This window comes from Phoenix dactylifera, unplaced genomic scaffold, assembly GCF_009389715.1.
Source record: "Phoenix dactylifera cultivar Barhee BC4 unplaced genomic scaffold, palm_55x_up_171113_PBpolish2nd_filt_p 000294F, whole genome shotgun sequence".
NCBI classification, from domain to species: Eukaryota; Viridiplantae; Streptophyta; class Magnoliopsida; order Arecales; family Arecaceae; genus Phoenix; species Phoenix dactylifera.
In genome coordinates this window covers 323,339-394,375 of record NW_024067773.1, presented here as the reverse complement: position 1 = coordinate 394,375, position 71,037 = coordinate 323,339, and the positions used below count along the sequence as shown (strand labels likewise).

The following is a 71,037-nucleotide window of genomic DNA, read 5'->3' as shown; positions in this document are numbered from 1 at the left end:
AGTACCAATGGGAAAATTATACCTGAAATAATGATAGGAAATAAATAAATGGATAGTCGTATAAATATTATAGACAGATAATATATCATAAAGATAAAAGACAAGGTTCTTTTCATACAACATAAATATATAATGTCTGCAAAATATACAACTATTCATACCATACATATACAGTTTCTTGGCAACAATAGTATCATAGTCAATCAAGCCACATTAGCAAGATTATCGTGGAAATTCAAGTGAAGGGATAATATCATATTGCATAAAGCCTACAAAATAAAAGCACAATAGCCTCCTCTAGGTGAAGTTGACTCCCAGAGTAGGGCGAGTACCCAGATTTGCTGACATTAAACCTAACAAATGGTTTCGACATTTTCTTTTCATGTTCTTCAAATATACAGGTTACAGGTAGTGTGGGAATCAGTCTGCCACTTTTCCTTATGGGAGAACCCTAACTCCTGTAATAGACGCACACCTTCTGGGGATGGTGACTAGCATGCAACATCCACTTGTATGCATGCACAACCAGAAAAGAATGCCATGAAGGACATGATATGTGAATGCATATAATGAGGTTAAGAGAAAGATCATCACTAGTCAGCGGTCGAAAATACAAGAGTTGTTGGAGGTACAAGGATGATTTTCGGTGTTAATCAGCTTTTGATAGAGATAAAACTCTTGGGTGAGAGAGATTCAAATTCTTGACCTCTAGCGAACTGCACAGGCAGCACCACCACTAGTTCTGCATGGTACCTTTAATCATTTTAGCCATCGGTACAGATTAAACTGATTGTGTGACATAGGCATACAATGAACTCATTGTTAGCAATCAAAAAGTTATTTTCCCTTTGTGAACTTGGAATCCATTGAACAGATATATCTGAAACAGCTGCAATGCGTTATGTTTGCAGAAAAATATTACAATGGAACCTCTGTAAGTGGAAGTTGCTAACATTCATGAATTCTTGACTTTTCATGCCACATATTTGCTAAGTTAAATCTCTTGCAATTGGCCAAGACGTTTTAAATTTGTCACAGTATAATGTGTTAAGCTACACATATAATAAAAAAAACCTAGTTAAACTTTCTGAGATAACCCCTTGGAAGAACAAGTGACATTCTTATGCACTGTCTCAGAAATATTCGGATATTTGCATTTTGAGCATCAAGAAAAGAATATTGCAATGGAAAACTTGAGGTCCAATATGGTGTGAAGTTCTAGATGTTCATCATTGGGTTTGCATCAAAACACGCATTTGCACTGCCGTCCCTCAAAGTCAAATCTCATGATCTCAAGTGGAAGGCAGTGAACACCCAATTCCTGCTGCTCTTGCTCCAAGAGAAAAGAATCTTTTCATCACATATAAACTATCAAATCTAGCTGTGTCCTTCCACACCAAGGTAAAACGCTAAAATTTGCTCTCCTGCACACCAAATGCAACTCGAAAGAAAAAAAAAAAGAATCCTCAATCCCCTCCAAGCAAACCCACGAAGAACTATTCTGCCTTAAAGAACCTTATCCTCCTCGAAATATCATCATAAGACAAACCACTAACGATCAAAACTTCAAGAACCTCACTAAGCCCCATGTGATGCAAAGAACCCTCAAAAGCCAAACTTTTAGCCTCATCAAGTCCCTACCAATCTCTTACCCAATGCAACTGTTCCAAACCGTAAACAGGAATATCTAAAACCCGTTCATCTTTTCAATTCAAGCCCTCACCATGTTATTCCAAACAAGAAAGCCTGGATAAGAAAATAAATATTCTAAGCCCAGAATCCATCCCAACGTTAAGACATGAGATCAAGAACAAGAAAACCTAGATAAGAAAAGAAATATTCTAAGCCCAGAATCCATCCCAACGTTAAGACATGAGATCAAGAAACTCTAAACCGAGATTTCCCATTATTCAACACAAAACAAACCAGCACTTCAAGAAATTTCGGAAAGAATTCACCAAAACAGGACGACAAACAAACTATTCATGAAACACGAGATCTTTACAAAAATGCAGCAATTATGATTCAAGAAATACGATTAAACGAAAACTAAATTGATTACCCGTCTCGTCTCGGTTCTCCATCCATTGATCAGACAAGAATCCAATTCGAGAGAGAGAGAGAGAGAGAGAGAGAGAGAGAGAGAGGGCGGGGAGATGGCGATGGAGGGGATGGGTTTGGAGTTTAAATACCCACCGGAGATTTTTCTAATTTCTTTTTTCTTATTTTATCCTCAGTTTCTTTTTTAATCTCTTTTCTTTACCTTTCCGGGTAACGGTTTTCTTGCAGGCCCGTTGAAGAATTAGAAAACCCACAGAAACACCTCGCACGTGCGAAGCCCCATCCCGCCGTCGCTCGTGCGAGCCCCATCCCCTCGTGGTTTAGTTTGACAAAGACATTGACAAACCTCCACACCAATGCAAACAATACCTCCTTTTTGGTACAACGGAAGCAACGCATTGTCCTATTGATGACGGGCATGTGTTTCCCATGCATTTCCATAATTACCGAGGCTCTGGACGGAAAGCAGTTCATCTATTTGTGTTACTTCAACATGTTACGGCAACCGGGACTAGTGCGGTAAACTTTCGATGGTCTTCACTGTGGATCCGTCGACCATGGCAATTAGTGATGAGATTCATATAATATGACAAACAAAATATATTATACCGTACTGAATAAAATAGTATAGAGCATACCGTATCATACTATATTATTTGGTATTAATAAACGATATGTAGGACGTACTGATATTCAGCATATCGCACGGATTCCATACTAAATGTAGCAACATAGTTTGAAATTGTACTGATATGGAGTCCATATCTTGGTTGTGAAGGATATTTCTGAATGAATATATATAATCCAATGCGTCATCAGAAACTGTGATCCAACAAATATAAAAATAGGTTGTTAACATGCAAATGCGTTTGCAGTGCACATAAAGAGAAACAGATAAAAAATCCACCAAGAGAGCTAGGGAGAGAGAGCATGAGTTAGTAATTCAGATTTTAGACATGGATTCCAGATTATCTTAGAATTTTTGTTTTCAAAAAAATCCAAAACGCCTTTTTTTTTTCTCTCTCTTTCTCTCCCTCTGTTATCGATTTAATAGCATGGAAGATTGATGGGATTCGTCGAGTTGTGGTGTACTCGCGCCGTTCCACCGTGGGAGGCGGGAAATCGGTGGTTCGTGTCTGGACAACGTGAACAGCGTGCCTACAGGTAGGGATTGTCGGGAAAGCTATCCCAATCCATTGGCTACACGTTATATCCTATATCCTCTCCCTGTATCCCGCGCTACAAGTTACGAACTTGTGATAATATCCAATCCAAGGTCGATATCGGCCCGATCCCCTTCGATGAATTACGTGATCCACTAATCATAACCGTCGAAACGGCGGTGATCATATAATCCAGTGATCCCGCCGCTTCCAAGAGCCGCGTCTGAATCGGGGCGAGGAGGAAGAACGGCCGAGCCGGCTAAATAATTACAGGAAGAACACGTGGCAGGACGCCACCCGATCGAAGTGGGACGAGCCGCGAGCGGTAAAAAATGGCTGAGACTGTGGGACCCACCTCCAATTAGTGGGCCGACCAACCACCTCCTTCCCCTCCCTCGCCCTGTCGCTCGGAGGAATCTCTCTAAAGTCTAATCTGAAACCACCTTCTCTTTCTTTCTTTCTTCTTCTTGTTTTTTTTGGTGCGTAGAAATCACCTTTTCTGAACTATCATAATCATAATTAAAGTTAATAAATAGCGCGAGGCTTTTAGGGGTTCCAAGGGGAGCAGTCATTGGATGTGGGAGGGAAAAGTTATTGCGGATTGGAGTTTGCTTCGAGGAATGCGGCGAGGGATTCCAATGAGAAGAGGAACAAGAGGGAGAGGCGAAGTCTAACCCTAATCCTAGCCCCAGTTCTCTTGATTTGAAGTGCTGGTGAGTGATGGCGGAGGCGGAGGCGGAGGTGGAGGAGAAGAGGGTGATGAGGGGAGCGGTGGAGGGGGAGAATGTGGTGGAAGGGTTGGCCGTGCTGGATTTCGACATGCTCTGCGCCACCGTGGCGCTCCAGACGCAGGGGTTCTCGGTCGAGAAGAGGCGGATGGGGATGTTGGAGGAGGAGGAGGAGGAGGAGGGAGGGGATTTTGATGGGCTGCAGCGGATGTGGGAGGGACATGTCCTTGATTGCTTCGAGGACCGGCGGATCGCGATCGAGTCCGCATGGTGAGCTCCGCCTCTGCTGATTCTGGTTTTAATAACCTTTTTCTTACTGTGCTAAGATCTCATTTGGAGAAGATGAGTTGAGGGCTTTAGAAGTTGTGGATTCAAGACGAAGACTTTCAGAAAGTTGTTTCCTTTTTACCTTTCAAACCCCTAAATTTTTGGGACAACGTATAAATTCAAAATACATATCTTGTATGGACGTTTATTATGGAACAGAGTTGGTTTGTTTGATTGTAGAATTTTGGTTTTTGCAGTTGCCCGTGCTATAGATTTGGGAGGAACATGCGAAGAGCCAAACTTGGATATTGTTTTCTTCAGGTGAGCTTCCTGCTCTCAGATATATTTTTAATGATTTTATATGTCATTTTGACCCATAATTTTTTCACATTTCGTTTCATGATGGAGGTAGGAGAATATTTGCAAGTTAGGAGTGAATCAATATGCTGTTTGATCAATAACACAGTAGATGTGATACTAGTTCTAATTAACAGTTTAAGGGTCTGGCCTATAGCTAGCAATCCAGCATCATATAGAGTGCAGAGAATTACTTTCTGGAATCTCTCCAGTTCCAAGAGGGCTAGAGATAGTTAACACCACTTTACTCTGGAATTATGTAATGTTTCATGCTACACTGGCTTGGACCTAGTGCTAAAAGTTATTTGGAAATCTCTTCTTTGTGAGTGGTCTGTAAACATCCACATTGTCTGTCCTTTACACATCAAGAATTTTAATCATTCATATGAGTGTTGAGCCATTGCTGGTTGTTGCAGTATTGCCCTTGAAACTTGTGAGAGCATCTTTTCCCTTACTTTGTCAGTTTATGTTACCTTCAAAATGGTAGGCCATACACCTTTCTGTCTGCAGACCCACATCTAACCCCTTGTCTTCACCAAAGAAACGTATACCAACTCCCTTAGTAGAATCCATGAGTGTATAATTTAACTTTCCTAATAAATTGATATCAAGCTATTTTAGCCCAAGAAACACTGATGAAAAAGGTGATCAGTTGCTAAACAAGGTGCAGACGATTGGTTTAAGTTTCTTATATGCATTTGTTTTCTTTTGACAATTGAACAATAATTGATAAACTGCAGCCAACAATAAGTAGAGCCTCAGAATCACGTTTCCTCCCCAAATCAAAGGCAAATAGGCAGCATGTTTCACTTATACACGAAAACAAAGAAAGCTGCGGCATAGAGAGAGGGGAGAGAGTGTGTGAATCCTTTCTCTCCTTTTTGTTATGTACACAACTCAAAATCCAATATTTTTTATCATTAGAACATGAGACTTTTTTAAAATGGAAGGACATTCTCTCAAGAACAATCTTTTGATGTAATGACTCCTATACATACCTCCTTTTACTTATGGGAAATCTAGAATCTCAACATCATTGGAATTGTAAAATAATAAAATAATAGAACTCTTGGAAAGCTGGCTTTTCCCAGACCATCAAGAAAAGATATTTCAATTCTCCTCCATCCTCTTTCTCTGTAAAAGGTCAGATCTATGTATTCTTATGGCACGTGCAGAGCACATGTCAAGATATAGTAACTATTAAGCTCAATTTATTGCTGCATTTTGCTTATGATAAAGTAAAACATGACCTTGCTGTTTATCTGATCTTCTGATCTTTTGACATGAAAACATTTCTATTTTTCTCCAGGGAACTGTCTATTTTGTTCTTGCAATTCTTGTACTGTTCAACCTCATTGCTTTTGGTATGACCAAGCAGCATAGCTTTCTATTTATCGGTGTTGCTTCTGTCATCTCATTTGGAATATATCTCGGTTATTTTCGGACAAGGATGAGAAAGCAGTTTAACATAAGGGTAAGCACATCCCTGATGCTACTGCATTTGATATTTTTGTTTTTATCGACTTGTTAGTTAACAGTACCAATGAGTTTTATGGTTTTAGTCTCCAACTTTTCCTCATTATTTAATTTCACTTTCCTAGAACAGCATGTGCAGCATGTTTACTGTTGTGGATGTTTTGTGGTTATGACTCCCCTGCCCCCCAAAACCATTTTCCTGAAGATTTGCTCTATTGAGTATGTTGGTGAAGATCTCAAGATACTTAACCCTGGGCTGTAAATATCCTCCATTCGGCTGTCAATCATTATTAAATGAGTATGGAAGCAGGTAGAGTTCTCGTCTGAATTAGTAGCCAGAACCTGCTACCTAGAGCGATGCATCTACTTTAAAATCTTCTTGGAAGCTCGAATCCACACCCACTTCTTAAACACTTTCTGACCAAAAGTGTTTCTGAATTATCTGCTTGCCTACACCCGCTCCTGCACCTGTAGTCAATTATGGTAACTAAGAGTCTGATAGTATTATATAACATGTTTGAATTTATATATGGGTCTCGGCCTCTCAGGTGTCTGCATTAGACATAATACAATTCTTTCCTGTCTCAACTGTTAATGTGATTGGCATCTAATGCTACCCTACACATTATAGGAGCCATTTTATATGTATAAACTATTAATGCATGTATTCTTTTGCTGTTCTTGCATATTTAATGTTTGCCCGCAGGGCAGCGACAATTATTTAGATGACTGTGTTAACCATCTCATCTGCCCCTGCTGTACATTATGCCAGGTAATCATCAAATTTCCAAAACCCTAATGATCAATATTGTTGTGTTGAAGCATCTATAATTGAGCCCATACAAACTTCAGCAGAGTTGGGTTGGATTGTGCAGGAGTCCAGAACGCTGGAGATGAACAATGTCCAGGATGGTGTGTGGCATGGCCGGGGTGACACCATATGCTTGGGCAGCGGCGAAGGAAACAAGGCATTTATTGCTCTCCAGAAGCCTCCCTTGATGCCAACCAGGTCACCAGAGCTCTGCAGCATGGAAAGAAAATCCGATGGTGGTGAGCACTCATGGAGTACTGGTGGTAGCCATTCGGAACCTCTGGTACCATCAGCCCAACTGGAACAGCATTGATGAAATCTAAGCTAGCTAACTATGCAGCATGGTCAAATGAGCTTACTGTACCAGCCCAGAGAAGCACTCTATTATTTTAAAATTATGATCGGTAGATCGCCAACTGATGAGTTGCAAGCTTTTTCCAATGATAACCAGCCTGGACTTTGTTGTCTAGATCTCACGAAGATCGTAACAAGCATCGATGGTGCGAAACAACCCCATCATCTAAGCAGTGCTTCGAGTCAGGACCTGGTAGCAGTAGGCTGGCACTGGATTTGTACTTGGGAAGGGGCACAACCAGCCCTCTGTATATGTAATTCTAGGGAGCTGTAGCTTCTCGCCGTAACAGAACTGTAAAGACTTTATTCAGGCAATTTGTTTTAACATTTTGCCTTCTAATGGCGTTGAGGCTAGTTGTTATGAACGTCTTGCCACACCTACTGATTTCTTGGTGTGGGTGTTAATAGTTCTTCCCAAACTTTCCTGAGCTCTCTATCTGATTTTGCTCAAGCTGGCTTACTTGTACTGGAGGTTTTATTATTGTTTGGAAGCTGGGGCAAGACTAAGATATGTAATCTGTGGTCTTGGCAAGGGTATACTTCGTATAACTATGAAGGGGCTGGCTCTTTTTGACTTCTAGATCCCATCTTCCACCAGATCGAGCCTCAGACCATTTCTATTTTTGAGATGAGACACAGGAAGTGAGAGAACACTTCCTTTAAAAAAAAAAATCGGTACAGAAAGGTATAGAAATTGACAAAATAAAAGTATGAAAGGATGATGAAGAAGATGATATCAGGGGCGAAAGAGTAGACGAGCTTCTTATGCCGGCTATGGAAAGATATTTTTTCAAAGCTTAAAAGTATTGAGTAGTTTGTACAGCACTGCATGAATAGTTGAAATGAGTTCCATTTCAATTCATGCAAGCCGGATGGGTGCGGTCCTAAAGTTGAATACTGGCTTTACTTTGTTACCAAAACATACTGGCTTTACTTTTTATCAATTGAATTGCATGGGAGCTAGTTTCGGCCCATTCCAAGCTATGCCTGTTAACCATCAGCAATGATCAAAGCCTAGACTGTTAACCACAGGATTCTTAATATCAATTCTAATGAAATATTTGGAATATGATCCACTATACGTTCATCACTCAGGTTGTCATAAGCTGTCATAACATCTTCCAATAGTCATGTAAACCATATCTAGAAATATACTTGTATAAATAATAGAGGTAAGCATAAAATCATGTCACTGTATGATGATGGTTGTTAGAATCGATATGCATATATAATAAAATTGCCCACGCGTGCATGCAGACGCAGGGAATAACATGACAAGCCAGAACACCTACAATGGCTATGTGGTAACCGCTAAACTAAAGCATATTATAAAGCTAAATTTCTTTCCGAGCTATTGTAACATGTTATTTGTCAGCTATAGGCTAGATCAATTTTATCTACCCTTGTATCATGTTCAAGTGTAGCTGCCTTTGGTGACACTGATAGTTATCTCAATTGTCTGAGGCTACTGGTGATAAGCCTGCTTCCCACTCTCACCTATGTTTTGGAATAGGTATCAGAAGAATTAATTGCCTGAACTTTCATGAGCTCCCCATCTCATTGAATTCAAGCTAGCTTATTTACATTGAATGGTTATCTGCTAAAGGTTGTGGAGAGTTATATTTGGAAAACAAGGAATATTACTGACTCGGAAGTCTAGCAAGATAATATAAACAGACTGGTTCATCGCAGGGTTTACTCTGTTTATATGCATCGACAAAGGGATCAGATGTTTTCTGACCAAAAGTAAGGAGTCAGCTATTTTCGAAGTTTAGATCCGACAGGGTAATTCTAGAGCCTGTACACATCGTTTTGGATTTTTTTTTCCCTTATTTCTATGAGTTCCATACTTTATACTCCTTGCTCGTTTGCTGAGGTCCTGGCTTCGAACAAATAGTTACTAATTAATTTCAAACCCCGAACGAGACGTGGACGTGCCGGAGTGGTTATCGGGCATGACTAGAAATCATGTGGGCTCTGCCCGCGTAGGTTCGAATCCTACCGTTCACGATCTTTTTTTCCTTGAGCATTTTTATTTTTGAACGTGGGCAAGGCTATGCCTTACATGGAAGGCTTTATTTATTATGGAGGGAATTCCTATCATGTGCTACGTTTTAGGAGTCTAGTTTTTTTGACACGAGACTAGAAAAGCCTAGAGGTGAACACGAACATTTAGAAAAGTTTCACAAATCAAATACTTGGTATCCATAATGAATACCTTTGTGGTTTATCAAGATGTCCTGCATTTCTTAAATCTCAATTGGGGATTACAAGAAAAATAAATTAATGCTAGCATGAAATATATGTAATTTGATGAGGAAAATGCCTTGTGTCTCCATAAGGTCTGAAAAGGCCTTAAAAATCTGTTTTAGAAAAGATTGTCCAGCAAAACACTTCTCCTCATTGTGAGCCAAACTGAAAACCAACCTCAGGTTTTGGACATAACAGATCTTATTAATAACAGTAAGTGATAGATTGATTTCTTTCTTTCTTTCTTTTTGGTGATTACAATTCAGGTCCAGTATATAGACCGAACCTAATGCTCACAAACCTAATTATAAAGAAGCAAGGGTCCGGAGGAGAGTTGACGTCCTTTAGGATTGAATCCCTCCTCCATGCATAAATTGGCAAGAGGCAGTGCCATCTAAACTTTACTAAAGTTCAGTGGTTGCGGTGGAACTTAAAAACCATACTTTGGAATGTCTGCATGGTTCCACTAGTCAATATCAAAAAGGCACGGACCAGCTTTGGGTCCATCAAGTCAGGTCTTATTGGTGATCTTCGGTTGGCTCTCTAGTCTCCAAAGCTAATCATCTTATACTGTCATGCTCCGAATCCATCACTTGAGTTGGCCACATAACACGGCCGCATAAACCCCAGAGCAATACTCTAGAGATCATGCAAGGTCTAAGATGAACAATTATCTAATAACTCAATAGTAAATTGCCAAACAATCCAATTTCAAATTTTCAAATAGAACTAAGGCATGCCACCATATATATATATATATATATATATGTGTGTGTGTGTGTGTGTGTGTGTGTGTGTGTGTGTGTGTGTGTGTGTTTATTAGTTTGTACCATTGGATTTGCATCGTAAGATTTACATCGATAAATTTGATTTGGCATACAATGATATATTTTATATGATTTTCAGTACAAATATATTTGTATAGTTATTATACGTATCAGATATTGAGAACATGATTGAATTTCAAAGAAATTCATTGTATCAGTGGTAACTGATTTGACAAGAATAATATATAAATTAGATGAATAAAATATAGTTTGGACTAACCTCGTCATATGACGTTTGATTATGATCCCTATAGGGTAAGAAAGGCCTCGTAATTGTACGAGGACACACTACATAAGCTTCAATAAATCCAAACAAGTTGGACAATTCCTGGCCTTCCATGGGCTGATACATGGAATAACCTTCACGAGCTTCTGCGTGGGATAGCCTCTACGGGCTTATGCGTGAAATCGTTATAGCACCATTGGCTGATATATGGGGATAGTCTCCACATGCTTATGTGTGGGATAACCACCACAGGCTTACGCGTGGAATCTTTATAGCGCCTGGGCTGACACTGGAGATAGCCTTCACAAGCTTATGTGTGGGATAGCTCTACGGGCATACACATGAAATCTTTATAGTACCATGGGCTGACACATGGGGATGCTACCATGGGCTTACGTGTGGTATTATATTAGTCTTGGCTTGAGTTATAATCTTGATTAGTTCAAAGTCGGAAGTTAATCAATGAGAAACATGAAAATTAAGTTAATGAGAAATGGATAAAATGACATAAAAAATTATTGTTGAACAACTGGTTACATTTAATATATATATATATATATGTAATATATATATATTAAATATATATATATATATATATATATATGCATGCATGTATGTATGTATGTATATGCTTCTTTGAAAAGATGGTAATGAGCACTTATGTGTGATAGGGGGAAATGTGGATCGTCCAGCCCATAACTAAAGAACCGCCTAGTTCCGACCCAATAAACGTCAACGACAATCAGCTGAATCTTCACTTCGGCTCAAGGTCAGCTCGTCTTTAGGACTCCACCAAAAGCTTCACCAACTTTAGATACTCGCCGACTCCCCCAACCAAGCTCGGGGTGCCTTCGGACATTCGCCGACCTACCCCGACCAAGCTCGGGGCGCCTACTCCAGTAGTACGCCCCGACCTTCGAGCTCGGGGCGCTCCACCGAGCACGCCTCGAAACCTGGAAAGCAGAGCTACTCCCAGCACCCGCCAAGTCGATCTCGTCCAACGAATGACGCGACTATTTAACAAGCTCGACCTCGCCAACGACCGCACCCACGTGCGGGTCTACGCCTACCTACGTGGTCGTACTTCACCACACTACCGTGTCACGTCTCCATAATCGGCCTTCAGCAGTCAAACGACACCTTGACTACTCTGGCCATGCCCTACCATGACTGTCAATACCCTACCGTTCTCAAGAACAGGCAGTACTGCACGCCACCAGCCAGCCTAAGCTGCGCGCCATCCGGCTCAAAGCCACGCCCCCTCATGATGGGGGCCGACAGTGCCTCTGCCACTTGGGCCACTTTACCGAGACTATAAATAGCTCGGTCAGGTAACTTCTAAAGAACTTTTGGCTGGACCAATTTTACCCCACTCTAACTTGATCGTCGGAGGATCCTCACCGAAAATACCGATGAGGCTTTATGCAGGTCCGCGACGGTCGCGCAGGAGGTGGCTCCCGTCTTCTCCTTCCAATCACCGGCGGCTCCCTCGACTCCACCGGCGTGGTCACCCTCGGGCCAAATTTGAACCACAACATTTTTGGCGCTAAAGGAAGGGCTTGAGTCGTGATCACAATGATAATGAGCCAAGGGGCCCCAAAAGCATCGAGCAGCTGGAAATCAACGCCTGACTGCCCTCTCCAAAGTCCACCTCCTGCATCGCACTTGCCGGCAGACTAAACTTCTCAAATCTAGCCAAAGCAGTTTTATTTGCTCGCCTAGCAAGTCCAAACCCAGGCCATGGTTATTCAAACCCTTCATCCGGCTGGAGTTTCATCAACTATTGAACTCGATAATAAAGTCAAGGAAGTGCGGCGATAAATCCAAATGCTTTGGGATCAGGTCGCGGAACTCCGCGAGGAGTGTTATCAATCGAGGAGCAGGTCCCCTATAAAATCTGGGAGACATCTCTCCCACCGAAGTTTTGAGGAGTATACTCCTCTTACGTCCTCCCGGGTCGAAATCCTCACGGAAATTGAGGGTTGCGGCTACCTCCAATCTCCTTCGAAGATACAACCATCCAAGTCACGGAAGCGTTTAGGCAAGTACTGCCACTTCCATAGGGATAATGGCCACGACACGGAGGATTGCTATCAGCTCCGAGATAAGATCGAAGTGATCGTCCGCCAAGGCCATCTAAGTCGGTTCGTTGGCGGGTCAACGAACAGAGCGGAGCTTGATGGGTAGACTTCGGAACCATCTGACGGACCCGACGACGGACGCCCCAGTGTGGGCACTATCAGTTCGGAACCCCGCCTATGAGTCTCACGTTGATGTCGCCCTAGCCCCAAGGGGCCGAGAAGAGGCCACGCTCACTGGCTCGAGGCTGGTGACCCCAGATGTAAATTACTCCCCCAAGGAAGGACCTTAGCCTTCTTCAGGTCAGGGCTTTCTCTCTTAGGTCGAAATCTAATGAAGTTATCTTCCAGAATTTTTTCAAGACGTCTCTCAAGTATTCTAGGAAGCTCGGCGCATGTTTGATGTCCTGGCAGTGCGAGTTGTATACCGATGACTTTATAAAGTCGCTCCCGAAGCTTGCCTCGGGGCGCCCTGCAGGACTTAGTGAGGGCCCAAGGGTCTTGCAACTGCAGGTTCCATCTACAAAGTCATCCATTGAGCTTGGCTCGAGATACCCTGCCGTCAATGAGGAGCCGATGAAGAGCACCCTCGTCTGTAGGATTCTACAAGTACGCCTCTGATTTAAGTGGGGGGCACCTACAAAGTCATCCTTTGAGCTCGGCTGGGGATGCCCTACGGCGTCAATGGGGAGCCGAGGAAGAGCACCCCCATCCACAGGATTCTACAAGTACGCTCCTGATCTGAGTAAGGGGCATCTACAAAGTCATCCTTTGATCTCGGCTCGGGATGCCCTACGGCATTAATGGGGAGCTGAGGAAGAGTACCCCCATCCGCAGGATTCTACAAGTATGCTCCTGATCTGAGTGGGGGGCATCTACAAAGTCATCCTTTGAGCTCGACTCGGGATGCTTTGCGGCGTCAACGGGGAGCCGAGGAAAAGCACCCCCCGTCCGCAAGATCCTCGAGTAGATGTTTATCTCTGAACCTATTATTTTCGAGTTAGCTTCGGCCCCTCGGGTGGATTTCTAAGTCTCGAGTTGGTCTTGGCCCTCAAGCGGATTTTTACTCTCGGGTAGATGTTTATCCACGAACCTATTATTCCCGAGTTAGCTTCGGCCCCTCGGGTGGATTGTTAAGTCTCAAGTTGACCTCGGCCCTCGAGCGGATTTCTACTTTCGGGTAGATGTTTATCCCCGAACCTATTATTTCCGAGTTGGCTTCGGCCCCTCGGGTAGATTTCTAAGTCTCGAGTTGGCTTCGGCCCTCGAGCGGATTTCTACTCTCGGATAGATATTTATCCCGAACCTATTATTCCCGAGTTGGCTTCGGCCCCTCGGATGAATTTCTAAGTCTCGAGTTAGCCTCGACCCTCAAACGGATTTCTACTCTCGGGTAGATGTTTATCCCCGAACCTATTATTATCGAGTTGGCTTCGGCCTCTTTGGTGGTTTCTAAGTCTCGAGTTGGCCTCGGCCCTCGAGCGAATTTCTACTCTCGGGTAGATGTTTATCCCCGAAACTATTATTCCCGAGTTGGCTTTGGTCCCTCGGGTGGATTTCTAAGTCTCGAATTGGCCTCGGCCCTCGAGTAGATTTCTACTCTTGGGTAGATGTTTATCTCCGAACCTATTATTCTCGAGTTGGCTTCGACCCCTCGGGTGGATTTCTAAGTCTCGAGTTGGCCTCGATCCTCGAACGGATTTCTACTCTCGGGTAGATGTTTATCCCCGAACCTATTAATCCCGAGGTGGCTTCGGCCCTCGGGTGAATTTCTAAGTCTCGAGTTGGACTCGGCCTTCAAGTAGATTTCTACTCTCGGGTAAATGTTTATTCCCGAGCTTATTATTCTCGAGTTGGCTTCGGTCCTCGGGTAGATTTCTAAATCTCGAGTTGGCCTCGGCCCTCGAGTGGATTTTCGTTCTCGGGTAGATGTTTATCCCCGAGCTTATTATTCCCGAGTTGCCTTCGACCCCTCGGGTAGATATCTAAGTCTCGAGTTGGCCTCGACCCTCGAGTGGATGTCTATTCTCAGGTAGATGTTTATCCCTAAGCTTATTATTTTCGAGGTAGCTTCGGCCCTCGGGTGGTTTTCTAAATATCGAGTTGGCCTCGGCCCTCGAGCGGATTTCTATTCTCAGGTGGATGTTCACCCCCGAGCTCGCCTGTGCTCCCGAGCTAACTAAAGCCCTCGGGCAGGCTTCTATCCTTAAGTTAATCTATGGTTGTTTGTCTCCGATTTCGCTCTCCTGGGCAAGTCTTAAAGTGGCCCGCACTATTGAATGAAGAGCTACGAGCTCGCCTCGCATAAACTTTATTTTTAAATCTAGGGTGTACCGAGCCTGGAGTTTCCTACAGGACTCCACCAAAAGCTCCACCAACTTCAGATACTCGCCGACTCCCCCGACCAAGCTCGGTGGGCCTCCGGTGAATAGACCCACCTCGATCAAGCTCGGGGCGCCTACTCCAGCAATACGCCCAGACCCTCTAGCTCGGGGCGCTCCACCGAGCACGCTTCGGAACTTGGGAAGCAGAGCTACTCCCAGCACCCGCCAAGCCAACCACGTCAAATGAATGACGCAACTATTTAACAAGCTCGACCTCGTTAACGACCGCAACCACGTGTGGGTCTACGCCCACCTACATGGCCGTACTTCACCACACTACCGTGTCACGTCTCCATAATCGGCCTTCAGCAGTCAGACGGCACCTTGACAACTTCGGCCATGCCCTGCCGTGACTGTCAACATCCTACCGTTCTTAAGAACAGGCAGTATTGCACGCCACCAGCCAGCCTAAGCTGCGCACCATACGGCTTAGAGCCACGCCCCCTCATGATGAGGGCCGGCAGTTCCTCTGCCACCTAGGCCACTCCACCGAGATTATAAATAGCTCGATCAGGTAACTTCTAAGGAACTTTTGGCTGGACTAATTTTATCCCACTCTAACTTGATCATCAGAGGGCCCTCACCGGAACCACCGGTGATGCTTTGTGCAAGTCCGCAGCGATCGCGCAGGAGGTGGCTCCCGTCTTCTCCTTTCAATCACCGGCGGCTCCCTCAACTCCACCGGTGTGGTCATCCTCAGGCCAAATTTGAACCACAACAATGAGTATGTTATTTGTATGAGCTTTTCGAGTATTAATCCAATATTTATTTTATCTGGTATTACTCATTGATTATTTTCTAATTACTAATGGTGCAGCAGTTTGGAATTCTTACTAGGCTATAAAGTTCACAACCCTTTTTCTTTTTATTTTCAGTGTTGTAGGATGCCTGGTATTGGGCTTTAGTTGAGATCACATAGAAAGGGATGAATAGATAGAGAATCACTGATACTGGTTGGATGATTAAATTTTATAATTGGACCAGTTTTGTTGTTCATATGAATTGAGATCATTTTTGATTACGGATTTTAAGGTTATGACAAATTTTCAGGCCTAGATATTTCTAGGGTTCTACCCTAGGAAGTGTGCAGCCATGTTACATGTTCGGATCTGGGTGTTGGGTTTGGGGCGTGACATATACCACAAATTATATTGCATGATTGTGATCGTCAATGATTTTTAATAAAATAGATGACCTGTAGTTGCTTGAATTAAGATTTTTTTCACACGCCAAGGAAAGTGCAGGGTTGTTAATTTAGATGCTAAACTTAGGATAGCCTACATTACCCTGAATATATGTCGATGAGCCTAATTTTTGCAATTGCTCAAGATATCTTCTTTTAGCTTCTAGATCTACTTTTGTTGAAAACAAAGAAACCACCGTATTTCTTCTAGCAATCCTCGTCTTGCAGCTGAGTTTTTTCCTATTTCTCATATCATCCTCATGGATTATCATCTCAAGGTCCTCTGATTGGCATACATCAATCGTCTTAGTTAGCAACAACCTTGCTTTAAAATGAATCCTACAACAAGAGTAATTCCATATTCAAAATTGAAGCCTAGCCTTACTCTATGAATTTGGTCTGGATTGAGGTCTGGCCTGTAATACATGACCCTTTTAGTAAATTGGGCTCGATCCAATTGACTAGCCCAGTTGGAAAAGGTTTGGCCCAAAAGAGGGAAAAAAGGGCTGACGTGCTGGGCACGTGCGAAGAAGGAAGAGGACTCATGATGAGCGTCTCTTCTTCCTCCTGATCCTATCGGATGGAATTCGACCTAGGGGCAGATTCTAGCCTTCTCTAGCTCTATTTAGAGCTTTGTCTCGTTGCCCTTCTTAACCCACCAGAGAGCCCAAGTCCTAGATTGATGTCATCATCGGAATTCTTTAATTTTTTTGCTTGAACGCCAACCACTTCCGACGTCGTTGCTACTACAAATCGTCACCGAGAAGGCAGATAAGAAATGAAAACCTTTACTTGACTTTTCTCCCCCACTTTCATGGTCTTTGGAAGCTTTGATTCTAGCCGATGATCGCTGGATTTTCGTCAAGAATCAGATGCTCTATTTTAACCTTTTTTTTCTTTAGATTTTTGCAGTATCATTCCATCATTTCGGTCGATGACACTTGTTACCAAGGTCTCCACCCAATTTGGCACGATGGTTTGCAGCTATGGTCGGGGCTTCGGTTGTCGAGATATCCAGATTTTGTGATGTAAGGGGTAGAAACCCTTGTGTTCGAGTGGGTTTTTGTCGTCGGCCGCCTGCTATCACTGGTTGCCGACCACCAGTTGGCCGGCCGTAGTTTCTCGAACATCCCATCTTCCACCAGCAGCCACCCTCTCCTCCTCTTCTTCGGTTAGAGAGAGAGCTATGTTTACTCCTCTCTCTTCCCCACTTTTTCTCTTTTATTCTCTCTACAAAGTTTTTCTCTCTACATAGACTTTCTCTCTCTAGAGTTTTTGGACCCCATAAGTATGCCTCTTAGTGATTTTTGGATCGACCTAGGTAAAGAGTCCTGATCTAGGGTCGTCGGGTGGCGTGTCAGCCAGCCTAATTCTTACCAAATATTATTAGATTTGATCATCCTCGATATTTGTTGAGCCATTTGTGCCCTAGTCCAAGCATGATTCGATGAAATCATCTTGATCGGACCGGCCAGGATGCCAGGCACTCCCGCTTGTTAGCCTTGTGAGGATGTTGGAATTTAAGGTTTTTATTTTTAAAATAATTATGATGAAATTTTAATATTTTTTTTGAAATTAATTAGATTTGTTAATTGAATTGCACTTGCAAGTTAAGTAATGTAGTTTATTTTTTAGATCTATCAGTGAATTATAAATATTTTCTGAATCAAATTATTCTTGATTTATGAACTTGACGTGTAGTATTTTATTATTATATATGCCTCTTTTTTGAATATTGTATAATTTTTGATTGAATGTATTGGTTTCGATATGGATTATATTCAATTAATTTCGATGTCATATAATTTTATGTATCTTACGATTTGGAATATTAAATATGCTTTGAGAAAGAGAGTTTTGCTTCAAAATAGATTTAGACTCACAGCTAGACTATGTATCGATATCTTACTAGTAAAAATTATGTGTTGTTATATCGATACCCTGCTAGTGGAGGTTATACGTTAGCATATCGATACCCTACCAGTGCAGGTAATATGTTGGTATATCGACACCCTGCCAGTGGGAGTTATACATTGGTATATCGATATCCTGCTAGTGGGGGTTATACGATGGTATTTTGATGAGCTCATATTATGGCCCAGCCACAGGGTACAAAAGTGGTCATAGTTTATGAACATCGAGATGATCTTAATATTTTTTTAAAAATAATTTATAAATAAAATTTAAAGTTTGAAATGATTGGATAGTATATCGATTTGGTTTTGAATTGGTGTACTTCGCATCTTTAATTTTAGCATATTATTATTATTATTTTATTATTTAATTTATCTAGTTAAAGTGTTTATTGCTTATTGGGCCGTTTAGTTCATTTTACAAGTTCTTACTATTTTCTTACAGTTTCAAAGAACTAGCTTGACTCAGAGATTTATCATGGGAGAGTGATTATAGATAAAATTTTGAGATCTTTATTTAGACTAGATTTTATTTTAGAGTTGATGCAAGGTTTTGGATTATCATTGGTTTTATAAGACTTTTAATTTAGTTATTTAAATTAGAATTGAATGTTAATTATTTAAATTTATTCCACTGCTCGTATATGATATCATGTTGAGATGTCTTGCATACTTGCGGAGAAAATTTTCTATGAATATGCGGTGTTTGCCACAACTCCCGGCTTGCGATCTTAGGTCGGGGGCATAATAGGCCCTTCACAAGCTTGCATGTTAACCACCGGAACTCCTTACAAAAGTTGTCGAAGCCTAGCCTGCTAACTACTATAAATGTTTACAATTATAATGATTTTTTTACTGGGTACAATACAACAATTATGGTAATTTTTAGAAACATGTACCAACTAATGAGCCTAAAATGTTTTATATAGATGGTTTTAATTTAAATGGACCCCCTATAACTCTAGAAGAAGCAGCCATAACATTGATCAGTGGTCACGTAAGCCCATCTTGAAATATATTTATTAAAGTAACAGAGATAAAAGTAGCATTACTATCAATATATAATAATATTTATCTGCATATATAGCTGCCCACTGATGTGGCTACAAACACATAAATCCTATGACCGCTAAAATGAATCGAGGGGATACTATGGATCCATTATCTATAACTATTGGAAGTCTCCTTCCTTTTAATAGTGTGTAATGTTGAGAGGGGTTTTAGTCCCACATTACTTGTGTAGAGTTTTTTTAGATAGCTTTATAAGCATTCATATCCTACACATGTTAAAGTAACTTTTGGTGGGAAGTTGTGGAGGGAAAGCCAATATTATATTATCAAAGATTGGCACTTGGCACTTTTATCCATGTAAAATAAAATTCATATTGGCAGTTTTTATCCGTTTTACACAAAATAACTGCACTAGCAGTTATGTTTTGAACAGACACTGTTCCAAAAGTTGTGTTGGTTCAGAGTTTAATTCAGGGTTATAAATTACCAATGTCATTCACAGATTAAGATAACTTCTTCTACAAAATCTTTCATTCCGTTACTCTAGGGAATCCTAATTTTGCTAGCTAGGATTCTGTTTCGATTTTGTTGTATCCTGGAGCGAATTTGTTGGATCACCAACAGCAACATAGTGGAGGCAAAATTCGCTTAAGGGCAGTGTTAATTCACGCTTCAAGACCGGTTTCAAATATTAAAGATCCTCCTACTTCAACAATAACATCATGAAGACAAGGATCATAAAGGGAGGTCTTGAACTCGGAATGCATCTTTGTCCGCTGGGTGGTGGGGTGCTTTGGATAGTGCTCGAGACCTCTGCATGCGGATAAAAGTGTTGGAGTTTTATTTTCTTAAAATAAAATTTAATCAGATGTCTCTTTCAAACTCTCTATAAAAAAAATGTTGATTTCAAAAAAATACAGTGTTTCCAAAACATTACATATATTTGAAACCATCAGATCTCTTTGGTCTTTTGAATAAAGTCTATAAATAGATTCCTCCGAGATTGATCCAATATAATCCGATCTCTCACTTTCACTGATACTTTTCCTCTCAAGAGTTTCTTTTACAGACAGAGTTTTTTCACCCTTTAACTTTCTGCTGAAGAAGTTGATTGACTTAAGTCTCCTAGCGATCGTGCTCGTTAGAGGAGGATTGGGCTGAGCCGGGTTGTTACACTTTGAGGACGAGATCGCCACAGACCCGCACATAGGGGGTCAATCACGTTATTAGGACAATGCAGATCACACGCCTCGATCTAGAAAAGATCTTTTCAATCTTCTGAATTTATCTTAGTAGTTTTTTATAACACTATTCTATAATGAAAATATAGCAATTTCTAAACTATATTTTCCAATCGTCTAAGAACATGAATCTTGATAATACTAGAAATTACTATTTGATTTTTTATCTAATTTAATTTGGTTTAATAGAATTAGATAGCTTTAACTCTATCATTTACAAGTTGTTTTCTAAAAGAAAAAAATATTTTTTTTAAGAAATTCATATTGCTCTCAACTTAGTGCAAACAGATTTTCTGTAACTTTCAAATCTTTACGAAAGCTTTTTGCATATTTAAAATTTTGTAGAATTTTTTTGTAACTTTAAAGTCTGTGCAAAATTTTTTTACAGATTTAAAAAATCTTTATAGAAGATTACTGCCGCTTTAAAATCCATATAGAAATTTTCTATAGCTTTAAATTTTGCGCGAACTATTTTTCTGCAAGTTTTAAAAACTGTACAAATATTTTTGTGCATCTTCAAAATCTATGCACAAATTTTCTACAAATTAAAAGAATCTATGTAGAAAGCTACAACAGCTTTAGAATCCATGCATAAGTTTTCTGCAGCTTTAAATTTTGTTCAAATTAATTTTCTTCACCTTTAAAATCCATGCAGAAATTTTCTACATCTTTAAAAATTATGCAAAAATTACTGTTGCTTTAAAAAATGTACATATGATTAGTTGTTCCAAAATTTCTATTGCTACTATTTTGAAAAACGTGCAAAAATCATAAAATTACTTTATTTGGCATATTTCTTAGTGTAAGCATGATTGCATATGTCTGGCCAGTCAATCATGAAATGCTAATACATGTTATAGTTCTTTATGAAAAGTTCCTCTCAGTTCATGAGTGAGATAAAGGTGGAATATCTTACATGCTAAGAATTTATTTTAAGATAACATTAGTGCATGTACAGTCTCTATTACAATTTTTAGCCTTGAGGTTGGTTTGGCTAAGTTGGAATTCTCTAATGGGGTTAAATAATGTAAAAAATTTGAAAAAAAATAGAGAGTTTAACTAATTTGAATAAGTTTTTGGGTTGTGATGCAAATTTTTATATCTCGAAGCACCATGGAGGTCGAATTGATGGCTCTGGATACCACATGTATTGAGACAGAGTGGATTAAAAATCTTGTCTTAGAGCTAGCTATCTTTAGTACCAAAGCCAGTTCCGACCATATCAATCCATTGTGGTAAGATCATGATAGAAATGATAAACCAAAAAAGTACCAATAAAAAGATGATCTGGCATATTCAGATTCGTTATAAAATTGTAAAATAACTCAAAAAAAGTAATATCATTTTTTTTAGAATTTGTCAAGTCTGAGAAAAACTTAGCAGATCAATTAATTTAGGGTTTGTCTAGGAGTGGAGTCCTACAATCATCAAGGGGGATAGGGATTAAGCCCACTATTGTGTCACCGACAATGGATACTCAACTTCTGTGATTGAAGTTCCATAAATGAGGTTAAATGTGGTAGAAACGAAGCTAATTAAGTGATTGTGTCAAAGCACATTTCTCAGAGTATATTTCCTCCCATCCCTATGATGAGAGCTTATCAGTGACAAAAATATATCAGAAAAGTTGAGTTATACTCTTAATGAGTCTAAAATAGAAAATTTGTAGAGTATTATAGGTCACACATATCCTTAGAGGACTAACTATGTGAGAATTATTTTATAAGCCGCGAATAGGGGTTTGGGCTAACCCTAACAAAGTTCTCATAAAAAATCAAGGTACTAAATGCAAGGCCTTTAAATGGCGCTAACCGCATAAAGACCCAATTAATCCATACTGTGCATGTGATAAGTAGAAGTCTAAGTCAAAAGACTTAGTTCAAGGTTTAATTCACTATGGTTCTTTAAGATAGATGCTATCAACACTAAGTGAGGTTCAAGTCCACAAGACACCTCACCTATTGCACAGTATAAGTTGCCCAAATATTCTACTTTATGATTTTCAAAATTTTAAATCTTTCGTGGGGGATTATTGGAGTTTTAATTTTTTTAAAAAAATTAAATTTTCTTATCTCTTAAATTTTAGTTATTTTAAATGCTTTAAAATACTTTTTATTCGACACCTCTTTCAAAAGAGTTATGACTCTTCGAGAGAGCGTTGGTTTCCGAAAAGATACGGTGTTTTCGAAATATTATATATATTTGGAAGCACCATGTTTCTTTGGTCTTCTGAATAGACTATATAAATAGATTCTTGTAGGATTAATCCAATATAATCTGATCTCTCTCTCAATGCTACTCTGTCTTTCTAGAGTTTCTTCCACAAATAGAGAGTTTTTCCATCCTTCAACTTTCTACTTTCTATCTTTTTAATTTTTTGAGCATCTGAAAGAGTCAGTTGGGTTATGCCTTCCAGTGTTCCTACTCATTAGAGGAGGATCGGGCTGAGCCAGATTGTTGTACCTTAGGGACGAGATTGCCGCAAATCTGCACGTAAGAGGCGAATTACGTTCTTAGCGCAGTATTGATCACACACCTCAATTCAGACAAAATCTTTTTAATCTCCTAAATTTATTTTTGTAGATTTTGTTTTATAATACTATTCTACAACAAAATATAGCAATTTCTAAACTATATTCTTCAATAGAAAGAAGTTTAGAGTACTTTGAGATATGTGCAAAATGCAATCTAATGGTTAATATCAGCATAGAACAATTATTCTTTTACGTCAAAGATACAACCCAAACCCATTCATATATCCCAACTTCTACGACCTTTAGCATTGAGGTTGTGGGGGAAAAATTCACCAATATCTACTTCTTTAAATTGCCCATGCTTATAAGTTGATCCACATTTAAAAATTTCTACTAATAAGTTCTTCCTGATCTAGCACCACGTAGCCAAAAATTAGCTGAACCCCCAAGTGCAAGATTTGCTTAAAGAGCTTGAGTTATATCTGGAAACCTTAATTTAAAGAAAGCTTGAATTAATTTGATTTGGTCAAAGCTCCATAGTCTAGCAACCATCTGTGAATGTCCCCGTCTTGACGATAAAATGTGCAGCCCTGCAAAGGTAGGGAGAGGCCATTTTCTAGCCTTAGGGTGATTAAGTAAAATCTAAGTGGCTTCTAGCTGATGGTTTCAAACTTTCTTAATTTATCTTCCTTCCAACAAAATTTCAACATCTGGTAGTTCCTCTATATTCTAAGACTTTCTCCTTCCACTTCCTCATAGCCTACACACTACTTGTTCGTATACTTCCAGGCCTGTTTCCCTACGCTCAGACAACCAGGAATACATTAAGTAGCCCTTTGAGTTCTCTACAACATTCCTCGTTACGAAGCAAACCCATCGAAGACACCACTGCCGTACATCATACTACGCTCTCTTAGCAGCTACGTTTTGTACATTTAGCTGGATTCTGATTGCAATATCCTAACCATTTGATGTAAAATTTAAGGAAAGAACACACAGGCATCCTCTCAATCTCATTAAAAAATGGAGGCAACCAGGAGCCTCTCTCTCACTCCCCGACCAACTGACTCATCCCAAAAAAACCACGCGGTCAGAGAGAGAAGAGAGAAGAAACAAGTGCGTGGAGCTTGTACTGCTCTAAAGAAATGTTATTTATTCCACCTTTTATCTAAGAAGCTCCGACACCCTCCGTACCCCCTGCAGCTCCCACACATCCCCTCTCTCTCTCTCTCTCTCTCGGTCTCTAACCTTTTCCATCCACCTCTTTTGCATGTACATAGCTTTTTTGGCTGTACCCCTCTCAGGCTTAAAATGAGGCGAACTCAGAGAATGCTTCACCCGTTTCTCAGTTGCATCAAACTATTCAAGTATCAAATATTTTGGAAACCTCCTGCAAATGCTCATATCCATTACGATAACACGTACCAGTTAAAAGCTCGCTTTAAAGAACATTGTAACATTATTGGAAGGACAGCCTCTCGCCCTTTTTCCCTGCACCGAAACCCACAGCCGTTCCCTTTCACGAAAACTAACTACTCTAGTAGTGTTACTCTTTTACAGCCACCAATCAGGCGGTTATCGAATTCTTAGCATTACCGCGAGTGTTATCGCGTTCACCTAACCTGCCGGTTAATTAAAGAGGAAACCAAAGTAAACTCCGGTTAGTTTTATTACCGTTTGTTATTAGCACCGTTGCATACATGCTAATTAATAACCGTGGTCTGGGACTAGAGTTGGATTCATTCACTCCCTTCGTACTTAATTACGAATAAGAAGATCTCCCGCTCTCTCTCTCTCTCTCTCTCTTCAGCTCTTTCTTCTCCCGTACGGCCGCTCCTCCTAAATCTTCCATTTTCTGCCGCAACTAATTAATCACTTCATTAACATAATTAAGCAAATGCAAATCAAAAGCTACTGACATTAATCACATAGAGAACAAGGAGCACCAGAGTTAGAGCTTAGGGAGAAAAAAAAAAAACAAGAACAAGAACAAAACAACAGAAACGACAAGAACAAGAACAAGAAGCTGAAGAAGAGAAGAGAGGGGCTCCTTTTAGACGGAGAGCTTAAGAGAGAGGTCGACAAAACTGGGAGAAGCGGCGGCGGAGGAAGAGGAGGAGGAGGAGGCATCTCCAGCCGTCCGATTACCGAACTCGGAATGTCCCAAAGACGCGCTCCGGCTCTGGGGGAAGAAGTCGAACTCCTTGATCACCTCGCTGCTCTCCATCATCGCTTTCCCACTTCTATGCCCGCATCCATACAAGCCCTGCGATTCCTACATTTCAAGAAAAGAGAAAAATAATAAACGAAAATAGCGAACAAGGGGAATGCATTAATGGAACAGTAGATTGGAAGTGTGCTTTTCGAGGACATAGGATCACTTGATCAACAGCCATAGCGGCGGCCAGATCCATCTCGAAGTAATCCACGCCGTTGTTTCCGCTGAACCCTGGATTGTCGCCGAACAGACGCTTCTTCTACATGATGTGTACCGCCATCGCAATACGTCAAGAAAGGTAGAGAAAGATGGAAACCCTAATGTAGATTGGAGTTGAGAACAAGGAGAAGAGAGCTCACCCGGGCACAGAACTCGCACTGATCGGAGAAGCACTGCATCTTTTGGTTTGAAGGGGGCTCTGGAAGCGGAATCCCGACCTGGAACCGGCCCTCCCCACTCCCCATCCCCATCCGGTACCGATCTAACGAGTACTGCTCGTGGAGCACCGATCGGACGGAGGAGACGGCGCCACCGCCGTAACCCCCCAGTCCTGGGCTCGCCGGCCGGCACCGCTGGATGTAGCACATCCCCGGCGACTGCACCCAACCGGCGCCGTAGGCGGCGACGGCGGCGGGCGCGGGAGGGGGGACCGGAGCGCCGTAGGCGGCGAGAGGGGCGACGGCGGCGGGGTATTCGTAGACGGGAAGCTGGCCCGGGAAGGGATGGACCTCGCGGGCGGGGTCGATCTCGGTGATCTTCTTCCAGCGCTCCTGGAGGCGGAGGCGCTCGAGCTGGGCTACGCCGAGGCCTCGCTGAGGGGGGCGCTTGGGGGCCGCCGCCTTGGAGGCCTTCCTCGGCTTCGGCCTCGCCGGGGAGGAGTCCTTGGCCATGGGATCCGGCGCGGGCGGGAGTCCGTTCTGGGAGGCGCCGCCGTCGTTTCTGTTCTCTTGCGAGGAGGAGGAGGAGGCGGCGGCAGCGGAGGACCAGAGGAGGAATGCTGGAGTCGCCATTGGAAAATTAAACAAAGAGGAGAGAGAGGAATGTGGGGTAGGGGGAGTATTTATAGGAAAGGGGAGACGAGAGGAACTTAGGGTTTGAATTTGTTTAACGGGGCGTCGGACATGCTGGACGTCCCTCCTCTTTAGAGACAGAGAAAGAGAGCGAGTGAGCAAGAAAGCGATCTAGAGAGATAAGCGCATTCGAGGCCGGTGGAAGGTGGTGGTCCCGGTGAGAGAGAGAGAGAGAGAGAGACCGGCACGTGTCCGGAAACTGGGCGAAGGCTGCATATACGGTCTGCTGGTGGCGGGCGTGGTCGGAGCCCTCCTGCCAACTGGGCCTCCACTGCCCTTACCCCTCTCTCTCTCTCTCTCTCTCTCTCTCCCCCACCCGCGCTCCTAAAGCCCTTCGTGTGGGGCCCAATCCAAGTTCCGGCTAACGCCGTTATCTATCGCAGTGGCCGTCTTTGGAACGGTCACATACTCAGGTGTAACGGAATTAATTGAATTTTTTTTAAAATGACGATAGATCCATCTATATACTCATGGGAAGCGATATGCAACGGGACAAAAGAAAAACTTTATTTCCATATAAGGCTGTGCACTGGCAAGTCGAAATGTGATTGGATGCGCACCAGCACCACTTCAACGGCCATGTGGGTTCAAGTTTGACAAGCTATGAACACGATATTGGTGTGGAAGTACAACTGCCCTTTTGACCAAATAGCATCTCTATCTGATTATATTACTGTTCATAGATTTTTGAATTAAATTTAAATTATATGAAAATATACTTTTGCAGGATCAACAAGCTAATTCGAAGAAGTCATTTCAATAATTTTTTTGGGGTTTCTTTAGCGTTAAGAGAATGCATTTGATAAAGATTTTTCATATATATTCAAATTTGCCATATTTGGTAATAGAAACAACAATGATACTAAGAACTCTTAATGTTTATTATAGTTATTTGCCTGGTACCCAGGATAGAAAATGTATTTTCTTGTAATTATGAATGCAGGCTTCGAACAGTTCTATTATAATCGTTAGATATTTGACGGACGGTAACATGCGGCAAGTATTAATTTGTCTGGATTAATTTTGATAAACAAAATCTTGATTTAATGCGGTATAGTTCTTTCTTTCTTTCTTTAGAACATATATGGATAAATATATTTCCTGGAAAATGTATATAAATATTAAGAGCAGAGGAAGGTGCAAATTTGATTGGTTATAGGGGGTGAAGACAAAGAGTAGTTGTGAGTTGCCACAACTATTTATTTACTGAATAATGGCTAATTTTTAAAGTATCAAGTATATATGCGTTCGCTGAGTTATCCGGGATACCACAACTGTAGTGGCCGTTATAGCTTCCAGTGGCTAATGATGCCGTTTTATGCCTCCTGCTGCCAACTTCTACGTAGCATCGGTGGTATCCTTGAACTGACCAAGAGAAGGGAGGATTCATGATGAGCAGTTATAGCCATCCGATCGTAACTGGCAAAACGAGGGGCTACAAAACTAGCGTCTACTGGAGTAGGCTCATGGGAAGAGAGCGAGCTCAATATCAAGGCAAGAAAAGATCTGTTCGACGTAATAAGATTGTGGCACTAATATGATAGTTATACTGGAAAGAGAAAGATAGGTCCAATTTCTACCGAGATTTTGTTATCATTAGGTTGGTGTTATTTTGGGAAAGCGGTAGCAGTTCCCACACCAAAATAAAACGGCTAGATTCCTTTGGTTCAGGCAACCGCGTCGCTGGATTCGTAGGCTCCCCATGGAAGGAAGGAGAGGTAGAGAGGCTTCTCCAAGTCTACGGTGCCGACCAGTGAGCTGCCGCCGCGTTGGTGGTCCCCATGGCGGATTTAGGTGATGACGTGGCAGGGTGGGAATGGGACCACCGCTTAGAAGCTGCGTCGTACGAGAAGTGGGGCGATGAGTTCGGATACGGGCAGTGGCGGCTGGCAAAAGCGACGGGAAAAAGACCGGCACGCGTCCAGCTGCAAAAGAGTAGGAATTTTTTTTTTATTCATAGTTTATTAGTTGGATATATTTATTTTAATTGAAAGCTTTTTTAATATTATTATAATAAATATATTATTTTCTTTACCCGCATGGGAGCAGACACGGTGGATACGGAGGGACTGGGGAAGGGGATCGTGCCGCTGCGAGGAATGATTGGTGGGGGAAAGGACGTCAGAGTCTGTGGAGGGGACCCACACACCGACACGCAGCGAAAAAAATAACAAAAAAAAAAAAAAAAGCAGCAGCGGCTGCTTCAGACTACCACTCTTCCAGCCTTTTTGGTTTGTGCGAACTGTCGTCCACATTAGCCCTGCTACATACCGAGAATGCCCCCTGCACGCACCTTGCTTAACGTATCGTGTTTCGACGTTCCCAGATTATTTTTTTTTAAAGAAAAAGACAGAAAGAAAATGTTGTGATTTAATTCCTGTGAGTAATCGGATTTTGTTTTGCTGATACGGTTTGTAATATATTATAGGTTAACTATATCTTTCAGCGAAAACTACTGTCCTAAGTTTAAGGCTATGGCCACGACCTGATCCTATTGGTCTTAAATTATTACTTTATTGCAAAGCCCAAGAAAAAGTAATATTTCTTCTGCAACGGGTATATGGAAGCTTTTTTTTTTTTTCGATGCAGTTCGTAGGTTGAGATACATCCTTTGTGGAAAGCTGATATTTACTTTGCCAAGAACCTGCGTAAAGTCAAAAAAAGATTGACAAATGACCGCAGAAATTGTTTGATATGATAAAGAAGACGGACTTCACGGCAAAAATTGGATCATATGAAAAGGCGCAAACCAGCAAGCACCATTTCGAAGTCTAATTAATTCCTCATTGCCACTTGCACGTCATGATAAAAGAAGCGAGCGGACAAGAAGTTGTTGTTCGTTTCCACATGCATGCCTCCACACGTAAGTTTGCATCATCATTCATAGAAATCCGCTCTGGCTTGAAGGTGGACAAAGACCTTGGTCGGATACGAACCAGTTGGGTCCGAATCCTTCCTATATCGACCTGCCCATGAAAGAAAGGCTCATCCACATCTACGTGAGAGATGATGGTACGAAAAGGGCAATTTAGTCATTTTACCGTGGGTAACATGGCATTGGATGGGCAAAATGGAGGAAAAAGGAGGAGAAAAATCCAACCTGGTGGTGGAGGTGGGGTGGAAGGGAGGACGAGAACTTTTGTTTCCTTCCAGTTCTATGAAAAGTTGGAGGGAGTAGGGAGGGGGGACCAGCTCCATAATAGTCCATAAAGGGACAAAGGGATGAAACGGGGAAGTGAGAAAAAGAAGCTAAAGTGGGACGACAGGAAACAAGAGAAAGGAAGAAGAGAAACGGCCTCCATTGAAAAGGATGCTGCAAATAGAATGGAGGATGCTAGGCTTTTTCATCAGAGCCCAACAAAATTAGGAAAGTGGGGTCAGAGAGGAGAAGATCGGTTGTATCTGAACTGAGATACGCGGCCAATATAAAAAATAATGGCCTACAGAGGGAGAAAGCAGATGAAGAGAGAGTAGGTTAGGTTGGTCCCTTTGGTGTCCACAGACATCCCATAGCCATAAGGATGTAACATAGTCTTCAAAAATAATTATAAGAACATATAAAACAATGACCATATCAGAAGCAATAAGTATTCAAGTTACACACTTACCCTGTATCAGCTTTTCCAGTACCTGCAGTCTTTATTATGGACCAGTGCCAGTTCTACTAACGAGGATCATACGATTGGAGGCGACCTGATGCCTCACAAAACTGAACCAAAGCACGCACACAACCCTCATTTCCTCGTTATGAAGGAACAACAAAACAAAAAAAAAGGGACCTGATAACATCATCCTATTACCGCCATCAACCCAAAGTGCAAGATTGCGAAAATATGCTTCAGATCGAAAGCTAGAAATCAAGACACCAAGACACTAACACGTATTAATTTCACCACCTCGATTTGACTTGCTAAAATACTTTGACTTGTTGATCTCCAATGTGACCAATTAATATCATATTAGTAACTGTCATAAATTCAAGTCATTGATGCCAAATATTATTTTACACTCAGCTCAAAGCCTCTTCTTACAAGCGAGTACGAAGCTGTGCTCTTCACATCTATAAAAAAGAACCCTGCATAATTTTCTTGTTAGCTGGAGGGGAAAAAAACCCTCTGCCATTTCCCGTCTTCCATCGTCATCTCCTTGCCTTTTTACAAGTTGGTGAGCCTTCAGGAGGTTGGTTCTGGGTCTAATTATTCAAGCAATGTATAGGAATTCCAGGAATTGTACCGTGATTATTTCAGACATGCAACTCCGCAGGAGAAAAGTCTGCATGCAACTTATCTGCACCTTTCTTGTGAAAACAAGGATATATCATTATAGAAGGGCACCAATGTACAACAATCTACTCTAATGACCAGTTTGCTTTGCAAAATGCAACAGTTTGTGGTAAAGTAAATGATGCACAGAGCATCCATTTCCCAGGTGCAACAAGCCGGACTCTATGCATTTCTACATTGGCTACCGTCTCGCAAAGTGCCATGTTTATCCGCTGCAAATAGAAAACCATTTTGTACATATTAGGACACAGTTTCCTCAATGTAATTATCTTATCAAAATGACACTTCTTGTTTGCCAAGCAACAGAGCCTAACCTCATGAAAGTCATACTCTGGATTTTGGGCCTTGGAGAATCCATAGAGATGAATCTTAGGCAATGCGTCACCATTCTCCCCTCGTCTCTTCCCGAAGATGCCTCTGAATGCATCTGCAACCATATCATATTCTTTTAGACTCGAGCATGGTGCTATGTACATTCCACGAACAAAACATGACACTTCAACAACAATCCACAAATTACAAGCTATAAGTAATGAAGCCATCCAGAATTCATTTTGGCTCGAGATTAGCTTGTCCATTAATTCAGGGCCTGTTTAGAACCGTTGTTGTTTTTGTGTTTTTGTTTTTCTACAAATTAATGAAATATCATCTGGAGATTGACATTCAAGATAGCATTTGCACAAAGCTTCTGCCATCCATTTCCTTTATTTTCATTCTTTTCTGAAAGGATAAAATATTTGCTTCCGAGAACTATAAAGATTTTGCTAGTGATTTGAAGAAACACAAAGATTTCATCATATATGTTATTCTGACTAGTTCCTTTTTCTTCTATGTTTTGAAAACAAAACAGAAATCAGGAGCAATACCAAACAGGACCTTAGTGATAAATTCATGGCATACAGAAAACCAAAATCCCCCAACAGTTTTTTATATCTTCCAATGAGATGTTCAAGATTGGTGAAAAAGCAAGTTAATAGCAGACGAAGTTCTCAAATCCACATTAAAACTTCAGCCGATATTTAACAAGTTCTCTGTATATTTAGGTGAATTCGTAACAGGAAGAGAACAATGATAGAGTTTATTCCATGAACAATGACAATCAAATTATGCTGTTTTTTTTTTACTGTTGCCGCCTGTTATTGCCCATTTTAACGAATAATAACAACCTACAAAACTGATATTTTACCCCTATTCCCACTCAGCCACCCAGCCTGGCAAAACAAGAAAGGAAGAAGGGGGTCAAACAACTGGTCTTGTCAATCAATAGCCATCATTTCTGCTATAACAGTAAATAATGACTTCACCAGGAGATGATACAAGGCAATAAAGGTGTTATTGAAAACTTAGCCCGTCAATCTAATTAAATGAGAGAAATTGAAAAGGAAACCTTGGAACCTCATTTAGTCAACAAATACTAAGAGAAATTGAAGCAAAAGCTAATCGAAATTGAATATTATAAATTCATATTGAACAAACCAAGGAACTCAGCAGCATCATTAGGCAAATTCATAACCACTTGTGTAATAGAATAAGGCCGTTGGTTAGCAAATATAGAACCAATGAACCTCCTGCCCTCCATGTTAAAAACCTGACAAGAGCGGAAATAGACTTATGAGCAAAAGAATAACCAAAAGAATTTATACTTGTAGGCAGTGCTACTTTGCGGCATCAGGAGAATGAAAAGTCACAACTGAATTATACTCTCAAGTAGAAGCAAAACAAATCAAGATAGGAAAAAGAAACAATAAGAAGTGCTACACATGGATCTGCATATGCACATGGATCAATTATTTAATACACTGTCACTAGAAAAACTTAAAGATTAAAATGTTGAACCTCGACTTTCTTTGTTCAATTCCATGGCATTTCAAATCTGGAGTGATTAAAACATTACAGGCTACCATATGCCCCGTATTCATCACACAGTTGAATTCTAAAATACAAAATAGCTGATAAATTGTGAGAAAAGTACTAGCCAGTAATGGCAGAAATAATAGGAATATCATAAAACTGATAGGTACCATAATCATGCTATAAAAAACAGGCTATAAATTATGATTTCATGCAGTTACTTTTCATTTGGTCCTAGGACACTGGAGACACCAAATATGTTAGAATGTGAAAAACAAAAATTATCATAGAATGCATAAGCATGTCATGACTAAAACAGAGTTAATGAAACAAAGAAGCTAGAAAATTCATCAAGTTGTGCCACATCTCAATGTTGAATGTGTAAACAAGTCATAATTCACAATACAACTTCATCTTGACAGTCAATAATCATGATCCATAGAGGCTATTTGGTAGAATCTCCATACCTCAATTTTTCTCTCAAGCTTGTTAAGGACAATGTTTCTTTCAAGATATTCTACAGCAATGGGGTTTAAATCATTAGCATATACATGCTTCACTTTCTTTGCCGCAAAAATAGCTATTGGACCAACACCAGAGAAGACGTCACCTGTTCATTGATATCAGACCAGGATCATCCATTTATTGCAATGCACTTCAAAGGAAACATGAAGTCAACATGAGCTTCATCAAACAGCTGCAACCCAAGATGCAGGTATGATTGACTAAAGTAATTAATGTTATGGCATGGCATGTCAAATGTTTATGGAAAGAAAGAGAAAGACAAACATGAGAAGATTTTGATTAATCTGATAAATATTGTTCAACTACTTGACAACCTTACTTGGAAACTCATGAAAAAGTTAAAAATTACAGCTTACACATCTAAAACACGATCTTATACCAGCAGTATGGCAAGGCTTCTTATTCTCCAATGACATGAAACCAGACACCAACTAAAACAAGCTTCATCAGAGATTGAAATCTTATGGCCTTATCAGACAACTGAAGCACAGAGCTAAGCATACACATGCACAATGAAGTTCTAGATAAGTATTGAAAATTGAGGCAGTTATAATCACCTGACGAGACTTCATAGATATCATGCTTTCTGCATTGCAGATTTTAGAGCATGATGATGAATAATCCATGAGAGACTATCCTTGATTAGATAGAGTCAAGTTATGAATGGCCCCATGAAGTTTAACTTTTTAGTAGATATGAGGTCTAAATAGAAGACCCCAGAGCCTGCCCTTTGGCCATCGATACTCTTGGAACTTTAAGAAGAAAAAATAAAGCTTTTTTTCTGGGTAGAAATCCAAGTTATATCTATGATGGCAAATAAAAAATGTGTAGTTCAATTTTCTATATTTTTCAAAAAAAATTGTTTAGATAATTTCTAGAATTAGTTTTATAGTCCTACTTTAAGTGAAATTGGTGTAAGAGAATCTTATATTAGGTATAAGTTGGGTTGGACAAGTCATGAAATTATTACGATTTGATTTTTGGTTATTTCAGGCGTCTTTCCATATAGGATTATATGCTATTTTGACTTTTTTAGAAAATATTTTGGAGATTACTTACAAAGTCCTAGTTTGCTTGGAAAGCAAGTCACATAAAATCTATGGCTGAATAAACAAGCATTGTAAGTGATTTGTTTTGAATGAATGAAATGATTTCTTCAGGTCATGCTTGGGCCCATGGTCTGCCGAACCGGACCGGACCGGCCGGTTCGGCCCGATACGGACTGGTCCGGCCTGAAACCGGTATCCGGACAGCGTGGAAACCGGTTCCAGTTGTTTTTGGACCGATCCTGACCAGTACGCATGCGTACCGATCGTGTAGCGGCTGGTACCGATGCAAGCCGGCCAATTTGCACCGGTACGTTCTTTTTTTCTGGTGGGAAAGCGCGTGGCCCTGTCGGCCACGCGCTCCTCGAGCAGAGCACCCTGCGCGGTTCCGCGCACAGGGCCACGCGCTCCTTGAGCAGAGCACCCTGCACGGTTCCGCGCATTGGGGAATCGATCCCTGCGCTGTGAACCGCCTCGCAGGACAGCATGTCCGCACGGGCGCATGGTCTCATTAATGCCACTCTGTGGCATTTACCCCATGCGCCCGCGCATGATTCCCCACCTTGCGCGATTCCGCGCACTAGGCAACCGCGCCCGCGCGCGTTTCCCCGCACTGTGAACCACCGCGCGGGCGATTCTCCCGCCGACGCAGTTCCCCAACCCGTGCAGGGCAGCGCGCCCGCGCACCCATGCGGGCTCATTAATGCCACAGGGTAGCATTTAACCCACGCGCGGACGTGAAAACCAGAACAAAAAAAAACACCTATCGGTTTGTACCGGACCGGTTCCGGTACAAACCGAACCGTACCGGCCCGGTAGGCAACAGGTACGCCTACGGGTACGGCAGACCTTGCTTGGGCCTTTCTTATCTTTCTTTCTATCCCTATTTCTTTCTTCTTCTTCTTCTCTTGTTACCTCACTTTATTTAGTCCATGCTTTCAACTGCTTTCTTTTATTTCTGCTACTATTCTTCTTCACTAGATTGTTAACACTGCAGATTGATTTTCTGCAATATATTAAATCAGTTCTGTGTTGGAATTAGCTCTAAACTATTTTAATCCCTTACTGTGCTACATCAGAAGTCAAGGAAAAGAAGAAAGAAAAGAAGTGTCCTTTTCTTTTATGATATTTTTTTCTTTTTAATGTTTAGACCCATTTTATGCACAATCACCAAATTCAATTCATGGATATGTAACTTGCAAAAATACTCACAATCTTTTGTTAAAATTATTCAAGAAGGATCCAGTTAAGTGACACTTATAATACTTATTCGTTCTCTGGATAATAATGTCAATCCATTTCTGCAGTATGATATCTTGCCTTGTGTGAATTCTTCAACAAGAATAAGGTGTCAGTGTAGAAAACATAATGACACATATACGAATATTCAGATGTGAGCGATTATTCTATTATTCCAATGAGATCGAATATGACCGCAGAATTTTGTGAAAATATTGACAAATATACCAATATACATATGTCAGTGATTCTTTTATCATACTAACGATGCCAAAAAAAAAGGTCAGAGATCCATGAAACAAATATCATCTGCCATCATCTTATGATCATATCATTCACAAACAGTAAACCAAAAGATAATTCCAACATACATAAAAAACATATAATGTTCTAAAGAAACATTACACATATAGAAATGAAATAAGTTTACCTAGATTAACTGCCAGTGGTAGGGCCATACCAGTGCATGGCACAGCAGGCATGCATAGGCACACACGCATTGCCATGCAGCCATGCCATGTCAATGCTAACCAGCACACTCAGCATTTTAATCCTTGTCCTAAACCTAGAATTTATATTAGATAATAGTTATATGGATCAACTGTTTCCAAGCCACACTTTTTCTGACTAAACAATGTCACTGTTTTTGCTTAAACCATGCAAACATTTAATAAACTACATGTAACTTGATATATGCCTATCATGCTATACAATGTTTATCTAAAAATAGGTAGAACAAACAGCAGGTAGTTGAAGCAACAAACTAATTCAGTAATTTAAATAAGAAATAAAGGAAACTTACAAACCACATCAGAGCTTGTAAAGCCACTAACAAGCCTTTGTCTTTCAGTTGCCAATCTGGAATTCCAGTAACTACACAGAAATGAAAAACACCATCGGATAGGTAGTCCAAAAATTTTGAAAAATTTGTTTCAAATCAACATGAAAAAAAGCACATTTCCCTAAAAATAAAATAAAAATTCTAAACATAAATGGAGTAGAGAAGATTTAGGCGCCTACATGGGAATGACCCAATACAGAAAAGATTGAGAAAGCTCAATCACTTAAGAAAGAAGCATCCTCTAAACTCTATTATATTTAGTCAAACCCACCTTGCTCCCCCATCAGCCAAAGACCTAACAAACTAACAGCTTGATCGTAAAAGGAACATCAAGGAGAGCATTAAGTCAAAAAGGTTGGTGTTATTACAAAGTCCCATGAAATACATAGTCATGTTCTTCACACATTATGAAGGCATACCAAACAACCAGTGCGGCTGCTTAAATTTGGATGACCAACAAATATTAACTTTGAGCTGTTCCAGCATTCACCCAAAAAAATCAAAAAACAAACAAAAAGAAAAAGAAAGAAACAAAAAACACCGTTGCCGAGAGACCATCTCATGGGCCCAACCACAGCCAGTACCAGGACCTACTCAGAGCTTAGGTGCTCCCTCTCATCTATGACCAATTTTTCTCCTTTTCTGTTAATTTTCTTTTCACGGAAAGAATAAGGTGGTCTGTATCACAAAATTTCACTAGGAAAGTAGGATAGAGACCCAACGAACACCCAAAAGGAGGATAAAGACTTTCACTCACAATTTTAAGAAGGAATGACCCCTCAAAGATGGAAAAAAATAGCCAAAAAGAAAACCTAGACCATCTAGAGAACGATCTTCATCAACCCTTCCAAAATAAAAACAATAAGCTAAGAATGCACGAAGAGGAGGCTTGGCAAACAAAATAGGAATGGCAGATCCACAAACAAAAGTTGCTGGGAGTGAGGAAGGTTCTCATAAAAACCAGGCACTGAGCCAAAAACTGGAGATACACACACGTTTTTGCACATTATCTGATCTAAGCATCTCAGAAAGAAAGGTCCAGAGTGCCTTCTAACATACCTAACAACCAATTATCATCAGCATATCCTATTTAAAGACTCACTGATCTCTGCATTTGTTTCTAAGTTGTCGCTTCAATATCCCACATTGGTATACACAGCCCTCAACAGCTTAGACACTTCTCAAGAGCCTCTTCTTCATTAAAAGTAAGGAAAAATGGAAGTAAGTGGCATGAATGAACCCCTTACTCTGTATTGTGAGAATAAAAAAGTCTCTTCATGTGTCGAAAACTGGAATGTTAAGCCCTAGATCATGTTCAACCAGTCAGCTCTTGGTGAGGTATCAGGTAATCAGCCCCATTTTTATATTATGAGAAATAAGTGATCTATTTTAGTATCTGTACAAGGAAAAGAGAACATACACTGTTGCTAAATCAACTTGAAAACGTATGCCATTCTCAACAATTGTAGTAACAAGAGAATGGTTGCCAGCCAATACTTCAAGTTGCATCGTTCTGTATTCATTTTGAATAGCATCAATCTTGTTAACAACTGTTTGTATCTTTGGCTTGTTCTTATCCAAGACTACCTGAAAGAGTTAAAGAACCTTATCTATTTAGAGAAATGATTGTGAGACAAGGAGTGTGCTAGGAATATAAACTTTAGATAGGTATATGTACATTGTTGAAACACAACCTGAGCAATAAGTTTCTTGTAGGGCAAGTGCTCTTCTAGCAAATTCAAGTGTGCAATATGCCCAACTGTTTCAAAACCTGTTGGAACAACCATATTCTCAGGAAGCAAGACCTCCAAAAGCTGCAAGAAAATAGTTAGTGTAAACAGTTCATGAGAAAAAAAGAACTACATAAAAATGAATCTTACAAACTGCAAAAAGGAAAAGGGATTTACAAGAAATTATGGGAATTTGGAGAGTAAACGAAGATGCCACATACCTCGTTCATCTGCCAATAGTTATAAAATAATGTCAAACGGCATTGCACAAGCTCATATATTGAAGCCATGCATTCCTGACTATCATCTAGTAACACAACCTGAAAGGGAAAAATAAAATCTCTACACATTAGTTTTGAAAACATTCGGAAGTGAAAAATAAGATGCCCCTTTACCCTTCTAACAAGATATTCAGTATACAAAGAAAAACAAATATGCAAGGCCACAAGCAAAACATGCATCAGTCTTTCCACAAATGTGGACCTCTGATATTTCATGTTGACTCTAAATCCACCAAAATAAAGTATAAAGCAAAACAACATTTAGTATATTTTAGAAGTACACATGTGAGCCAAACTCAGTAAATAGCGTTTAGCCCCTTCTCTCTTTTCTTATTATCTCACCACTCAAGATCTTTTCTCAAACAACATACCAAGAGAACATCTAGGCCTACAAGCACATCAACCTCCAGAACTTTTTGCATCCTTCAATGTAGGATAAAGCATCTCTCACTTTGTTACAGTAATACATCAAGGCATCTTTCTCAAACAGCTACAGGTGAAATTTCTGGAAAACAACCTCCAGTCAGGTAAAAGCACATTAGAAAACCCATCTGGAGGTAAACTTGTCCTCTTGAAGTGTCTACCATTGTAATTTAAGAAAATAAAACTGTAGATATAAAGGGTCAACAAAAAAGTTGTTTACTTGAGTTTATTAACTGAGACACTCACTTTACTGATGAAGATTGAGTATCCTAGCTCCAGCTTATGCATATACTTGCAGACTTTACAAAGCATAGTACACGGTCCAACTAAAGTAGTTTATGCATCTACTCTCTACCACTGGGTTTTCTCAAGATATAAGAAATCATGCTCTATTCTTATTTAGAATCAAATAAAGTAACTCACAAAAGCATCAAAGCCACCTTGACGGCCTCTGGGAGCTCATCGATGCCCTTGTTTGCATACCGCTCATCTAACAGCAGCAACCGAGTTGGACCTCTCCATCTCCCAGCATGGAAGTCTGCTCCTAGCAAACCCCTCATATCATCCTCCTCTTCTCCATCTCCTCCACCTTCTTCGACCAACTCCAAGAAAGAAGACTCACTCTTTTCCATCCTCTTCTTCGCTTCAATCCCCTCCCCCTCCCCGTCCCGCTTCTTCTTCTTCTTCTTCTTCTTCGGCCGCGAGATCTTCGCCAAATTCCTAAACCTAACAAAACCGCGCCAGTTGAAATCTTTGGCGAGCTTGTCCCTGTACATCACCGGGCTCAGGGCAACCACCTCCTCGCCGTCGGATCCCCCATCCACCCGCCGTGCCAGGGAACGGAGCCGATCTCCACCGTCCCCCTCGGAGTCCCTCATAATCCTCTTGAACTCCGGCTCCATATCGTCGCCGGGGACCCGCGCGACGTTCCGGACGCGGGGCCAGTTGAGGAGGTGGCCGCGGAGGCGGCTCTCAAGGGCGGCACACTCCTCCACCGGCACCCGGAGGGCGGGCACATCGAAGACGCGAGCGAAGCTCGCCCTGTCGATCAACGGTCCGTCCCCGGAGCCCCGGGAGGGGGGCGACGCCGGGGAGGGCCTCCGGCCGCGGCGGAGGGAGGGGCCGTAGTGCAGTGGCCGGTCGTCGGGATCTAGGGTTAGGGTTAGGGATGCGGAGAGGGCGGAGAAGAGGGAGGGTTTGGGGAGGAGGCGGTGGGGGGAGGGAAAGGAAAGGGGGAAGGGAGAGTGAGGTCGGAGCGCCAGGAAAGAAAACATCGGGGGTAGAGGGCTTGGGGATTCGAGGGACACTCAAAGCTTATATAGTCTATCTATATAACAAAAATATCATAAAAAGTCCATGTGTTGATATTAATTACTTATAGAGTCTCGTTTTATAAAATGCCATACGAAAATTATTTATAAATCCTAATTCTCATTTAAGGATGTGTTTCGTTGTAGAATATATTAACAAAATTTATACCTGCTTAAATTATACCTAATTCTCATTTCGTACTAGAATTATACCCCTACCCTTCTAGAACCTACTAGCCCCACCAACCAGCATCCCACATCCCAAATCAGTTTTAAAACCCTAAAAAAACCTCTAGAATGGGATATTAAAAGAGAAAGGAACTCCATGTTATTAAATAAACTTGTCTACAATGAGTTCTGGTATTTCAATATCAATTTTTTTCCCTTTGATGGGACATAAGAAATTAATTTTTTATTCTTTTAATATTTTTAGAATTTACTATTTAAAATATTATTTATGGCATTAACTCCAATCTTCCTCCCAAGTTTGACCCTCTGAATAATTTTTATCTCTTTCTCTTATTGCCAAAATATCATGACAATTATTTATTTTATTAATCATTAGTAAAAAAATCCACCCCTCAAAATGAAAATGAAAGATTATTATGATTCAGTAGATGGGGTAAAATAAGATGGCCGTAGAATAGAGATAAAATGCAAATCACCCATATATTTATATACCTAAAAGACATAGAGCATCAGTCCAGAGAGATGAATGACTTTAAAGTCTAGCACGCTGCTATGCACATGGTAGCATGCAACATTATAAAGGGCATGGATGGATACAAACCCAGTTTTGAGTCTAGGCAATTTTGATTAGATCTAAGCTTTTACATATTTAAGTGCCATAGTTTGAACTATCAAGGACCCAACCAAAACGGAAGGGTAGGAATGAAAGTGAAGGGTAGGAATGAAAGTGGAGAAGGTTTCGGAGCATCCCATTGAGTGAGCGACTGCATCAATTTTCGTGAACTCTTTCGGACAATTCATCGAACAACTTCGAAGCGGATTGACAATGGGGGATCAAGGTGGCGATGCGACAGGCGGCTCGTCCGACAATGGGGGACGAGGAGCGTCGGCAACCAGGAAAGAGATCCCTAATGTCAAAGGGGTGTAGGGACGACCGAGGCAGGCAGGGTGGGCCGATCATAAGATCACTAAGGAGGAGTTGGAGAATCTGTGAAGGCACTTCTTGGTTGTTTTGGAGCCGTTGGAGAAGCGGGTGGAAGCGTCCAAGCAAGGCTAGGAGAACCAAGCAGTCATCACGCGGAGTATAGGGCGAAGGGTCCCGGCTAAGTGGGTTGCTAAGGATTCGAAGGCGAGGGGGAAGCTTCCCTGTAAGGTGGAAGCATTTTATTTGGCCGAAGACCATCTAACCTTTCGATTCAACTCGAAGGTGGACCGCAATGGAGCTCTGGAGGGCGACCCCTGGCTGATCGCCGACCAATTGCTAGCAATGGAGCTATGGACCCCTGATTTTGTTCCAGGAACAATGGTCTCGATGCAACTCGTGCATCTTCCACTTGAGTAATGGGACAACACCACTATCCTAGATATAGCGGCACCGGCCGGAAGGCCTTTGGTGGTGGACGGCTTCACTTATCAGTTGAAAAAATTAGGGTATGCAAGGTTAAAGTTGAAGTCAATGTTTTAGAGCCGTTGAAGCCCGAAACTCTGATTAGGGGTCAGCACAAGGTCTTCTGGCATGCCTTCGTGTGTCAGAATTTCTCGTCTTTTTGCTACCAATGCAGGAGAATTGGGTATTCTGAAAAGGATTGCAAATATCCACTGTTGGAGATGGGGGTGGAGACAATGATGCAACCAGAAATGGAAGAGACGGCATTGATGATGATAGAGGATGATAAGATTCTCGAGGACGACGCTAAGGCGGAGATCAAGTGGAAGGAGGTTGAGCGGCAATTGATCTTCAGTTCGTGGCTCACTATGGCAAGAATTCAGTAGCCTGGGGTGGAGAAAGGGCCGCAGCGAGTGAGGAAGACTACTGAGTCGACTCTGGAGTCCTCTGGACCGGGCTCGTCTTCCTCGCAGCTGAGTTCATCCCAGACTCGGCCAACTTTGCTCGGCTTGCCACCTAACTCAAATGGGTGGCAGAAGCCTACTAAGGTCGGGCGCTGTCGATCTCCCCCGAAAGGCTACACTATTAATGACACCTGGCAGCAGGATGTCGGGTCCACGGTAGGAGAGCCTAGGTTGGGGTCCGAGTTCGAGCTACTACGGAAGTTGGGCAGCCACACGAAATGGAGGGGAGATGCCCCGGTTGACCAAATGGGTGGCTCGAAGGTTAGTATGGTGGGTGTAGGATCTGGGCAGCCCAACCTAAAGCGACCTAGGAGCATGACCTTGAAGCCCAGTTTGGAGGTGGGCGGGTATTGTGGGCCAGATGCATCATCTAGGCTAGTTTTGGTGGACACTTCGAAGGGTTCTGTTGGGAGACCTTCTTTTCTAGCACTATCTCAGTTGATCGAGCACCCAATGAAGGACTTTGACAAGAGTGGAGATGTCGTGCTGGCTCAGGGGACTTTGCCAATGGCACCATTGGATGCTAGGCTTGAGGAAGGTGGCATATTTGAAGCCTCATCTTACCCTTCTTCCTGTGGTCCGGCAGAAGGTTGTCAGTCGAAGGTAGTGAAGGGATGGGTTGGGTCATCGGCAGCCTAAAATGTTAGGTACGACCAATCGCCACCTATGGATGTTGCAGCCTTGGGGGGCACAAAGGGATAGTGAGGAGAGTCAAGGAGGCATTGGAGGGGAACGAGCAAGCCATGGAGCAGGTGGGTGGACCTAAAGTACTGGCCAAGCACCAAAACCTAAGGGTTGTAGCTTAGCAGATCCCGATTGTGCTCCTTCTCAACCTTCAGCATGAAAATTCTAGTTTGGAACTGTAGGAGGGTGGGGAAGCCCTCCTTTCTCCTTGCCTTCAGGAGACTGGTGCAAATTCATAGTCCAAATATTTTCTTGCTTTTTGAGATGCAATTGTCTGGAAGGAGTCTCCTCTATGCCAGACAACGACTGCCAATGTCTTGGAATTTCTATGCAATTGAGTCCCATGGTCTTGCAGGGGGCATCATTGTTTTGTGGAATATTAGTGTGGCCACTATGGATGTCTTCCACAAGTGCACCCAACAAGTTGTAATGGTTATCTTAGTATCAAATAAACCTTAGATTTTGTTGGGTGTGTACGCAAGCATTGAATACTGACAATGACAGATTTTGTGGGATGAAGCCTCTAATCTAATCACACAAAATATTTCCTCCATGACTGTGGTTGACTTCAACTATATTGAAGGGCCCCATGAGAAGAAAGGGGGTAAGCCTTATTCCGACAAGATTGATTACAGGGAGTTTTGTGACTTCATATCCAACAACGGCTTAATTGACCCTGTTTTCTCCAAACCTAGATTCTGGTGCAATAACTGACTTGATTGGGCCAGTGTCTGGAAGAGAATCATTAGGCTTTTGCTACTGCCAGTTGTGCCCCTTTCAGTTTGAGAACTTGTGGCCTGACTACCTCGAGTCTTAGGATACTATGCAAGAAGCCTGGGGTGTGCCAGTTCGAGGGGATGCCATGCATCGTGTTACCTGCAAATTGGAGTTTGTCGAGCAAAGATTGAAGAGGTAGAATCGGGAGGTGGTGGGCAACATATTCAGACAACTCAAACTTGTGGAGGCTAGTATGTTGACCTTCAAGCGAGAGAGGATCAAAGGGGTAGTCTCTCCACAGGGGAGTTAGCTGTTCTAAAAGCCAAGCTATTTCTCCATCATTCCTTGTTGCGGAAGTAGGAGGTTCTCTAGTACCATAAGTCACAAGTCCAGTCGAATAGGAAGGAGGATAGGAACACCAGATTCTTCCACCAGTCAATTATCATCAGAAAACAGAGGAACCCGATTTGCACCCTCAGGGATGATACGAGTCAGATCGTCAATGATGGTGAGGCGATCAGACATGTTATCTTTGAGTTCTTCAAGTTGAGGTGGACCAAGACGCTTGGCAGGGGAGGGCCTTGCTCCTTTCCACCATCAGATAGAGTTGAGATCAAGAGAATGCTGCTTTGATTGCTTAGGTGTCTATGAAGGAGATTGAGGAAGCTTCTTGATCCATGATGGAGGACAAAACACCAGGGTCGGATGGGTTTCCCCCTCTATTTTTTAGGAGGTATTGAACTATCATATGAGATGAGGTGGTGGCTGCAGTCAAGTACTTCTTTAGTGCTGCTGAGATGCTTGAGGCCTGAAAGAGAACCTATGTCACATTGATCCCAAAAAGATAGGATGCTTCGGATCCTAGTCACTATAGATCGATCAGTCTATGTACTACTTTGTATAAGGCAATGGCGCGGATTTTGGTGTGTAGGATGAAACCGATTCTTCCCAGACTCATTAGCCCGGAGCAAGTTACCTTTGTGGGGGGTTAGAGTATCACCGACGATGTCCTCCTTGCTCAGGAGTTCATGCACGATATGTTGAGGCCCCCCCAATAATGTAGTCTTATGGCTATCAAGTTTGATATAGAGAGAACCTATGATCGGGTTAGTTGGGATTGTTTCCTCAGTGCCCCGAAGAATTTTGGTTTCCATGAGGTTTGGATCCGGTGGTTGCTGAGCTGCGTGCAGGCCCCGTCCTTCTCGATATTAATCGATGGCACCCTTATGATCTTTTTCTTTTCTGTAGTTGGTTGTTGTCCTCTCTCACCTTACCTATTTATTTTTTGTGCTGACGCTCTCTCCTGAGCTTTGCGAGTAGCTTGCTCAAACCGATTGCTCAAGGCTTATGTGCCGGCCTCAGATGCTCAACCGCTCTTGCACCTATTCTTTGTAAATGATAGCCTTCTTGTAGCTAGAACCTCCATGAGGAATGCAACTGCTGATAAGTGCTAAATAATGTATAAATAAATATATTTTACATAGCACTTATTAGTATTTATATATATATATTAAAGTTTAAATATGAGAAAATATGTTCACCTTCATCAATGCATTTTAATTCAATTTTGATTATTAATTAAGCTTAATGTATGCAGTTTGAGTCAAGCTCAATTAGGTAAAGCCTAAACTGACACTGCATCATTTCACAATTTCACATCCTCCGGAGTCGACTCCAAGAACTCTTCTCCAAAACCCAGTGCTTCCCATTAATTTCTGACTCTTCACAAGTTCACCTAAATTTCTTCCCACTCGTTCCAACTTTTTTTCCACATGATCCAATTCCCCTATTTTAATCTCAAAAACAATAAATTCTCTTCAATTATTTATCTCTCATATCTCAAAGTATACCATCTATAGTCGCACGGATCCTAAACAATTATAACCGTTGGCCTCTTCTCAGCCAAACAGTCTCGAATGGGCATGTCCCCAGCCAAAGAAAATCACACATTCAAACCAAGCATCCCGTACATCCCAAACCGAGATCCTCACAAACTTCTTCCGAACTCCCAGATTTTCTCTCGTTCCAGATTGATTCCAAAGATCATCTTCCGAAAATCTCTTCTTCCCATTTACATCACCCCATGTCAAAGCTCCTTCCACGTCATTCTTTTTTCCCCTGTTTCGGAATGAAACCCATGATCCACGGATAAACTCAAATTTTAGCCCCGTCCGTGAGATCTTCCCCAACATTAAGATCAGATTGAGCAACGATCCCCTCCTAGCCGAATCAAGCCAACCTCCATCGTCCGCCGATTCCTTCCATCGCCCACGGATAAGTGCAGCTCCTACCAGCTTCCGAGATCCTCCCAGCGTCCTCTTCCTGTTCCGCGTGTCCATTCCCTTCCGGATGAGAACCAGCAACCACTGCCAGCTGCTCCCCCTCGCGGACTCAAATTAACTTCCGGATCCCCTGAGAACAGAGCTTATCCTCTCCGAAAATCAAGCATGTCATTCCTCGTTCAGCCTTCCACATTCCAAGCTTCTCCTTCCGTCCGTAATCCTCTTTCCATCGTATCTTCACAACAGTCTCCACGTCCCGGCCATCTTCCGAACTGATCCCAGCAATTTTTTCGTGATTCATCTTCATCCCATGAGCCATATCCTCCCTTCGGATCACTTCCCCTGCATCCCAGCAGAACAGAATTCTGCCATTCAGCGATTGAAAGCTCCATCATCCACGGATTCAGTTCTTCAGCATGAGCCATCCACCGTCCACACTTCTCCCCAGCTTCATGGATCGTTATCCCAACCACGAACGAAGTTCCAGCTCCCAGCAAGCTCACGCGCCTTCTCCGTGATTCATCTTCATCTCTCCTGCTTCCGGATCACCTCTCAGCCATCCAGCACCTCCAATGCATCCGAAGATCAAGCCTCCACGAGCTTATCCTCCCATTCGGATCAGCCACATAGGAGGAGAGAGAGGGAGGTATGCTGCATATAAAAGGCCAAGCGCGAACAGAGAACGGTATTCTTGGGAGTCGGCTAATCCCATCCATCCTTCAGAGGAATTCCCACGAGAGACAGAAGGAGGAGAGAACCAGAGGCGGGAGGAAGAAAAAAAGAGATGGAAGCCCGCTGCTGCGTTGCTACTACTATTCACTTTTACATGGAGGGCTGAGCTCTGCACTAGGGCTGGATGCAGCCCTAGCAAAAGGATAAGGGTTTTGTATTTTTTTATTTCTATTCTTGGGGTTGTATGAACTTATTGTTTTAATGGATATCTTCTTTTATCTCACGTTTAATTTTTATGATTTTAAATGTCAAGTTTATACAACTGTTCTTCATGACCACGAAGTTAATAAAAGATCATCCATGCTTAGGGAAGATGCAGTGTCCTGCCATATTAGTTTAGGGTAGATATTTCATGCCAACTGAAGATGGATGTTCCTGAATTACTTTTGTGAAACTTTGTTTAAATGCTTATTAGGCTTGTAACCAATTTGTATGTTAATCCAAGAATAAATTAAAATACAAATAATCCTTGTTACGATGTTAGTGGTGAATTCCTTACCCTAGGTTCTCTCTCAACTGATATCATTTCAATTGCATTTCTTTTAAATTATTTAGTTCAATAGTCCTCACAAATTCTCTTTTTCAAATATTATTTTTAAGAAAATAATTGTACCCCAATCTCTGTGGATCGATATCCGTAATCACTATTGTGGAGTGATTGATTAAAACCCCATTTGATTTTGATGAGCTCAAAGCATTTGAGTATATCTTGTGATTACTAATGAATTCAATTGAGTGTTTCAGTGAAAATCCTGTCCAAGTGTCTCTAGATTTGGTTCATAGTATTTTGGATAAGGTAAGAAGTCTGCTGAACCAAAGTCTGAGACTCGAGTCGACTCCCGAGTATCACGAGTCGACTCCAAGTGTATCAAGTTCACTGGCACGAGCTCGAGTCGACTCCAGATCAGTACGAGTCGACTCCGACTGAGAACAGACAGAAGGACAGAAAGCTTCAACTCAGAAACTGTCAACGAGTCGACTCCCGAAGTGCGCGAGTCGACTCCAATGTTCAACGAGTCGACTCCAGGGTAGTAAGAGTCGACTCCAAGAGAAACACAAAGAAAAGTCAGAGAGCAGTTTTCGGGTCTGAGATTCGAGTCGACTCCAGTGAAACGCGAGTCGACTCCGATGGTTAGCAGGTCGACTCCAAAGAAGGTAAGAGTCGACTCTCAGAGGAACACAAGGAAAAAGTCAGAGAACGATTTTCGGACTCTGAGATTCGAGTCGACTCACAGACAGCTCGAGTCGACTCCGAGACAAGCTTCACGTCAAAAGGCAGAAGACCAACTTTCGAAAACTGAGAGCCGAGTCGACTCCAAGGAAGTTCGAGTCGACTCCAAGACTGGATGAGCCAAAAGACAGAGAAAAGGGAGTTCGGGCTCTGAGATTCGAGTCGACTCCTAGGACAGTCGAGTCGACTCGAGTGGACAAAATTCAAAATTGGATCCACGGACTTCAGTGGATGAGCCGACTCCAAAATTGCCAGGTCAGCTCCAGAAGTTGGCGAGTTGACTCCAGGTCAAGACGAGTCGACTCCCAGTCAAGACGGCAACTTTAATTCAAATTTGGAACAGTTGCCGAGTCGACTCCGGAAAAGCGTGAGTCGACTCCTACTACAGCCGAGTCGACTCCTGATCGCGCGAGTCGACTCCAACCCACCAACGGTCATATTGTCAGGCTGTGCAGAGTGTGCAGAACGGCCAGAAAAAGCAGAGTAACGGCTAGTTTCCGTGGGGGTTGGCTTAAATAGCCACAGAGGACTGTAGCAAGGCAGAGAACAGATATTCCACTCCAAGCATTCAAGTTTTCAAGCTCTCCAAGTGCTCTTAAACGAAAAAGGGGAGATCTGCATTTACTGCTCCAACAACTTCTTCCCAACAATCAAAGCTTCCTCCTCCTGCATTCAAGTCGACCACTCTTTCAAGAGGAGACCGGAGTTCCAGAAGCCATACCTCTTCACCAGCTTAAAAGCGTTTGAGGGCTTCTAACTCCTTTACGATTATATTATTTTAAATCTGCTTTTTGAGAAGCTATTTTCTGTTTTCTTCTATCTCTTGTATTTACTTGATTCAATCGGGGGATTGAATCAAGAGGTTTAAGGTTGGTTGGTGAGCCAAGTTAAAACCAACGTGTGTAAGGGTTTGATTGTGAGCCCGGGAAAACAATCGGGGTTGGTTCTAGTCGGTGAGCCTGGGAAAACCGACCGAGTTCGTTGTGAGCTCGTAAAACAACAAGTTTGGTTGTGAGCTTGCAAAACAACCGGCTGTAATCCAAGGGGGTTATAGTGAAATTCCCAAGTGAGACTTGGAGAGTGGACGTAGGAGCAAGGGTTAGCTCCGAACCACTATAAAACTTTGTGTTTGTAGTGCATTGTCTCTCATCTTCTTCCCCGCACATTACTCACAGCACTAGGCCTTAATTAAATAACTTGCTATAGTTTTTAATTAATCATCCACAAAGTTTTAATTAGTCAAATTATTTTAAAAACCCAATTCACCCCCCCTCTTGGGTTGTCTATCTGGGCAACAAGTGGTATCAGAGCCAAAAACTCTTCCACTCAAGAGTTAAAAGATCAAAATGACAACCCCATTTGGATCTTCTCACATTGAGGGTCAGTCCACCCAAAGACCCCCTTTCTTCAATGGATCTGACTACTCATACTGGAAGGCTAGGATGAGAATATTCATCCAAGCCCAAGACTATGAGATGTGGTCCATTGTAGTAAATGGGCCATACATCCCATCCATTTACGTAGATGGTGTTAAGGTACCTAAACTAGAAATGGACTGGGATGAACATGACATGAGGAAGGCACAATTAAACTCTAAAGCAATGAATGTCTTCTATTGTGCCTTAGACCGTAATGAATTCAATAGGATTTCAACTTGTAATTCAGCAAAAGAAATTTGGGACAGACTTGAAGTGACCCATGAGGGCACGAATCAAGTCAAGGAATCCAAAATAAACATCTTGGTTCATAAATATGAACTATTTAAAATGGATTCAAATGAAACAATCACATCCATGTTCACTAGGTTTACTGATATTGTCAATGGTCTAAAAAGCCTTGGCAAGAACTATACTAACAATGAGCTTGTCAGGAAAATCCTTCGGTGTCTACCAAGGTCGTGGGAAGCTAAAGTGACAGCAATCCAAGAAGCCAAGGACTTGAACAAGCTACCACTTGAGGAGCTTCTTGGATCCCTCATGACGCACGAGCTCACCATGAAACAACACAACGAGGAAGAGTCCTCCCATAAGAAAAAGGTAATAGCCCTTAAATCTACTTCTTCTAACAAGGACTTGTCTTGCAGCAGCAGCAGTGAAGAAGAAGAAGACGAGGAAGATGGTGGTGAGGCTCTTCTTGTGCGCAAGTTCAAGAAATTCATCAACCACAAGAAGTCCTATCATCAAAGGAGAGGCCCCTCAAATTCCTACCGCAAAGACAAAGGTAAGGAAAGGGAAAATGAGGGGATTGGTTGTTACGAGTGCAAGAAGCCGGGTCACATAAGAACGGAGTGCCCCTTACTGAAGAAGGGGAGTAAGTACAAGAAGAAAAAGGCACTTGTCACTACTCTATCGGACTCCGACTCATCCTCCTCCTCATCAGATGAAGAACAAGAAGAGAAGGCCAATTTCTGCTTCATGGCCAACGAAAACGAGGTAACTTCCGATACGCATTTTGATTTTACATTTGATGAACTTTATGATGCGTTCAATGAATTAATGATTGAGTATAAGGATATAAATGTTAAAAACAGAGAACTAAAAGTAACTAACCAAACTTATATTCATAAGCATGATTCATTAATTAAGGATAAAGATAATCTTACCAAAGAAAATCTAGAACTTAAGACAAGCAACCAACTCTTAATTAAGAAGACTAACACCTTAACGAAAGATAATGAAAAACTAACTAAGGAACTTTCAGAACTTAAAAAATATAAACAAACCTTAGATAAGGATCTTACTAAAGAACTTAATGATCTAAAAGCCGAAAATCAAACACTAACTAAAGAACTTAACAAATACAAATCCTTAGTTGAAAGATTTACCTATAGTTCTGAAAAATTAAACATGATACTAAATAGTCAACGTGCAGTGTTTAATAAAGCCGGTTTAGGATATAAACCAAGGAATAAGCAAAAACTTCTTAGTAACTTCTTTGTTAAAGCTGGGAAAACAAAAACTAAGAAAATAACCTGCTTTTGTTGTGGTACAGTAGGCCATAAAGCAAATGTATGTAATTTTAGGAAAAGTAAAACTAAAAGAAAAATTAAAAGGGTATGGGTTCCAAAAGAAACCAACTTGACTAACCATGAAGGACCCAAGAAAACTTGGGTACCTAAGATGACATGATTTGCTTGTGTAGGAGTGTCTTGCAGCCAAGGTCAACAAAAATTGCTGGTATTTGGATAGTGGCTGCTCAAGGCACATGACGGGTGATAAAGACCAATTTTTCACCCTTGAAGCTAAGAAGGGAGGTGCTGTGACGTTTGGAGACAACAACCAAGGTCACATCATTGGTATTGGTAAAGTTCAAATCACCCCTTCTACTTTTATAGATAATGTTAGATATGTTGATGGTCTTAAGCATAACTTGTTAAGCGTCAGTCAATTATGTGATAAAGGATATGATGTTATGTTTAAACCATCACTATGTATTATAACAAATCCTAATGATAATAGCTTAGTTTTAAAGGGATTAGACGTGGAAATGTATATGTTGTAGACCTAGAAGATCTTGCAAAACATAACCAATGTCTAGTTGTAAATGAAACTAAAGATAATGATGCTAGTTGGTTATGGCACCGTAAGTTAGGTCATGCAAGCATGGACACAATAACTAAATTAGTTAAAAGAGACTCCGTGATAGGTTTGCCAAAATTAAAATTTGAAAAGAACAAAATATGTGAAGCATGTCAATTTGGCAAACAATCTAGGAACTCTTTTAAATCCATAAAATGTGTCTCTACCTCTAGGCCTCTAGAATTATTACACATGGACCTATTTGGTCCAACTAGAACAACAAGTCTAGGTGGAAATAAATATGGTCTTGTTATAGTAGATGATTACTCCAGGTACACATGGGTCATGTTCCTAGCACATAAGGATCAAGCATTTTCTATGTTTAAAAAGTTCCATAAGGAAGTAACAAATGCTAGAGAGTCTTCAGTCATAGCCATTAGAAGTGACCATGGTACCGAATTCGAAAATCAATTATTTGACGAATTTTGTAGTAAAAAGGGGATAACCCATAATTTTTCTGCACCTAGGACACCACAACAAAATGGAGTTGTGGAAAGAAAAAATAGAACTCTAGAGGAAATGGCTAGAACGATGTTATGTGAAAGTAACCTCCCTAAGTACTTTTGGGGAGAAGCCATTAATACTTCCTGCCATATATTAAATAGAGTTTTATTAAGACCCATTATAAAGAAAACACCATATGAACTGTGGAAAAACAGAAAACCAAAGGTTAATTATCTTCATGTTTTTGGATGTAGGTGTTTTGTGCATAATAATGGGAAAGACAATCTAGGAAAATTTGACCCTAAATCTGATGAAGGAAAATTCTTAGGTTATTCTACAACTAGTAAAGCCTATAGAGTATTTAATAAAAGAACCTTAGTCATAGAAGAATCTATACATGTAGTATTTGATGACTCTAGTGACATCTCCTCTAGTAAGAAAGTTAATTTTGATGATGATGTTGAAATACTTGAGGAAAAGATAGATGAGATGGGATTACAAGATGATAATCAAAAGTTGATTGAAGGAGAATCATCAAGCCAAGAGGCTATTGTGGATCATGGGCTAACCAAAGCTTGGAGGTATGCTCACGGGCATCCTAAGGAACTCATTCTAGATGATCCATCTCAACCGGTTAGGACTAGAGCTTCACTAAGAAATCTAAATAGCCATCTAGCTTTTGTTTCACACTTTGAGCCCAAACATATAGAAGAAGCCGAAAATGATGTAAATTGGATAAATGCAATGCAAGAAGAACTAAACCAATTTACTAGAAACAAAGTGTGGGATCTAGTAGAGAGGCCTTCTGAATATCCAATTATAGGTACAAAATGGATATATAAAAATAAGCTAGATGAAAATGAAATTGTTATAAGGAATAAGGCTAGACTAGTGGCAAAGGGTTATAATCAAGAAGAAGGCATAGATTTTGATGAAACCTTTGCTCCCGTAGCTAGACTTGAGGCTATTAGACTATTATTAGCATATGCATGCTCTAAGAATTTCAAACTATTTCAAATGGATGTAAAAAGTGCATTTTTAAATGGGTATATAAATGAGGAAGTGTATGTAGAACAACCTCCTGGTTTTGAAAATCATCAATACCCTAATCATGTGTATAAACTGAACAAAGCACTTTAGGGACTAAAACAAGCACCTAGAGCTTGGTATGAGAGACTTAGTAAATTCCTATTAGAACATGAATTCTCTAGGGAAAATGTAGATACAACATTATTTCTGAAAAAGAAAAATAAGGATATGTTATTAGTACAGATTTATGTTGATGATATCATTTTCGGTGCTACTAACAATCGCCTCTGCGAGGAATTTGCTGATTTGATGCAGAGTGAGTTTGAGATGAGCATGATGGGAGAGCTGAACTACTTCCTCGGGCTTCAAATCAAACAATCTGAAGGAGGCATCTTCATCAATCAAGCAAAATATATCAAGGAGATGCTCAAGAAGTTTGATATGGAGGGAAACAAGTCAATCAGCACCCCCATGAGCTCATCATGCAAGTTAGACCAAGATGAATCAGGTAAATCTGTAGATCAAAAACTTTATAGAGGTATGATAGGTTCTTTACTGTATCTTACTGCAAGTAGGCCTGATATTATGTTTAGTGTGTGCATGTGTGCTAGATATCAGGCTAATCCTAAAGAATCACACCTAGCTGCAGTTAAGAGAATCTTTAAATACTTAATTGGAACTAAGAACATAGGGCTGTGGTACTCTAAAGAATCTAGCCTAAACTTAATAGGGTACACAGATTCAGACTTCGCTGGATGTAAGCTTGATAGAAAAAGTACCAGCGGGTCCTGTCAATTTCTAGGAGAAAACCTAATCTCATGGTTTAGCAAGAAATAAAACTCGGTTGCATTATCCACTGCAGAAGCTGAATATGTTGCAGCCGGGAGTTGTTGTGCTCAAATCTTATGGATTAAACAACAATTAGAAGATTATGGCATTAAACAAGATAAAATCCCCATTAATTGTGATAATACAAGTGCCATAAATCTAACTAAAAATCTAATTCAACATTCAAGAACTAAACACATTGAGATAAGACATCACTTCATAAGAGATCATGTATTGAATGGTGATGTGTCACTCCAATTTGTTTGTACTGATAATCAATTAGCAGATATTTTTACAAAATCCCTAAGTGAAGAGAGGTTTAGTGTGCTTAGGAGGGGATTAGGAGTGATTGATCCATCCTAGTGGGTTTTTCACTAGATTAATTGATTTTGATGATTAGAATGAGGTTAAAATAGAGTTTCTATGCAGTGATCATCAAATCAGTCCTTAATTAGGTGATTTTCCCTCATTTGGCACGATTATGGCATGGTTTTTAGGTGCGTGCCAAGGTTAGAGACGACTCGAGTAAGTTTCAGAGCCGGCTCCTGAGGGGGAGTCGACTCGCGCATTTGCGGGAGTCGACTCGCAAAGTTGGCAGCTGAGGGTGAGTCGACTCGCACACTGTCGGGAGTCGACTCGCGCATATTCTGGAGTCGACTCGAGGTCGAGTCGACTCGCGACTCAGGGGAGTCGACTCGCAGTCGGGATCCGACTTTTTAACCCTAGGTTTGTCGTTTCGCAAACACTTTTTCTCAAGCCGCCACTGTTCACAAAACCCTAGAGCCGACTCCTAGGTCATCCCCGATCGTCTCCAAGCCCTTTTCCCATCGATTTTTCGCCGGACATTGAGTTTCCGTCCGTTCCTAGGTCATTTCCGGTCCGTCCCGAGCTTCCTCTGTCGGTCCTTCACCGTCCTCTAGGTATTTTTCTTCTCGTTTAGGTCAAGATGCCTCGTAAGACCGTCGTTAGGAAGAGGTCCCGTCCCGAGGCCGGTCCCGAGCGGCGCTCCAAGGCGCGGCACGATCCCGCGAGGGAACCACCTCCGGATCGTTCCCCGCCTAGGGTGGTTCTCGTTAGGCCGTTGGCCGGGAAGGCCGTCACCTCCGGGAGGTTTGTCGATTTCGACTATCTCTTCCGGGAGGGGTTCACCATAGGCGATAGGCTTAGAGCCCAGGGCCTAGAGTACTTCCTCACCTTGGACCTTCCCACCTATCCTGGCCTAGTTCAAGAGTTTTACAGCACCGTCCATCGGGGAGATGGAGGTATCGAGGGCACGGTAGTAGGTGTCCCGTTGCGTGTCACAGAGGACCTCATTGCCCATATCCTTCACCTTCCATTAGTAGGGGTGGCTCCCGCACACCCTGAGGATAGAGTTGCGGCCCTTACGGTCGTCTTAGGGCATCCACCTCAGTCCCTCCTAGATGAGGTATCTGCTAGCTCACTTCCTATTGAAGTGAGAATCCTTTTGAGCATTCTGTCCAGGTCCATCTTCCCTAAGACAGGGAGATTTGATTTTGTGAATGAGAGGGACTTAGCTATTATGTCTTATATCCTTCAGGACACCCCGATCAACTTCCCAAAGCTCATTTATAGGTATATGTGTGAGCCCCTAGATAGACCTAGGCTCTCACTCCCATACGGGATGTTATTCACTCTTCTTTTTAGGCAGTACGAGATTCCCATTCCTGAGAGGGAACCCTCTCGTGCCTTGCGATGCACTGATCGCTTATGTACGGGGACTATGCACAGGATGGGGTTTCGGAAGAGAGAAGGGATCTGGGTTAGGAAGTCCACTCTTACTGCTCAGACCACCAGACCATCACCCAGTCCTGAGCCAGATTCAGACTACCCAGACCTTCCAGACCATCCAGACCTCCCATCCACTCCTCCTGCTCCTACCACCTCTGCCGGACCTTCCTCCTCAGTTCCACCATCTATGGAGGTCCGTATTGATACAGAGCAGCTCCGGGAGCTGCGGCAGGAGATCGTCCGAGATCTGAGGGATGAGCTGCTTCGGGAGCTCCGAGGTGCGGTGCCTGCCCCCACTCCTGTACCCGTATCTTCTCAGTTGGTCCCTTCCTTGACAGCCGTGACTGACATGACGGCTCATGTACGGGAAGAGATCTACAATGTCCGGAGTTTGGTCCAGGCCCAGTTCCACAGCATGAGTGAGGTCACGAGCTCCACTCGACAGATGCGAGAGGAGATAGGTCGTGACATGCACACCACCACCGAGGGGGCCGAGCGCTTAGCGAATGTACTCATCGACAAGCTGGACGCACTTCAGACATCGGTGACTGGGCTTCAGGCGTCGGTGACAGAGCTCTCCACTACACATAGCAGAGCCACCACGTCTATTATCACGCAGCTCGGACATGTGACAGATGCAGTCACCCTCCTCATGGAGCAGAGCCGATTGAGAGGAGGAGCACCATCCTCCAGAGGAGGTGCCACATCCTCGAGAGGGGGAGCTTCATCCTCGAGGAGGACATAGATGTGTTTGAGTTGTGTTTTGTCTTGCTTTGCTTTACTTATTGTATTCTCACATGTATTCACATTCATATCAATACAATGAGTAGACATTTTATCTTCAATTATGTGCCATTTGATGATTGGTTGTGCCATTGATTGTGTGTGATTACCTCCTTTTTGGTATGATGACAAAAAGGGGGAGAAATATGTATAAAATATGTAAAAAGGGGAGAAATATGAAAAAATATGTAAAAGAAATCAATAGAAATAAATAAAAAGATAAACTCTTAATAACACACACAAATTTGTTCTAAGTGGATTCGGTACCTCGAGGCTCATTATCTCTCTTTTGGGGCTCCTAATGGAGTAATCTCCAGAATCTATTCAAGGGATATTCGGAGATTAGCTGAATCCTACTCAAGAACAAATTGACAGATTTTCCCTCTAAAAAGATAAAATTCAGTTCAAAAACTTCAAAGCATTAAAAGGAAATTCAGAGAATCAAAACATAGTTGAATGCATATGTTGAGGGGGAGAATCTGAATTTTAATCAAGCTAAATCATTAATGACATATAAGCCAAATAATTGATTGCATAATATGAAGGCTTATATAATTCCAAATGAAAGGGGGAGCTCTAACTCCGAAATTTAATGTTTCACTCCTTTCAAACTTGGATAAATTAAATTATCAGACATTTGAATTCATTTATGGATTTTACTTCATTGTTTTATGAGCAATTCATTTTTCACATACTCAAAGTTTTGTCATCATCAAAAAGGGGGAGATTGTGGAGTGATTGATTAAAACCCCATTTGATTTTGATGAGCTCAAAGCATTTGAGTATATCTTGTGATTACTAATGAATTCAATTGAGTGTTTCAGTGAAAATCCTGTCCAAGTGTCTCTAGATTTGGTTCATAGTATTTTGGATAAGGTAAGAAGTCTGCTGAACCAAAGTCTGAGACTCGAGTCGACTCCCGAGTATCACGAGTCGACTCCAAGCGTATCAAGTTCACTGGCACGAGCTCGAGTCGACTCCAGATCAGTACGAGTCGACTCCGACTGAGAACAGACAGAAGGACAGAAAGCTTCAACTCAGAAACTGTCAACGAGTCGACTCCCGAAGTGCGCGAGTCGACTCCAATGTTCAACGAGTCGACTCCAGGGTAGTAAGAGTCGACTCCAAGAGAAACACAAAGAAAAGTCAGAGAGCAGTTTTCGGGTCTGAGATTCGAGTCGACTCCAGTGGAACGCGAGTCGACTCCGATGGTTAGCAGGTCGACTCCAAAGAAGGTAAGAGTCGACTCTCAGAGGAACACAAGGAAAAAGTCAGAGAACGATTTTCGGACTCTGAGATTCGAGTCGACTCACAGACAGCTCGAGTCGACTCCGAGACAAGCTTCACGTCAAAAGGCAGAAGACCAACTTTCGGAAACTGAGAGCCGAGTCGACTCCAAGGAAGTTCGAGTCGACTCCAAGACTGGATGAGCCAAAAGACAGAGAAACGGGAGTTCGGGCTCTGAGATTCGAGTCGACTCCCAGGACAGTCGAGTCGACTCGAGTGGACAAAATTCAAAATTGGATCCACGGACTTCAGTGGATGAGCCGACTCCAAAATTGCCAGGTCAGCTCCAGAAGTTGGCGAGTTGACTCCAGGTCAAGACGAGTCGACTCCCAGTCAAGACGGCAACTTTAATTCAAATTTGGAACAGTTGCCGAGTCGACTCCGGAAAAGCGTGAGTCGACTCCTGCTACAGCCGAGTCGACTCCTGATCGCGCGAGTCGACTCCAACCCACCAACGGTCATATTGTCAGGCTGCGCAGAGTGTGCAAAACGGCCAGAAAAAGCAGAGTAACGGCTAGTTTCCGTGGGGGTTGGCTTAAATAGCCACAGAGGACTGTAGCAAGGCAGAGAACAGATATTCCACTCCAAGCATTCAAGTTTTCAAGCTCTCCAAGTGCTCTTAAACGAAAAAGGGGAGATCTGCATTTACTGCTCCAACAACTTCTTCCCAACAATCAAAGCTTCCTCCTCCTGCATTCAAGTCGACCACTCTTTCAAGAGGAGACCGGAGTTCCAGAAGCCATACCTCTTCACCAGCTTAAAAGCGTTTGAGGGCTTCTAACTCCTTTACGATTATATTGTTTTAAATCTGCTTTTTGAGAAGCTATTTTCTGTTTTCTTCTATCTCTTGTATTTACTTGATTCAATCGGGGGATTGAATCAAGAGGTTTAAGGTTGGTTGGTGAGCCAAGTTAAAACCAACGTGTGTAAGGGTTTGATTGTGAGCCCGGGAAAACAATCGGGGTTGGTTCTAGTCGGTGAGCCTGGGAAAACCGACCGAGTTCGTTGTGAGCTCGTAAAACAACAAGTTTGGTTGTGAGCTTGCAAAACAACCGGCTGTAATCCAAGGGGGTTATAGTGAAATTCCCAAGTGAGACTTAGGGAGTGGACGTAGGAGAAAGGGTTAGCTCCGAACCACTATAAAACTTTGTGTTTGTAGTGTATTGTCTCTCATCTTCTTCCCCGCACATTACTCACAGCACTAGGCCTTAATTAAATAACTTGCTATAGTTTTTAATTAATCATCCACAAAGTTTTAATTAGTCAAATTATTTTAAAAACCCAATTCACCCCCCCCCCTCTTGGGTTGTCTATCTGGGCAACAACTATCCTACCAGATATGTGCTATTGCGTGGTCTTAAAACTGATCATCAACTGCCCTTAGAAGAATTCTGGAGGACTATTGTGCTGCTTCATGCCAAAAGGTGAACCTACATAAGTCCGCTATCTGTTTCAGTCTGAAGACTAAGCTATAGTTGAGGCACTCCATAAGAGAGTGTCTTGGCATCTCGGAGCAGGAGGGGCCCTGGTGTTACCTAGGAGTGTCGATCACCAGGCAAAGGCTCAAGAGAGGTGAGTATGCTAGCTTGGAGCGAAGCATTCAGGAGCGCCTTTAGGGGGGGCAAGCTAGGTCCTTATCGATAATGGGAAGGTTGACCTTGCTGAGATCCATCCTCAGCTCTATGTCAATATACCTAATGTCCAATACCCTCATGTTGAGAGCGCCTATGATGAAGCTTGAGTAGCTAATCCGCAATTTCCTATGGGGTGCACATGAATGTGGGCATGGAGTACACCTAGTTGCATGGGGCCATTATGAGAAAGTGGCCTCAGTATTTATTCTCTACTGGCGAGGAGGGAAGCCTTGATAGCCAAACATGCTGTGAGGTTCCTACTTGAGCCTGACTGCCTGTGGAGCACTATGATGAGAGCCAAATACGGCCTTTAGATTGCAGTGGACGAGATTCAGGCGATAGAAACACCTTTTTCATGTGGAGGGCGATTTGCGCTTATGCCCTACTGGTGTTGGCCAATACGAGATGGCTGATTAGGGATGGTCAGAGCGTGTCTGTTATGAGAGACACCTAAGTGGACACTTTGCTAATGAGGTGTTGGCCAACTACTATCAGTATTGAGGTGGTGGACAACATAAGAGTTTGTGATTTGTTCCTCGATGGAGATAGGGGATGGAACACAAGCTTGATCACTCAGCTCTTTGGTGGGCATCTTATGGAGAGGGTGCAAGCCCTTGAGGTACCTAGTCACAAGGTACCAGATGTGAGGATCTGGAGATCCATATGCAGTCCAAAAGTGCGGACTAGGGATCTCTATCATCTCCTCAGGAGAGCCTGCTCAGAGGCATGATAGCGGCTAGATCGGGTGGCTCCGAGTTCATCCGATGGTTGCTCTGTTTATCTGGAAGCTTTTCTAAGTTCGTCTTCCGACTATGGGGTTTCTAGGCATAAGGGGCTTGAATATCTTCCCAATCTACCCAAGCTGTGAGGTTGAGGAGTATGTTGACCATGCTCTCTTCCAGTGCGAGCGAGCGATCCGAGTGTGGAGAATGGCTGGCACCCCTCTGGTGGTGCTTCAGTCGGCAACCTGGTATATACCTTTTTGGAGTATGTTCGGAAAAGCTCTACCAGGTCGTAGTCCAGACCTATTGTTGTTGATGCCACTTATATTGCTTATCATATCTAGCTAGCTTGGGATGCCTAGACATTTAGAGAGGGCATCCTGCCCCTGAGACTCACGCTGGAGAAGGCCCTTGCTCAAGCTGTGGAGATCACTCAATCGCACACTGATGAAGTACCTTTGATAGCTTGAGATACGTTGGACTCCTCCTTAGCTCATGTAGCGTCCAGGACGCTGTTCATATTTTGAGAGCCCCCATTCTGAGCTTCCTCAAGATAAACTTTAACGGTTGTGTTTTGGAAGGTAGCTCCAGAGGTAGAGCGGACATTGTGATCAGAGGCTCGGATACGAGGCTAGTTGCTGTGGGTGGTAACCTGATCTTTGATACCTCAGTTATTAGTGCGGAATGGAGAGCTATATGGGCATGGATCAACTTTGCATGGTGCAGGTTGGGAGCTGGGTCCATCTTTGTAAAAGGTGACTCTGCCATGATGATTTTATGGATTTAAGGCCAAGCGAGAGAGGTAGTTGACTCTATTGAGAGGGGACACCTTATTTGTTATGAGGCACATATATCGAGAAGCTAATGGAGTCGTAGACTAAATGGTTTCCTTTGTGACTCATCATTTTAATGAGGTGTTGTGGACTAATAGGTCTCTTGCCTTAGGGGCCTTGGGATATGTTATATTTTGATTTCTTCGGCTTTGGTTGTATTCATAGCAAATCATTGTGAATCATCCTTCGGCAAAAAAAAAAAAAGAAAAAAAAGAAAAGAAAGAAAAGACACAACCTAATACTATGTAATAAGAGGTGTCAAAGGGGCCAGTTTGGCTCTACCAACTTGAATACGCAACCTTAAAAAAGAGAAAAGAGAATAAAATATTAAAAAGTTAGGGCCTTGAGCTAGGACCAGGCCCAAGAGAGACGAGCTAGGCCCAGGCCTGAGAAAGTTGCAGATGGTTGGGTCTGGAGTTTGGACCCAACCATGAATGGATTCTAGAAAACATAAACGGGTTTGTATTTTAGGCTGCTCGATGTAACAAAGATCTAAAGCACAGGCAACCTTGTTGAGCATTTAATGGGCCAGGCCAATTTGGCCTGGTGGTTAGCCGGGGAAACCAGGCGTGCCTCTAAAACTCATGTAATTTAGGCCAGTTCTAGTCCAACTTTTTCCTAATCGGTTGACTACGGTTCTTCATGGACAATTCCAGTTCTCCATGGTGATCTTATTGGTTTTTTATTTTTTTAGAACTTGTTTGGTTCATGAAAAAATATTTTTTTTGAGAAACTGATGCTTGGATATATGATACCTAGAAAAGCAATTTTTTGCATATTTGGTTGTTTGGTTGAGCATCTATGTTTCCGAAAAAGTTATGAAAAATATCTGTTATATCCTTAATATAAAAAAAAAATCTTATTCCATTCTATCTAAAAGTTTAAAGGTATTTTTGGAAAAGAAATTATCCTAATTCCTAGTAGGTAGGAATTGGACTTTCTCATATCCCATATGAGTTTGTCTTTTTCATGAACTATGGGAATTTTTTTTTTATTGGATTTTTTTCTCTCTCTTCTTTGAAAACTTTAACCAAACATGAGGTTTTTCTCTTTTTTTTTTTTTTGCTAACCATACTTTTTTTCCTCCTCTTCCCACAAACCAAATGAGTCTTTAGGGCAACTTAAAAGATTCATAGGTGTAAAACCTTCTCAAGTTGCATTTTGGCGTGCAAGAGGAGACATATTCCATGCACTAATTTCATAATTATTTTTCCCTTGATACGAGCTTTCTTAAACCCTTATTTACGACTATCTTATATCCTCTTTGGTTATTTAGTTATCATAATGTGAAATGAAAATTACAATTCTTAAAAAGTCAAATATCTTTGAAATTAAGCTCTTTTAAAATCTCTCATGTCCAAAAAATTTAAAAGAGTTAGATAAAGTTGCTTGCATTTCTAGTATGCACGCTACAAAAAGAACAATGCAAAGCCAATGAAATCAACGATAGTGACATCTACCACATTAGAATTTAGATTTCAACTAAAATAATAGTACAATGCCCGTTGTTGTGCTTACCATATTTTATGCAATCTTTGCTCCAATACCATCAATACTAACTATTTGATAAACAAAATTGTCTAGATTGACTTTTTTATTTGAAGCTGAAATGCCCAAAAAAGATTCATACGCTTTACCTAGACCAACTTTTCAAGCTGAGTTGGTCACGACTTCCATCAATATATAGGGAAAATGACTATATTTTGCATTGGACCAAAGTAAATGGTCTCATTCCATCCATATAAATAGCCCAAGATTTCAGCCTTGCAATACAAAATTGTTGATTTTGATTAGAACTAGATCGATATGCCTCAACTCAAGCCCTTAGATTAAATAAGGAATGCTTTCGTCCAAATAATAGGTCTAAATGTTTTCTAACTGCTGACTACAAAAGTTATAGCTGCACACTATTCTATCGGTGTGCAACTTGAGTTAGGCTCAACTTGAATCCGCCTACCCGACCCCGTTCATTATCTAAGTAGCATTAGATTGAGCTTTTATAAATTTAGGTTGGATTTGGGCTCCAAAATTCTAACTGTACCACGGTAGACCTAACTTGATATATAAAGCAAATAATTGCATATATTTTAACTTTTTATTTATGTTGCATATAAGTTAATTATATGTTTGAAATGATTATATTATCAGCTTCATTAAATTGCATCTAAGTATGCCATTAAATTGATGAAAGACTGCGCTCTGGTACCTTTTTATCATGTAATGTGACCCAGAGCTGGTTTCTTCCGAGAGAAAAAAAAAAAGAAAAAGGAATAAGTCATCATCAAAAAAAAAGATAAAGAATAGAAGATTCCTTTTTCTCTACTTTAATTGGGTGCCCTTGGAGTGCCATTTAAAAGTAGGCGAACCAAAGGTCATCGTCCATCTCCATCACCTCATAACACGCCGCCTGACCACGGCAGTGGAAGGGCCCAAAACCACAGATTCGTCGCTGCTTATAGAGGGCATAACGCAAGAGCTTTCATCAAGCGAAGCTTCACGAGCTCTAAAATTAAGTGACGAGAAGGTTGCCACGTCATCACATACTTCTTTTATTTAAGCTTTGGCGTTCTTGCCAGCCTAAGAATCTAAATCCACTCAAATTAAATCACAAATATCATGATTAGCTCATGGTCGGCTCAAATATACTCACGTTATAGTCTCCTAGTCCACATAGGTTATGAGTTGGATCTACTTTGATATTATTTGTAATAATTTAGAATCTCATCCAAAAAGACCATCCAGAAAGTATTATTTGGGTTTCTTGATATGTATAAATATTCAAGATCTATCTAACAAATAATTAATGTAGAATTAAACACACGCAGTTGTCAATATTTTTATGTAGTTTTTAGTTATATTATATAGAAAAATTATTTTATGTATATCGAACTTTTTTTTAAAAAAGAAAAGGTTTTTTCCGACTAATCTTGAAAAAAAAAGAAGAATATATTATGGTGAGGTGCGGATTGCATCATTCAACGGTGCTCAATTTTGTTTTACCAAAAAAATATGGTGCTTAATTTCCTAACTCAGAAAAGAAGACAACAAACTACTCATTCGTTCTAATTCATATGAGACATTTTAATGCAGGAATTGGTATTTCTTGATTCTATTGAGGATACTTCAAGATATTTGCTAATGGATGTGTAATATGTAACTTCAGTCTCTCAAAGCCGTACACTGATTTAGCTTATAATTTTATAACTGAAAAGAGTCTAACATCTAGAAATAGCAGTATTATAAAGAAATTACTACTAGAAAAAAAGGCTTTAATTAATTTTAATAATACTGATCCAATAAGAAGCTATTATTCCTTTTAGGATAATAATGGAACTCCATCAATTATTTTCTAAGAGATAATGCAAGATTATGTTTGTCAAACATTCCTGAAATCACCTTCAGGATTGTAAAATATTCATCGAGTTCTGCAAGGTGTATCTATGCTTTGAATTTTTCAGATGAACGTTATCCAAGGACATAAATAGAAAATGATAGCGCTATTCTTACTATAATAACCATCTAAATTGCTAGGCATGCCTTATAACATTTAATTTTTCTTTGGAAGGCGGTAGAAATCCCCCAGGCTGTACCTGGTTTTAACTCATACCCTTTCCAATTATTGGTTGTGTATACAATGGACACTTGTCACTTAAACATCTTTACTTTTCTCCACAAAGACAACTTTATAGGCCAGAGTGCCCTACTGATTGACACCTCATGTCAGAATAGGATTCATTTGGTTCAAAAAAAAAAAAAAAAAAAAAGAGTATGATGAACAAAAAAAACAAAACAAATCTTTTGTTTGTTTAGATTTTTTTTAAAAAATTAAAAAAGTAGTTTTTTTATAGAAATAAAATTTCTATATTTTATAAAAAAACTTATAAAGAAAATAAAAAAATTATTTTTTCACTTGTTAGGAATTGGAAACTTTTTTTCCAAAACTACCCTTAAGCCTCAAAATCATAAATAAGGTATTTTTCTTTATTAAGGATATAATAGATATTTCACATAATTTTTATAAAAAAATATATGTTCAATCAAATATAAGACACTATGCAATCTACCACTTTCTTATAGTTAACTAAACATGCCAAAATTATTTTTCTAGACACCATATTTTCAGAAATCAACTTTTTAGAAAAGATATTCTGATGAGAAAAAATTTTTTTTCCGTAAATCAAACAAGTACTTAAAGACTAAGATATGATCTCAAATATTTTGTACTCACCCTTAGAATATCCTATCATGCCAATAAGCAAAACCTAAATAGTATATTGCATGTAAGTTTTTTTTTTATGTTGCCTTTTCACCTTTCCAACATTAGTCACTATAATGCCATCAAAGCCTACCAATTAACTAAGAGTATATACCAAACAAATGCATTAGATGCCTATTTAATAATTATATATCTCTATTAATTTTGACATGAAGCTAAGACATACTATAGCATGTGCATCATAAATCCTTACTGCTTAGTAGAGCCTTTTCGGTGACTTTATTTTAACTAAATAAATTTAACTAATATAATTAATTCATCATGCATAAGAAACTAATTAACTTATTTATTCAATCTTGTCAACAACAAAAAAAACCAACCTAGAAAAAAACAACTAAGAGAGATTGAGAGAGGCATTCCCATATATTAGCATTTGAAAAGAAAAAAATGTCTCTTCACCGGTCAAACCATAACTCAAATCAAATAAATTAAAAGTAAAATAAATCTTGCCACGTCCAATATTAGAATAACTTTCAAACATCATTCCACAAGGTGGCAGCCTACATCAATTACAACAACAATATAAGACGCAACAAAAATTTATCCATAATTGAGATGGGGTGCATCATCCTTGAGAGGAACTCAATCAAGATAATTGAACACATCTAAAAGGCGGGGTGGAAGGCTAAGCATCTGCTGTTATGCAATATCTGGCAACTGTTAAGGAAGTGTTATGTCTTTCAGGCTGTACATATATTTTGTGAGACAAACAAAACTGTTAATTAGGTCACATCAGAGAAGTTTTTTTTGAATTAGGCATGCTTTTGTTTCTCTGCTACTGTGCAGTTTATTTTTTTGCTACTGTACGGTTTACTTTTTAATAATTCAGTTGGCTGTGTTTATGTGGCATTGCTCACACCAATGTTAAAAAGAATATATCCAATCTCCTCCAAAATATATCTGAGAAGATATATGAGTTTTAAACGTAAAAAAAGTAAGCCGAAAAGCCCAAGACAGCACCATGATCGCATACGCGTTCCCGCAAACCCAAATTAACTGCAAGCATTCAATTTCTATCCAAAATCCACAATTTCTAGTATTCATTTTGTTTTCATTTTTTGATTTTTATTTATTTATTTCAGACCCTTCGATTTCTTTCCAAGAAGCCCTCCAAGATGATCCTCTTCTTCTCAATCTCCTCAATCCCCTTCCGCCGGAGTTCCGGCGACCCTGTCGCCGCGACGTTCCGGGGAGGGACGAAGCAGAGCCACGAGGACGTCCACAGGATCGCGTAGAGGCGTCCACAGAACACCATCACCGATAGGCTTAGGAGGAGGAAGAAGAACCCCGTGGCCGAACCGTAATTCCTGGCCGGCCCCCGCGCCGGTGGCGGGTGATTCCTCGATTCAGCCATCGGCGACGCCCTCTTCTGCCGGAACTCCGGCTTCGGTTTCGGCTCCGGCTCTCGGAACCAGGAAGAGGACGCCGAGGACAAGCAAGAAGAGGAGGAGGTGGAAGACGACGTCCACGAGGACGAGGAAAAGATCGCGTCTGCCGTCCGGTCGTCGCCGTATGAAAACTTCTCGCTCCATTCCGCCGCCCGTTTATCGACGGAGGCCTTTCGCGCCGCCGAGCAGTCCGAATGCTTCCCTTCTTCCTTGCTTCGATTCTGAACGAGATCAAGCCGAAAAACAAATCATTAAAAACCGGATCTTGGATCCAAGTCTGAACCGAAATCGATATGGTTTCATGAGATAACGCCATACCAGAGCGGAAACAAACATCGCCGATCTGAAGATCTTCGCGAGACGCCGCCTGTGGCGACGGGCCTCCGTCCCAAGGATCTCGATCCTCCCGCAGGATCCGGCGGAGCTATCTCTCGTCTTCACCGCCGCCTCCTCCTCCGCCGGATCGACGGCGCCGAAACAGAGGAAGTGGGCGCTCCGCTTCCATCTCGCTCTCATCGCTTCCCGAAGATTTAGGAGACGATTTCGGTTCCACCAGATGTGAGAAACGGGGAAGAAAAGAGAATTCTAAGATTAGGGTTGGAATTTAGGGATTTGGATCGAGAGACGGCGAGTGGCGACGATTAGTGGCGTTCCGGAGGGGTGGGAGGGAAGCCGGCGTATCGGTCCGCCTCTTTCTCTTTGTCGTCTCCTCCGTTATCCGGGAGTGACGGTTGGCCCGCCGGCTTAAGGGCGAGGGGAGGAAGTGCTGCCCCAACTTCCCGGGCTGCCCGGAATGGGCACGTGGCCGAAGGTTACCGCCCCGTCCCGTTATATATCTCGCGCCGCGGACGTCGTGGTCCGTTGACTTGATGTCCATCTTGACTTGGTTGCTCGGTTGCTCCTCCTTCCTCGAATATAGGTAGGACCGAGATAGGGGCTCTATGGTCTTTCTCCGTGGGTAGGGCGCGACTGTCTTTACCTGGATTGACCGGGTGCATGGGCCGCGCGGGTCGTTCTTTGACGGAAATGCCACCGGAGAAGGACCCAATTTTGCTGACCGAAACATACACTCTCTGATCGTGAGGACCAGATAAGAGCGGCCCCGGGTGTCAATCTAAGACGATGGAAGTGGGGCCTATTCATATTTATACTTATATTTTCAATATGAGTGTTGCAAAATATATAATTTTTAATTTTTATAAAAAAGTTTTCTTTCCTTTTTTTTTTGGGAAAAAGTAATTTTTGGAAGTACCATCTCCGAACTCAAGAAAAGTAAACTTTAAAGCAGTCATCAAGAAAAGGTTTTTAACCTCCCATAACCGAGATTGAGATAGAATGATATCTAGGTTAACCTTGATGGTGACGGAAACTTAGGAAAAGAAAGGTATTGAGATACCATGGAATCATGATTATGATTTTATGAACCAATCTATTGAAATCCCGGTTCTTAATTTTTGTTGCAAATTACGTTCCTAGTCAATGTACTGCAATGAAAGCTAATAAATGACTTCACTTGTTTAAGCAAATGGTGAGGATACTTTGTGAATTGGGATTTTTTTTTGTTGTTGGTAAATTGACTAGGATACGTTTGTGGTAACTTTTCTTTTCATCTGAGCATCTGAAGAAGTCGGTCGGGTCAAACCTCCTAACGATCATGTTCGTTAGAAGAGAATCGAACTGAGCTACGAGCATGATCGAACTGAGCTGGGTTATTGAACCTTGGGGACGAGATCGCCGCAAACCTGCATGCAGAAGACAAAATATATTTTTATGACAGTGTATATCACGCGTCTCGATCCAAACAAACTATTTTCAATCTTCTAATTTTTCAACTAGATTATTTCTTTATAATATTTTTATAAAATAAAAATACCGTAATTTTTAAGTAAAATATTTTTCCAACATTCTTTGGTAACTAGCACCCAAAAGAATACGCCCAAAAAAAAAAAAAATCGGTCACACTAACAGACAAGGAAGGTAAGAGTAGTCGATAATTACAAGAAGATTAGGTTAATGATAACAATCATTTTATTTGTCATTTGCTTTGATGGTTATTTATAATAAACAATCGTTGACTATGCACCTTTCCAGTGCTGGCTGGTCTTAAGCGACAACAATTAGAAAAACTATTTCACATTACAAGAAAAACCATTGCTATGAAAACTTTGCAATAGCTTGTGTTGCTGTTCAAATTCAGCCCGAGGGTAACCACGCCGGAGGAGTCGAAGGAGCTACCAGTCCGGATGGAAGAAGGACGTCTTTTCTTGCGCGCCGGCGGACCTGCACAAAGTCTCACCAGTGGAATTCCGGTGAGAGCTCTCTGATGATTAAGTTAGAGTAGATCTGAGGTGGAGCAGCCAAAAGTCCTTAGGTGTTACCTGATGGGGCTATTTATAGCCCCCGCGGAAGTGCCCAAGTAGCAGAGGTATGGCTTGTCCTCATTATGGGAGGAAATGGCGAAGGCCAGATAGCGCGTGGCCACGGCTTGCTGGGGGCACATGTTTCGAGTTGTTCCTGTGCACGGTATGGTGTTGTAGGCGTTTAATAGGGTATGGCCCTTGGCAGCAAGGTATAGCCTCTGGTCGTCATGTCGTAGAGTGGCCAGCAAGCAAAGCATGGTGCGATGAGATTGTAATATACCGCCACATATGTGAGCATAGGGCTGCGCATGGGTGCGCGCATGTATGCAGCCGTAGGCGAGATCGGGCTTGCTTGGAGGCAGCAACCTTTACTTAGTGAAGTCAGCTTGATGAGCACTGAGGTCGGGCCGATTTGGAAGTCGCGACATATGTTCGGTGAGGTCGGATCGGTGGACTTTGAGGTTGGCCCAGCCTTTTCGGCTCTGAAGTCAGCTCGGTAGGGCGCTCTTACTCAGATTGGGGCGCCATTACTTGTAGTTGATTAGTATGTTTAGTGAGGTCGACTTGGTGGACTCTGAGGTCGGCTCAGCCTCCTCGGCTCTGAAGTCAGCTCGGTAAGGCACCCCGATTTTGGGCAGGAGCGTCATTGTGGATACCTGCGGTCGACAGGGCCTCTTCGACTCTTGGTCGATCTTGCAGGGCGCCCTGAAGCTGGCTCGAGGGGTGTCTTAGTAGATACCTGTAATTGGCGAGGCATCTTCAGCTCTTGGTCGATCCTGCAGGGCACATGACAGCGTAAAAATCCGGCCGCAGTCGGCTCGGCCTTTCCGATTCTGAGGTTTGTTTGATAACACCCCAAGCTAGGGCTAGGGCGCGTCGTCGAAAATGCTTGGTGCCCCGAGCTCAGGTCGGGCACATCATTGGAAATGCTTGGCGCCCCGACCTGAGCTCGGGGCGCATCGTTGGAGAAGGTTACTGCAGGTCATAGTGGAGAGATTTAAGTGAGGTTGGATAGTCCTGGTCGGTGCTGAGGTCTACTCGGTCGGAATGAGATGATCCGTTGTCCAGAATAGAACGATCTATTTTACCCCCTATCAGCTTGCAAGATGATTTTTTAGGAGCAATGCCGGGAGCAAATGTACCCCCATCAAACCCGCCTCCTCCTACGGCCACATAACTCATTGCTCTCTCACTCTTCTTTTCTTTTCTTTTACGTCCGTTGGATGCTGGGAAGATAATCCATCTGTCGACCATTCCTTCAGCAACTCATCATATTGAATGACGGAAGGCCTCTTATAGTACTTCCCATCTAAGATCCGGTGTACCATAGAAAGGAATGATGGTCCAAGGTGAACTTGGGAAAGCCAATCAACTTTTCTTCTTATTCCTCGGCAAGTTTGCTTGGTACAGGCCTCTCCTAACGAAATTATGTTATCTCACCAAGTGGGTGGTTGATAAGATCTTTTAAAAATAACTTTATAATACAAGGTGGTATGATGCACGTAGTTTTTAATTACAAGCAAGGCAAAGTTTAGGAGTATGATTAATTGCAGATGTAGCGTAGGTTACCACAACTCAAACAACAATTGGGTTCTGTTAGGGGAAAAATGGATTGCTCAAAGCACGTGGATGAATCGCCGGCACTTGATGGCGAGCGCAACGGTAGCAACTCTCAAGGCACCCGACCTCAAGGCGTCCGACCTCAGCGCGCCCGGACCCAAAGCTTGCAGCCTTGATCTCGGCTAAGTTGAGCCCGATCGACCTCAAGTCCAAAGAAGACTCAGTCAAAGAAAGAAGCAGACCTCCCCACTCCACAGAAAATCAAGTCCCCTTTCTCCTCATCCGGGGTCCAATTCCGTGATCTCTGCCTCAACAACTGTCAATGATTAGCGCACGATCCCACGATCTCCGTCTCAACGACTGTCAACGATTAAATGTACACGATTTCAACGGACCACCAGCCAGCCCAAAATCTCGGGCCGTCCACGGTAACTCATTAATTCGCACAGTCACGTCCAGTCACTAACCCCTACACCCCTCTTATAAAAAGGGAACTTATTCTTCTCACGGGAGAGATTCTTTTTCTTACGTAATCTCTCTACTTGCTCCACAAAAAAACCTCCTTTGACTTAAGCATTGGAGGGCCGACGCCGGAACCCCCGACCACCGGCTTCGTGCAGGTCCTCCGAAGAAAGCTGTCCGCCGCCGCATCCTATGCCGGAGCTCCTCCTCCTCCGTCCGCGGTCACCCTCGGGTTCGGTTTCCAGCAACAGGTTCAACAATATAAGCTTGGTTATAGGGGCATGATGATAAATAGTCTTGTAATAATCAAGAAGCTCAATATCATCCACACAAAAGGAAAAGATCAAAATAAAAAGAAGAAGAAGAAGAAGAAGAAGAAGAAGAAAAAAAAAGTATCCAGAAGTTCAACCAAGCAATCAAGTTTTTTTTTCGAGAGCTCTCATTTAGAGATGTAAACCAGCTACCAATCAAAGTTATAACCAAGGAATCTTCTCTCTGAATTCCAAGTCAGACCCTGGCTCTTTTGTTTCATCTTTCTAAACGAAAATGAAGAACACTTGGAGGTCTTTAAAGTCGCATCACTCGCTGTCCCGACAAGGGGAAAAAATCTCCATTTTAGATGGAGTGCAAAAGCCAATGGGACCACATCCTAGAGCGAATGTGACCTTTTATGTAATGTCCGGGCCCAATACAGACCGGGCCCAATACTGTAGGGCCCAGTTGAATAGTATTGGGCCAGGGAGGGGTTAGCTGGCCCAAGATGGCCATGATCTCCCGCCTGAGGGCTGAAAAGACAA

General features: G+C 41.7%; 4 protein-coding genes and 1 non-coding gene across 6 annotated transcripts; 2 read left to right on the top strand and 3 right to left on the bottom strand.

Annotated features, from left to right (window-relative positions):
* The first annotated feature begins 3,668 nt into the window (after positions 1-3,668).
* On the top strand, positions 3,669-7,700 carry LOC103696045. Its single transcript, XM_008777545.4, has 5 exons — positions 3,669-4,222; positions 4,477-4,540; positions 5,886-6,050; positions 6,759-6,824; positions 6,928-7,700. Exons 1-5 carry the CDS (start codon positions 3,945-3,947, stop codon positions 7,174-7,176), a joined length of 822 nt encoding a protein of 273 aa, XP_008775767.2. The 5' UTR covers positions 3,669-3,944; the 3' UTR covers positions 7,177-7,700.
* Positions 7,701-9,145: 1,445 nt separating this feature from the next.
* Positions 9,146-9,227, top strand: TRNAS-AGA. The gene has a single exon. It is a non-coding gene; the product is annotated as a tRNA-Ser (tRNA).
* Positions 9,228-24,702: 15,475 nt separating this feature from the next.
* Positions 24,703-26,149, bottom strand: LOC103696046. The gene is made up of 3 exons (XM_039117968.1): positions 25,382-26,149; positions 25,186-25,281; positions 24,703-25,079 (listed from the first exon to the last, which is right to left on the bottom strand). The coding sequence occupies exons 1-3, from the start codon at positions 26,030-26,032 to the stop codon at positions 24,858-24,860; spliced, it is 969 nt and encodes a 322-aa protein (XP_038973896.1). The 5' UTR covers positions 26,033-26,149; the 3' UTR covers positions 24,703-24,857.
* Positions 26,150-30,033: 3,884 nt separating this feature from the next.
* Positions 30,034-39,606, bottom strand: LOC103696047 (tRNA (guanine(37)-N1)-methyltransferase 1). Of its 2 annotated transcripts, XM_008777551.3 has the most exons (9): positions 38,752-39,606; positions 37,829-37,927; positions 37,572-37,691; positions 37,298-37,464; positions 35,839-35,909; positions 32,694-32,836; positions 31,852-31,963; positions 30,690-30,802; positions 30,034-30,587 (listed from the first exon to the last, which is right to left on the bottom strand). In XM_008777551.3, the coding sequence occupies exons 1-9, from the start codon at positions 39,583-39,585 to the stop codon at positions 30,441-30,443; spliced, it is 1,806 nt and encodes a 601-aa protein (XP_008775773.2). In that variant the 5' UTR covers positions 39,586-39,606; the 3' UTR covers positions 30,034-30,440. The 2 variants fall into 2 exon arrangements, with proteins under 2 accessions (XP_008775773.2, XP_038973917.1); XM_039117989.1 differs by lacking the exon at positions 31,852-31,963 and having other exon boundaries at positions 30,311-30,587.
* Positions 39,607-65,383: 25,777 nt separating this feature from the next.
* LOC103696051 lies at positions 65,384-66,670 on the bottom strand. The gene is made up of 2 exons (XM_008777557.4): positions 66,177-66,670; positions 65,384-66,079 (listed from the first exon to the last, which is right to left on the bottom strand). Exons 1-2 carry the CDS (start codon positions 66,372-66,374, stop codon positions 65,549-65,551), a joined length of 729 nt encoding a protein of 242 aa, XP_008775779.1. The 5' UTR covers positions 66,375-66,670; the 3' UTR covers positions 65,384-65,548.
* Between the last annotated feature and the right edge of the window lie 4,367 nt (positions 66,671-71,037).

Excerpts from the sequence above, each read along its gene's own strand:
- LOC103696045 (XM_008777545.4), top strand. The coding sequence starts at position 3,945 with ATGGCGGAGGCGGAGGCGGAGGTGGAGGAGAAGAGGGTGATGAGGGGA. Across the intron at positions 4,223-4,476 it reads ATCGCGATCGAGTCCGCATG|TTGCCCGTGCTATAGATTTG; the intron begins GTGAGCTCCGCC and ends TGGTTTTTGCAG. Across the intron at positions 4,541-5,885 it reads TTGGATATTGTTTTCTTCAG|GGAACTGTCTATTTTGTTCT; the intron begins GTGAGCTTCCTG and ends ATTTTTCTCCAG.
- LOC103696046 (XM_039117968.1), bottom strand. The coding sequence starts at position 26,032 with ATGGCGACTCCAGCATTCCTCCTCTGGTCCTCCGCTGCCGCCGCCTCC. Across the intron at positions 25,282-25,381 it reads AGTGCGAGTTCTGTGCCCGG|AAGAAGCGTCTGTTCGGCGA; the intron begins GTGAGCTCTCTT and ends CACATCATGTAG. Across the intron at positions 25,080-25,185 it reads CCGCTATGGCTGTTGATCAA|GAATCGCAGGGCTTGTATGG; the intron begins GTGATCCTATGT and ends CTTGAAATGTAG.
- LOC103696047 (XM_008777551.3), bottom strand. The coding sequence starts at position 39,585 with ATGTTTTCTTTCCTGGCGCTCCGACCTCACTCTCCCTTCCCCCTTTCC. Across the intron at positions 37,692-37,828 it reads ACTATTGGCAGATGAACGAG|CTTTTGGAGGTCTTGCTTCC; the intron begins GTATGTGGCATC and ends ATTTTCTTGCAG. Across the intron at positions 37,465-37,571 it reads ACAAGAAACTTATTGCTCAG|GTAGTCTTGGATAAGAACAA; the intron begins GTTGTGTTTCAA and ends TAACTCTTTCAG.
- LOC103696051 (XM_008777557.4), bottom strand. The coding sequence starts at position 66,374 with ATGAGAGCGAGATGGAAGCGGAGCGCCCACTTCCTCTGTTTCGGCGCC. Across the intron at positions 66,080-66,176 it reads CGATGTTTGTTTCCGCTCTG|AATCGAAGCAAGGAAGAAGG; the intron begins GTATGGCGTTAT and ends GATCTCGTTCAG.